We start from the raw sequence: 60,328 nt of genomic DNA, 5'->3' as shown, positions 1-60,328 counted from the left end.
GGGAGAGTAGGAAGAGATGAAGTTGAAGTGGTAGGCTAGAGCCTTTGAGCAGGGATCAAAGGGGTTCGCATTTTATTCTGAGTGTGATAGAAGCCACTGAAAAATTTTAAGTGTGGAATGCCAAAATCCAATTTTTGATTAAAAAGTTTACTCCTGCTGCTATGCAGAGAATGAATTGGGTGACAGGGATGAGTAGCAGGGAGAAGACCAGTAATCTAGGTGATAGATGATAGTATCTTCAAATAGAGCAGTGGTGAAGATGGAGAAGAATAGACAGATTAAGGTATATTTTGGAGGCAAAATTTGGAAGACTTAATGATGGATTAGAAGGGAATAAGGGCGAAGGAGGGATCTGCGGTGATTTTCAGGTTTGGGGGTTAAGCAGTTGTCTGGGTGGTGGTACCATTTGCTGAAATGAAGAAAACTGAAGGAAGAACAGATGGGTGGACGAGATGGTGGAATAGAGAATTCCAATTTAAACAGACTAAGTTTTAGGTATCTTTACTATATCCAAGTAGAAATATTTGATTAGCAGTTGTATATAAGAACTTGTAGCTCAGAGGAGAGATTTGTATTGCCCATATAAATTTGGGAGTCATCGACATATGGATGATGTTTAAAACCAAGGGATTGGATAGGGTCACTGAGAGATTATTTGGTTTGATGGTTATCATCACCCTCGGGCCTGTGGCAACTAGTGTATTTGAATATCTTTTAGGGTTTAAAGCATTAGATTTCAGTAACTGGGAAAATGAACTGTCATTACAGATCTGCAGACGGTCATGTATTTGTTACCCTGTGTTGAACTGTCATTACAGATCTGCAGACGGTCATGTATTTGTTACCCTGTGTTGCCCCAAAATGCCCCATTCTTTGGTGGTGAGAGAGAAACAAGCTCTCATGTCCACAGGTGTTCCCCTTGATCTGGCCCTTAAGCTTGCTGGTTTCTATTTTCAGTAGGCTGAGGAAAAGGGTCACTTTTCTGCCACCTACAGGACAGACCATGAAGCTGAAGGAACTTGAGTGGCCAGCTGTCCCAGTGTGGAGCCCAGCTAGCCACTACTGTGGATAAGGATCCACTGAGTACATAGGTTGAAGGGAAACATAGTATCCAGGGCTCTTTATTGTGCTTCAGAGAAAGCTTTAGAGTCGTGGAAATCTGGGGTTGGCTAGCAGCATATGCAAAGGGATATTAGGAGTTTCTGGTACCTGGGGGCAACCTTGGACTCTGGCTTAAGGCTAAGCACCTCATGCTTTCTTGTTTTCTTTGGAGCTACCATTTGAAAAAGGGTATATCCAGTCCTCTCCTGTTCCTCCTCTTCTCTACTACTTAACCATTTATACCCCAAATCTGTGCATATATTGTTGCTCATATGCTGCCTCTTCCTGACTTTTCTTGTGCCTAGGAACATCTGCCCAGCAGCTAGATGCCTCCTTTAGTACAGATGGCACATTGGAAATCTTTGAGGTTGATTTCAGGGACCCCTCTCTGGACTTGAAATGCAAGGGAGTCCTTTCTCCCTCCAGCAGGTACTATGTCTGAACTTTTGATGGGTATGCAGGGCAGATCCTGATGTAGACCCTGATGGGGAATCCCGGGAGTGGTATGTGCTTCTCAGGGCTCATGAGGAGACAAGTGAGGGGAGAATGGTCTTTTAGTAGGAGAGAAGTTAATCTGGGTTTATTTTGCAAGAGGATTTTGAAAACACCCACTCCAACCTTTGTGGTCAGCAGCAGCAGCGTCATGCAGAATCATGTGATAGAGACGCCTCACAGAAGCCTGGACCCACAAGTACCTGATCTGTCTCTGAACGCAGAGGAATTGGCTCCTTCCTCCCTTGGCTCTTGTGAACATAACAGCCTTACACAGTATTTCCTTGTCTGCCAGTGGGAGGCGAAAGAATGATCCTCTCCTCATTGCTGTCAGGCACCGATTGGGCACTCATGGATTTCATGGCTCTGGCAGGCTTACAGGGTTGGGTACTAGCATTCACCAAGCACATGTATACATTCCAGGCACTATGCTAGGGGCTCTGTATAATATCTTCTTCATTCCTCAAAATGAGCCTAACCAAAAAATACCATTATTCCCATTTTACATAGGAGAGAACCAAAACTCTGAGAAGCTAGGATTTAAGTCTAGGCCTGTCTTACTCCAAAACCTACCTTCTTTCTATTATTCAGCTGTTCTTTTACAGGTTGTGTAAAGATGAGGCTTACAGTCTGAATCAATGATCTCTAGATTTTTGTACAATCAGGAAAAATGTGAATATTCACTGTACTCAAGTATATATTTAGTATAAATAATATACATGTATTACTGTACTACTTTTTAATATTAAAAATATAAATCTTTTTCTTACAGCCCAGAAGATTATCTTGCCCATCCACTTTAGAGATTGCTGGTCTAGAATGCAACTCTCCATCTTCTTGTGCATTTTTTGGTCCATCTGAGTGATTAGATTAAGATATTTAGACAGAAGTACCCTCTTCTTTCTTTTCATGGTTTAACCTAATAATGAAAGTTAGTTTTTGTTCTCCTTTTCTTGAGCTCCTATATCACTTTGTTACAGTATCCCTTATTTTGCAGTTTTTAACATTTCTTTGTATTTCCAGTACCTTTACCTTTTGAAGAGCAGGCCTTGGCGGGTTTACCAGTAATGATGAGATATTCTTAGCCTCTAAGCAAGCATTTCAGAAAGGGCTGCTGAAAGGGGTGAGCTAATTTAATAATGTTTATACTTCTGAAGATAAGAAAGGGGGCAGTGAGCGCAAGGACTCTTTTCTTTGACCAGCCAAGCAGCAGCTTCAGCATAGTAGTGGCTCCTTAGGGCTAGGAGTTCCTAAGAAAGTGGCAATGTAATTGCTTAAGAAACCTTGAAACTGAATCCTGAGATCCATGTAGGCAGAGATTTTTGTCTGTTTTATTCACTGCTGTATCGTTAGCTTCTAGAACAGTGCCTGTCATTAGGTGGTTAAAAAATATCTGTGGAATAAATGAGTGATATTAGAACCTTCTGGATTACCAAACGGAGCATTCATGTCCACCAGTTCAGTTAGTTATAGTTAGTCTTCAGTTAGTCTTAGTGCCTTAAGAGCTTTTCAAGGGTAACAATCTGTTTGGCAGCCAACTAGGTTGAAGGGACACTTTTTGAAATGTTGGTACTGTATTCAGGAATCATGAAGCATCACCTCACACCCTGCTCTACCCTGCAGGAATTTGGGGACTATAACCAAAACAAATAGTACAGTTAGCTTCCTTTTTCCACCTCTATAATTGTGTCTAAAGATTGGGTCTTATTCTCAAAGACCTAAGGGATTACTTTTGACACAGTTTGGTTGGGGCCTTTCTGAAGAAATCATCTTAGACCCTCCAGGGTTTAAGACACCCACTTCTTTCCGTTCCAGCCTGGGTTAGGTCACTTACTCAAAAGTCAGCATCACAGACAGTTGACCAAGATGATCAGGGTAGACGAAGGGCAGCCCATCCTTTGCTTTATGCTTTCCTCTTTTCTGTATCATCTTCTGCTTGGTTTAAGGGAAAGCACAGTTGTGTTGTGTTGCTACCTTGGCTAAAACTATGTGACTTTGGGCAAATTGAATTCCATCAGTGATCTTAGGTTTCCTCACTTATATGTAAAGAAGAGGTTGTACAAGATGACTTCTAAGAATCTACTGAACTCCAAATTTAAGTCTTATCTTCAATCTCTCCTTCCCTTTTTCTAGTTTAGTCTCCTTCCTTTTTTCCTTTTTTTTAAACAAATGCCTCTCTGTATCTCTTTATTATTAACTAAACATACTCTTCAAAGTCTTCCCCCTTCCATCGCCTGCCCTTTTTACCAGACCCATGCCTCAACCACATTTGAATCCTGAAGATCCCCTTATCCTCAACCCGTGATGTATCAGAGAAATATTATCTATTTAGAAATACCTGACTGAAAGAGAAATGTTCTGAAACACTGGTATGGGTGTAGATAAGGGACAGCCTTAAGCTATAAATAGAGTGAAGAGGGTGTGTGAATTAATGCCACTGGATGCAATCAGAATCAATATGGATTAGCATGTGCACTGAAGCAAGTGATGTTTGGTTTGTTAGATGAATCTCACTCAAGAAGAAAGCTATCTGGGAGAATAATACATTGTTTATGTATTGACTTTTGAGTTGAGGACGTAGCTGCTGTGGCTGAGTGAGTTCAGGGGCCAGTGGGTGATTTGCTGCACTCTACCTCTGTCTACACTGAGGTTCTAGATCTCTGAGTGGCCACTGTAACCTATGTCTGACCCATCCTCTAGGAACATGGAGAAAGTAGGTGATCTATCTTCCAATACCTTTATCTCAGTTCTAGCTATTTGGGGAGCACTGTGACCCCTCTTTAGGTGCCTTTGTAAGGGACAACACTAAGCAGTAAAAGATCGTTTTGGTACTACTCCTAATTTTCTTGTTTCTAAGACTTGCCTTCTCTCTAGAGACATTAAGATCACAGAGGAGAGAGCATGGGCTTTGTTGTTGGACAAACTTTGGTTCAAATCCCAGCTTTGCCATCTACTGTCCTATCAGACACATTATTTAACTTCTCTGACTCTGTTTTCTCTACTGTAAATTTGAGTAACATAGTTGGCATATAGTAGCCTGGTGCATACTAGGCATTCAGAAAAATAGTTCTCCTCTCAGACAGCCATCGCTCCACCCCAGTGTCTTTATTCCCCAGCTTGGAGCACTGCCCTCATCTCTCTGACTTTTAAGGAAACTTGGATTTCCTCAGTTATTTTGGCCAGGATGTGGACAAACTCATTTTCACTTTAATCCACTAACATGAGGTTGGGATTTTTCATAAGGAACTTCACTAAGCAAATAAAATCAAAATCCCAAACAAAGAAGTACAGAAATCATGGGAGCAAGAATTTATACAGCACATATTCCTAATCATAAGGTAGCTGAAGCTTGGCCTCAGATGAGCTTAGCTGGTGCGACGTTCTGATCTCACAGGTCTCAGTTTATTCTCTCCAGCCTTGTTTTTCTCTTTTTGCCAGGAGCATAGCCATGAGTTGATTGTTGGGGCTGGTTCTATCTTTATGCATTCAACTTCTTCCCATTGTTCTATGCTGGTGTGCAGTCTGATGTTATCTAGTACAGAGGTTCCTAACCCTGGCAGCTTGTTAGAATCACTTGGGGGGCTCTTATTAGAAATGTAGATTCTGAGGGCCTGTCTCTGGAAATTCTGCTTCACAAGATCTGGGTGGGAATCAGGAACCTGTATTTTCTTTAGGTGCCACCCCTCATTCTGTGATGCCATATGGTCTCCATCATTGCCATCATTATCCTGAGAAGCTCTTTAGCAGAGAATTCCACGTGTATTCTCATGTTTTCAAAGTTCCCACCTTCCTATACAAACTCGTCTCCCTATACCTTTTACTTAAATCTCTTAGTTCCTATTTGCAGGCCAAAGGCCATCTTTTTTGTTTTATAACTTTTTATTTTTAAAATATTCAAACACAGAAAAGTTGCACAATATAGTACAATGAACAATCATATACCTTCATTTAGACTCATCAGTTGTTAATGTTTTGTCACATTTGCTCACATGCTTGTGTGCTCTCTCTTTGTTTACACACACGCGCGCACACGCACACATATGACTGTCCATTTGCAGGGCAGAGATGATTGATCAAGTCTCCTTCCTTGCTTGACTCGTCCCAGGTGTTCCCCCTCTCCCAGGTGTTGTCTATCACAGCTATTCGGGCTCCAGTTTCACCCTTACTAGTGAAGTGTTAACAATAGGAATGTACTTTCTGCATGCTTACACAAAGAAAAATCATTTTGTCACACCCCGTATTCTGCATTTCAGCCACTCTAAAGTAACTGGGCCCTCTTCTCCGACCCTTTGGTGACTCCCATGTGGTCTCAGGTACCTTGTACTCTGATTTTATATATCATGTGCTCTGACCATACCACGGTCACTGCATTCCCATGTGAGTTTCCATGGCCCTACCTACCTCTGCTTCCTGTGTGACCTATTAGAGGCTTCTCTGGCTAACCTATTGACTTGCCCTCTGCCCATGCTGAGCTCTAGCCCCTGGATGACATGGCAGCCTCTGGAGCCAGCATGGAACACATTCTTCTGTCCTTTTAAGGTCAGCGCAACCTTAGAAAATATAGCCTTTCTGACAGTAGCTTTAGACCCACCGTTTGTTCAGCTCTGCTGTTTTTGTTCAGATGCTGACCTGGTCTGAACTAGTGCTCAGCTCTTCGCTTTTGACCGGTTGGCTCTGCTCTAATGACTGGCCAAACAGGTTCCTGCCTGGTCACCCCATTCAATTTCTTTGCTGATTGTTTCCAGGGTGTGGGAACATTTAATTTCAGTTAGAGATCTTACGACATCATTCAATGTGAAATCTGGCTTCTCGGAAGGCTGCAGAAATATCCTTGTCTAGTAGGATAGCCAAGTGAAATGGAGGACAGACCACCTGTGAGCCTTTGGGGATTTCACATGCCTTCCCTAGGGGCTTTGCAGGGGACCCATACTTGTGTGCAGGGAGCCCAGGGTCCATCTCTTTCTTGTGTGAAAGATGCTCAGAAAGCCAGAAAAGTGTCCCCCAAACGGTGCATTTATTCTTTGTGCCTCTGTGTCTCTAGGGCTGGCCCACTGAATCCACATGGTAGTTCCAGTGGACTAGACACATGGGAGAGGCATGGGATGGGAAAGTCCTTAGATCTTTTCTCACTTCCAGTTTAAGAGGGAAGAGGGGACAGCAACTGTTGGCCTAAGGAACCTGCTTCTATTCAGGTATAGAAGAGTTTGGATCTTGCTCTAAATAGAAGACAATATTTTATGATGGTTAAGAGCTCAGGCTTTGGCATAAGATGGGCCTAACTTTGAACCTTGACTCTGTCACTTCCTACATGTCAAATGGGAGTAAAATTACTAACTGTATATACAGAAGTTTCACAACTTCTCTGTGCCTCGTTTCCTCAACTGCAAATGGAGTTAATACCTCATGGGGTTGTTGATCAGCTAAAACATGTAAAGCACTTAACACGTACTAGTGACTAGTACGTAGGAAGTTATCAAAATAAGTGTTAGTTGTTATTTGAGTTGGGAGGATTAAGAAGTAATTTATTTGAAGTGTTTATCACTGGGTTTATATTAAACCCAATAATGTTAACAAAAACATAAAAAGCACCCCTCCCCCAGCTCCGTGGCAGTGGCCGCCTGGCTTCTAGTGTAACATAGATGGAACATTTTTTCAGCCAAACGGCAGGAGGACCAGGCAGAGGAGACCTCTGTTCTGTGTCTGGGAAATGAGGGAGACAGGCAGGCCCTGACCAAGGGTGGGGATGCCTGCGTAATGTCAGAGGCTGGCAAAGATGCCCATTCTCTACTTACTGACGTGGACCTGAGTTGGTGCTGATGCCAGTTCCTCCTCTTTGTAGGTTGCACAAGCTGATCTGGGGGAGCTTTGGCAACGGGCTTCTGGAAGGCTCCGGGGTTATTGCAGGCGGCAGGGATGATGGCATGCTTACTCTATACAATGTGACCCACATCCTGTCTTCGGGAAAGGAGCCTGTGATTACCCAGATACAGAAGCACACGGGGGCTGTCAGAGCCCTTGACTTTAATCCGTTCCAGGTACTACATTTCAGTTAATCAGACACGGCTGACAGATCTGAAGGGAAGTGTTTGCTTGTGACCTGTGGTCTCTAACTCTGAGCCCTTCCCAGGTTGTTGTGGGGGTGGCTTTGGAAGCCCCGCATGTGGGTCTCCTTCCCCCTTTTCTGCTCTCATCTCTTCCTGGGAAGGCGTGTCTCCAAAGGCCTGTTCCTTCATACAGGGCAACCTCCTGGCCTCAGGGGCCAATGATTCAGAAATCTTCATTTGGGATTTGAATAACCTGAGTGTGCCAATGACCCCAGGATCCAAGTCACAGGTGAGGAGCCTTCTGGTGCTGCTGCTTAAGAGTGTGCACCTGATTTTCCCAGGGAGCGTTGAATTATGGAGGCAGCCAGCCCACAGGAGATTTCCATCTTCACCACTGGAGGGCACTAAAGCTCCACAGACTAACGTGCTGCCTACCAGCCAGATAATAGAGAGTTGGAGTTGGGTGGGGACGCGTTGGGGGTGGCTTGTGGTCATTAACTGACCCAGGGGTTTCTGGAAGGCAAATGAAGAAGGGTGAGGGGAGTAAAAGACATTGAGAGAAGGCGTGAACGTACTGTTTATCATAGTATAGCTTAGGCAAGCTTGGGCCCTGAGCTTAGCTGACCAGGGGCAAGAGTAGGACACCCAGATACACCCTTGTCCTTTTTGGGGGAGGATCAGCGTTGTCTTTGTATCTGGTTCCCCCATGTGGTTGGGGGACTTGTGTGTCTCTGTCTCTGAGTGTACCTATCTTGTCAGTCTGTAACTGGGCCCATCTTTTTCTTCCTCGCTTTTGTTTCTTATGCTTACAGTATCGTGAGGTAAGTTCAGTATGAATTTGATAGCACCTTGTGTCCTAAAAGTATCAATGGCTTTTCTCTCTGCCTCATTCTCTCTGGGGGTCTTGGGGGTCTATATTTCCCTCCCTCCCTCCCTCACCTTTTTCCTCTCCCTCTCTCTCTTGTCAGAGACGAGAGGGCTGTTTTAAAATCTTGACTCTATCCTCTCAGGAGCACTTTGGGATAGGAGTAAAACCCAAGTGCATCTGTCCTCTCAGCTTCTACACCAGTTTCCTAAAGCATCCTCTCTGGAAAACTCCCCTCCCAGCTTCCCGAGACTGGCTTGGTTTGGATAGCCCCATGTCTACTCTTGGCCTTTCTCTGGGTGGTTGGGAGCAGTGGAAGAGCAGCTGTCTCTTGGTCCAGGGGTGACAGGTTGTCCTCAACCTGCCCCCCACACATCCTGCCTCAGCAGCCCCCAGAAGACATCAAGGCACTCTCTTGGAACCGTCAGGTTCAACACATTCTGCCTTCTGCTCACCCCAGCGGCAAGGCAGTCGTGTGGGATCTCAGGAAGAATGAACCTATCATCAAAGTCAGTGATCACAGCAATAGGGTGAGTTGAATACAGGCAGAATATAGGCTCGGGCTCTGCTGTCTCTCTCAGGCCTAGTGTTGGAGCTGCTCTCCCCCAGGCGAGGGTTCTGCTTTCGGCTGTTACACCTGTGAATTCAGCCTCAGCAGATTTCCATTTGAGAGTGAAAGCTTAGGGAAGCTGAACTGAGCTGATCTGGAGGCTTCTGGTGCTCCTTGCTATGGTCATCACTCATTCCCCGATGGCTGTGGTGTTCCCAGTCACATAGGAGAGACACAAAGCCTACCCTCAGAGAGGTCCCATTTCAGCTGGACAAAAAAGATTCATAACCAGAAGAGTCAGGTTACATGGCCCATTGGGGTCTGCTTTGTTCACAGATGCACTGCTCAGGCCTGGCCTGGCACCCAGACATGGCCACCCAGTTGGTGCTATGTTCAGAAGATGATCGTCTTCCAGTAATTCATCTGTGGGACTTGTGCTTTGCCTCCTCACCCCTGAAGGTGCTGGAGAGTCACAGCAGGCAGCATCTCAAACCCCATCCACATCCTTGTTGGGAGGGCGGGGGCATAAATGACCTGGGTAGAAGGCAATGCATGCCTCACTTTGGCTACCAGACATTCTCCCTGGCTTCAAAGCTATCCCAGTGAACACATAGTTACCCAGTTCTAGTTCCAGGTCCAATCAAGAGGAGTTCCTTTAGACCCAGAGGTTATGGAAAAGAGCCTGAGTTTCCATCTAACTTCCAGAGATGGGAGTGGGGATAGGGTCATGAGAAATACTGGAGCCAATGTTTAGTCCCCCTGGGAGAGTCCCCAAGCTCTGATCTGAGGACAGTACTCATTTCTTTAGGTAATTAGGTTGCCTCCTTCAAGAGTTCTTAATAAGGGAACCTTGGCTCCTGTCTTTTCTGTGAACAGGCCTGCCTCTGAAGCTGTAGCTCTTGGGCCTACAGCAGAGAAAACAGCCCCATAGTCTGTTCTTTCTAACTCAAGGGCCATGCCCCTTGGGGACTTTTGAGCATTAGGTCCTCACTACCCTCCTGGGCTAAAAGCACCCATAGGGATGGGTGCTTGCCTGATTCATGTTGATTCATAATTCCTACCCTACAATCAGGGAAGAGAAGCAGGCCATCCTTCAGTGACCTGCAGGAGGCAGAGTGGTATAGTGCATAGTGCACAGGCTCTGGGATTTGACTTGGGTTCTGGCTGCTTGACTGCTGAAAGTTCCTTAATTTCCTCCAAAGCCTCATTTTCCTCATTTGTAAAATGAAGTCAGACTGCTCATTTTGGGGGGATGAGATTTATCCAAGATACATAAGGCACCCTGCTCACAGTAGGCATTCAGCAAACGTTAGTTCCTCTTTCCTTTCCTTTTTAGGGGGATCCTGTCAGTGTCATGGAGTCAGGCTGACGCTGAGCTACTGCTCAGTAGTGCCAAGGACAACCAGGTGTTGTGCTGGAACCTGGAGAGCAGCGAGGTAGGCTGGCCCTTCTGTGGGCATGCTGGGATGGTAGGGGAGTCCCGGCTGCACCTGTGTGTTCTGGGTTTCCTTACCTAAGTCAAGGTTTCCTTAATGGTTGTGTTCCCTCATATTAGGTGGTGTATAAGCTACCCACACTGAGCAGCTGGTGCTTTGATGCGCAGTGGTGCCCTTGGGACCCTCCAGTGTTCTCTGCTGCCTCCTTCGACGGCTGGATCAGTTTATACTCTGTGATGGGTAGGAGCTGGGAAGTCCAGCAGATGAGACAGGCTGACAAGGTTTGAAGGGCTTGGTGGAGAATGCTGGAGGGAAGGGACTGTCTCTGTTTGGCGGGAGAGGGAAGGACATAAGCCTGGGAAGAAGTGGGGACTATTGGAGACTTGGGAGACCAGAGCCCTGGGTTTGGGAAGGCTGAACCTTTGCTCCAGTGCCCATCTTCCCGGAAGGACGTCAGTTCCTGCCCAATATAAAGGAGGCCTTTACCTTGACTCTTGCTCTTGGATGTTCCCAGCGGTATTTCGGGGAAATTGGACCTCCATGCTAGGACCCTTCACTGTTTTGGAAGTATGAACTGTCTTTCCTCCCTGCCTCCTATAGATCCGTTTTGTGCCACACTCCACTGTAGACATTGGATGCAGTAGGCTTTCCAAGAGCCTTATTGCATGGGAGTCCCATCCTCACTACCAGTCCCCTGGAATATGAGAGTCCTGCCTTTGTGGGCCAAATTGGGTGTCTCAAGGATCCCTCCCAAAATGGAGTTTGTAGGTAGAGTTCCTGGCTAAGCCACCACTCCACACTGGTGATGCAGGTGTCCTTTTGCCCTCAGATCTCTTCTTCCTTTAGCAAAGTCCAGCATCTCCCACCATTGCAGGTGCCAGAGCAAGTGGCCCAAGCATCATTGATATCTCCCCTGAAAAAAAAAAACCCCAAATGGATGAGAAGGCCAGCAGGTGTCTCATTTGCTGTAAGTGTAGTGTGTGTGTGTGAAGCCTACTGTGTGCCCAGCATGGAGCTGTGTTCTGTAAGAGGTTTATTCTCACTGCCTGTGTCTGAGATCAGGTCCCACTTTACTGCTCAAGCAGAGAGTTGCTGTAGCTTCCCTCTCTACCCCTTCACCCTGCTTGCTGTGCCAGTCCTGTCTAAAAGGAATTGATTGCTTTAGAACTCTCATTTATGGAGAACTGCCTGAGATTCCATCTGATTTTTCTCCACATCTACATACCTGGACTGGTAGTGAGTCCAGGCATAGTTAGAATACAAAAAGAACAGGATGAATACAAAGCAGGAAAGAAAAAAAAATGTAGATTTCATCCTTTCCCTCCTCTGCTCAAAACCTTTGACCCCCCCCCCCCCGCCATTGCCTTATAGACTCAAGGCCAAATGTACACAGCCCCATTTACCTCCAGTTTTTTTGGGGGGGGTGGGAGCACTGCCCTAAACATCAAGTTTATTGTGCCGTTCTCACATTCCAAACCCAAACCCCACCTCTCCCAGTGGGGAACAGCAGAGGGAAGGATTTTCACAGTACCTGCAGACCTCCCCATCAACATTCCCCTCTTAACCCTCAGTCCGTCTATCTGTGGTCCACTGAGACACAGCTAGGACAAGGGCCGAGGAGAAATGGGAATCTCTCCTTGGGACAACAGGAGCAAGAGGCTAGAGAACTTGATACCCACCACCTCCCATGCCCCAGGAGAACAGAGGTCAGCAAACCGTCCATGCCATCCAGCCCAGTGGAGTGGGGGAGAGGAAGATGATGGTGACTCCAGCACAGCCGGGCTTGCTGCTTAGGTGCCAGAGGTGTAGGGAAGAGGCTGGGGCAGCAACACAGGAAAGGCTTTCTCTGCAGATCCAAGAGAGGAAACTATCTTTGGAGCCAGAAAGAAAAGACCTTGGGATACTTTCCTCTTCCCCCAGGTCCTTTGTAGCAGCGGGCAGCTTCTTCACACTGTCTGTTCAGGAGGCCACTTAGTGGCTGGGGGGGTGGGCCTTGTGGAACAGTTACAGGACAGGACACTGGAAGTCTTTGAAGGTGTTGTGGGGTGTGGCCACAAGCTCCTAGCTGGAGGACCCCACCTCTGGGGATGTCAGGTAGGAAGTGAACTGCTCTGGCTTCAGCTGAATTTGATGATAGTTCTTGTAGATTGTTTCCATGAGAGTCTTTCTCTTGCTGTAGGATGACCAAGGCTGGGGCTCCAGGACCAGGATGCCCCTAGGATGTAGGTGCCAGTAGATCTGGCAAAACACGCACTTCAGCCCGTCGTCTGTCCAGTTGAAACGCACCCACCTGTTGAGGCCGAGGCAGAGCACCACGTCTTATGTGAGCATTTGGGCCTGCACCAGCTCATCTCGATCCAGCGCAAAGTTACCTGCCCTGGAGAATTCTCTGCTGAACTAAAAAAAAAAAAAAAAAAAAAGGCACTAAAACAGGCGATGTTGTCCAACTTCCACTTCCCCCAAAATGGCCAAGTCCTGCTCCAGTTTTTATTCCCACCTTATTCTCATGTGTTCGCTCTACTCCAATTATATATGTCTACTTTCTGTTCTATGAATAACTCAACTCTGCTGCCTCCACCTGTACCTTACCCTTCAGCTTCTCTCCTGAACATTGAATCCTACTGCAGCCTTTCAAGGTCGCTTGCTTAAATACCACCCTCCTCCATGGTGCCCGTCTTTAGCCCCATCAGAGGTGAAGAACTCTGAGGTCAAGGGGCCTGAATTCTTATCATAGCTCTGTCTCTTACCAGCTGGGTAACCTTGGGCAAGTCACTTAACTCAGGACTTTAGTGTTCTTATCTGTAAAACAGGGATAGTAGGACCTGCTGAGCTTCTATTTGTGAATTGACATGAAACTCAAGTAAGAATATATGTAAGCACTTCGTAAAACTGTCGAGTATTATACAAATCAAAAGTTAAGATGGTTCTGTTTAGCACAATCTGTAATGTAGATTTTGTGCTGTAGGAGTGGTGAAGAATTCTGGCTGGGAACATTCATTAAGGAGGGGGTAGTAGTGAATGGTTGGGGACTAGAGCAGTAGTTGTCAAGCATGGCTGCAGTTGGAATAACCTGAAGAACTTAAAAAAAATACTGATGCCCGGTACCACCCCCAGAGCTTCTGATTTTTTTGTCTGGGGTACAGCCTGGTGACTTTGGATAGCTCCCCAGGTGGTTTTAATGTGCAGCCAAGGTGAAGAACTGCTGGAGTAAAGGAACTTTCCTGGGCTCTGCTTTTGTTCCAGGTGCTTTATATAAAGTACCTCATTTGGTGAGAAGGATTCTCAGGTGGGGTTGTTGTGGTGGTTGAAGGCACAGAAGCAGGAATGAACTGGGCACTTTGGAGATGCGGAGTGATCACATGAATGAACAGAGAGAGAGGTGCCGGAGACGCAGGTCTGGCCCTGATTTTGAAAGATTTTGTGCACTCTAGGCAGAGGAGCTTAAGCTCTCTCTGGGGCCTTGTGAAACCAGTACAGGCTCCTGAATGGCAGCAGGGATAGGGTTGTAGTCTAAGGCTTGGAATGGAGGAGGAAAAGACCAGTGCTAGCACTGGGCGTGGGAGACATTGAACAAGAAGAGGGAAGGAAGACTTTGTTGTTGCTCAGCTATTGTGGGTAAAAAGACTGTGATAATTCCAAGGAGTTTAGTCCAGGTGACTGGGAGAAAGGTGGTACCAGGACAGGTGAGGAAAAGATGAGTACCATGTACTGAAGTTTTAAGCTGATGGCGCTGAAAGTGCAGGAGTGGTTTTGGGGTGGGGGTACATTCACTACTGAATTCCTGATCCTATTCTACCCCCAGGAGTTCTCTTATTATTGCTTTCCTATCCTAGGGTCGACCAATAGATAGCCTTCCCTATGATCCTGACTTGGTGTTAATTTTTGCCTTCACCCTTCTTGTTTTTCCTCAACAATTTGGGGGGAAGCTGGTTACCTTTGGCCTCCCCAGCACCCCTGCCCATCAGGTGCCACAGCCTTGCCTCCGCCTAGTCTTCATCAGTCAGGTCACCACAGAACCTGAATTCCTCATGCGGTCAGCTGAGCTGCAGAAGGGCCTGGGATCAGGAAATCTCCTGAATTACTGTCAGAACAAGATCCAGCAAGCATCACTGCAAAGCGAAAAGATGCTCTGGCAGTTCCTGAAAGTAGGAAGCCTGAAGGCTGGCTGCTCAGAAGTGTTTCTCCAAAGCCGGGCACCCCAGCCTCTGTCAACAACCACCACGTGGCCCAGATTACAGAGGCCCTAACCTCGCTGGGATTTTTCCTACATGGCACCCACCCCAGGCACAAAGTCTTCACCCTTTACCCGAGGCTCAGAGACCATTCATGGCTATAGGGGAACTGAGGAGTACAAGCAGCATTTGCCTTTTTCCTACTGTTGCTGATGTCCTGGCTACTTTACCAGAGCCAGGATGAAGGCTTTCACAGTGCCATGTCACAGGGCAGTTAAGGTGATGGGAATGGAGAAGAAAGAAAGGGAAAGGAAGGGAAGAGGATCAGTTGGAAGGCTTTGAGTTGTTTCAGGTAACCCAAGGCAAGTCATTGTGGTGGGACTCAGGGCTCAAGTCCCACTCTACTCTGGAGGCATGGTTTCAGTTGCAGCGTCAGTTTAATTTCAGGTTGCTTATGACACCATGATGAGTGATTTATGTGTCAAAGGAAGTGAGCATGTGAGAGGAGAGAGCTGAAGAAAGAAAGAAATCACTGGACAGGCAGTGAGAGGATTAGTCATATCTTTGGGATTATAGAGTAGAATGCAAAAAGAAGGACAGGGACTGTCCTGGGGCGTCTGAGAAGAACTTGGAGTCTGTGCTTCAGATATACTAGAACTTTTTGCTTTGTTTTGTTTTTGCGGTATGCGGGCCTCTCACTGTTGTGGCCTCTCCCGTTGCGGAGCACAGGTTCCGGATGCACAGGCTCAGCGACCATGGCTCACGGGCCCAGCCACTCCGCGGCATGTGGGATCTTCCCAGACCGGGGCACGAACCCGCGTCCCCTGCATCGGCAGGCGGACTCTCAACCACTGCGCCACCAGGGAAGCCCTATACTAGAACTTTATGAAGGTCGATACCAGGAATCTTAGGAGAAAAGGATCTGAGGAAGATCATCAACCGTAGAATGAAGCTAGAAAGAGATGTGGGAAGAAAATAGTAAGAAATAATGCTATTGTTATAAGCAGGATACAGGTAGTAGCTCCAGGAATGGTGGGGTGGGAAAGAGTAGAGGGAATAATTGGGAGTTCAGCCTTTACTCTGCTGAACAAAGGAGGCATTGGTGCCCATAGGACAGAGGGGAGTCTGATTTAAAAGCTACGCAAGAGCTGTTCATGATGATGGTCCTGAAGCTGGGTATGGATGAACATTTCCAGGAGAAGAAGATAGAAGAAGAAGGGGGCCCTGAGAGACTATGAGAAAGATCATAGTAAGAATTCATGGTTCAGTGTGGGATAAATGAAGGGCCCAGGCCAGCTAACCCATTAGGGTAGGGCTTCAGGAAGCCTTGGCCCTTAGTATCTGGAACACTGAATAAGCTGACTTCGTTTACTATATCCATGCAACTTCCACTTAGGAGTCTTCTCACCTAGCCGTTTAGACTCATAAGACTACTGAAGGCTCACTTGGCATCAGTCTCCTCAGAAGGATAGGGGACAGGAACCACAGCTTGTCAGCAGGGCAGCATCAGGGAGCATCAGGTGGTTCTCTTCTGTGGGAGTCCTTGTTACAGTCCATGAGGCAGCTTAGAGTTCGCTCCTTCAGCTCCCCAGGTGCAAGAAGATGAGATATACATCAGGCTGGTGTGCTAGCTGCCCTGGCTTGGAAGCTCCAGGCCCACAAGAGCTAATATCTCTTGTACAAACTCCAAAAGGGTCCCTGCAAGGGATCTGTTTAGTACAGGAGTCCTTGCTATCAGGGAAGCCCATAGCATGGTGTCCACATCAATTATTTATAGTTTACATAGTTCTGGTCCAGATGCAATTTACCAGTCACAAGCTGTGTTGCCTAGAAACATAGCTGACATTTTACTCTTATCAGGTTACTAGGGCAATAGATCTAGGAAGTCAACTGAAGGTCCAGTTCTCATTGCAGAAGGGGGAAAGGGTTTGTTAACACATCTGCCCACACCCCAACAGGAATCAAGTCTGGGGAGAAATAGGGAGAGATGGTGTTGGCCTCAGTGAGCACTTCTGGTAGTACAAAGAACTACATTTGAGGGTACACTGGCACAGATGTCCAGCTGGTGCAGGAGAGCGTCTTTCACATTCATTTAATGGAGACTTCTATGTTCTGTGGCTCCTTAGGTGACCTTAGAGAAGGACTCCAGAATGAAATTCCTAAAACTATTAGGATACAATAAAGATGAACTTCAGAAGAAGGTAAGCTGCTTTCACATCAGAAACGTGCTTGATGCAGAAAAGAGAATCCTGCCAGTGGAAACCGTCTCAGAATACCTCTTCCATTAATACATATACGAGCATTTTACCTCCTGAAGGTAGTTTCTTTCCCAGGAAAATACCTCAAGGATCTTAGCGAGTCCAGTTGGTGGGGTAGGGAGGTGGGAAGAAAGCATAATGCTTATTTGACCTCATGCTGGGAAGAGTGGTACTCATAAGTCTCTCCCTCCAGGCCACATGGTTGAAGAGTGATTTGGGGCTGGGTGAGAGCCCTCAGCCCAATGGAAGTTGACCTCAACAGTAACAGACAACAGGCCTTTTGCATCCAGGTGCGGTAGGAGCACAGCCAGCCTAACCTAGGGTAGCACAGAAGATCTGCCTTTAGGGTATCTTCCCCTTCCTAGCCCTAAGCTTTGCTCTCAGTAAGTGCTCAGCTTCTGTGGAAGTCTTCAAACTCCTCATTCATTTAAAACCAGAGTGAGACACAGAGACCTAAGCTTTTAGGCTAGGGGTAGAGTTGTGTTTTAACCATGAAGTAGAGCACTTCCCAAACCATACCTGGTTATTCTTTTAGCTTTACCCATTGAGGGCCAACTCTTTTTTTTTTGAATTGAAATATAGTTGATTTACAATGTTGTGTTAATTTCTGCTGTATAGCAAAGTGATTCATATATACATACATTTTTTTATATTCTTCTCCAGTATGGTTTATTACAGGATACTGAATATAGTTCCCCATGCTATACAGTAGGACCTTGTTGTTTATCCATTCTATATGTACTAGTTTGCATCAGCTAATCCCAAACTCCCACTCCATCCCTCCCCCACCCCCTCCTCCTTGGCAACCACAAGTCTGTTCTCTATGTCTGTGAGTCTGTTTCTGTTTTGTATTGATAAGTTCATTTGTGTCATATTTTAGATTCCACATATAAGTGATATCATATGGTATTTGTCTTTCTCTTTCTGACTTCACTTAGTATGATCATTTCTAGGTCCATCCATGTTACTGCAAATGGCATTATTTCATTTTTTATGGCTGAGTAGTATTCCACTGTATATCTGTACCACATCTTCTTTATCCATTCATCTGTGGGTGGACATTTAGGTTGTTTCCACGTCTTGGCTATTGTGAGTAGTGCTGCTGGGAACGTAGGGGTGCATGCATCTTTTTGAATTATAGTTTTGTCTGGATATATGCCCAGGAGTGGAATTGCTGGATCATATGGCAACTCTATTTTTAGTTTTTTGAGGAACCTCCATACTGTTTTCCACAGTGGCTGCACCAGCTTACATTCCCACCAACAGTGTAGGAGGGTTCCCTTTTCTCCACACCCTCTCCAGCATTTGTTATTTGTAGACTTTTTCTTAAAATAAATTTATTTATTTTATTTATTTATTTGTGGCTGTGTTGGGTCTTTGTTGCGGCGCACGGGCTTTCTCTAGTTGCAGCGAGCGGGGACTACTCCCACACTGAGGGAGGAGACAGAGGAGCGGCCTGAACTCTGGGAGGTCAAGCCATGTTGTCAGGGACTAGAGTGCATCCCTCTATGTTTAGTAGAGGGCATTTATGGTCCTCTTTTACTTTTTCTTGTCACATCTCAGTGCAAGAGCTTTGCCCTTCACTGCAGAGCAGGATTAACCTCACTGTTGTCTTAAAGCCACTGAGGCTACTTGTTCCATAGCTCATGGTCCCCCACCTGTTTTCAAACAGGAGGAGGAGGAGCACAGGGAATCTGTGCCATTTAAGAAGTTTCTGTCTCTCTACAGACATGCTGGGAACTCACATGGAGCGGGAGGGTGGCAGGGCACTAACTTCTGAAGCCAGACTCTGTTACGTGTGCTCAGGAAGTGTGGAGCGGCTGGTGGAGTGCTGGGCAAAATGCCCCCGGGCTTCATCCCCCATGGCTCTACAGGTACCCCTTCTCTGCAGGGCCCTGGTCCCCCGCATCAGGCCTTTAGGAGGGGCTAGCAGTGGAGATTGCAGGGACATCAGAGGTGAGTCTTTTGAGTAACCAGGCTGGAATCAGGGTATTAGGGAAGAGATTAGGGCCCCTAAAGTCTGGGACCTTTTCCATGGGTAAGCTATCATCTTCCTTCCTTCTCAGTCAAGGGAGACTGAGCAGCAGCTGCTTAGATATTAACCGTCGTAATTTTTTCCCACTTCAGGTTTGGGTGTATAAGTTTACATGATATTTGAGTAATTGTGAGCTTGGGCCTTCTATTAGCTTCTGTGAAAAGTCCTGTATCTAAATTGTACCAGATACTCTGTGGGTACCCAGAGAAGGTGGGGGTCACAGACTCATGCGGAGACAAAGTCACACATGAAATAAGAGTATAACAGAATCTGAAGTTGATGGTGTATTAGCATAAAAGATAAAAAATCCAAAAAGAAGAGGCAGAAATGTATAAGAGTGTAAGACTCAAACGGCTTGGGAAGTGAAGCCAAGTGGCCCTTCTCTGACTGTCATCTCTCTTATATATCATATATCATCACCTGCTACCTGCACCTGGCTATGGCCAGGTGCCCTCATACCCATAGCAGGGAAGTCCTTGGTTGAGCTGCCTGGGCTTGGAGAGCAGGATGTGCTTTGAAGAGGGCTGACTGCCCTTATCCTTGTCCCTATAGGACCTGATGGAGAAGGTGATGGTCCCTAACAGGAGCTTGAAGCTACTGTGGGGTGCTGATGGGGAGAGCCCAGGCCCTGCCACAACCTACAGAATCGCTCAGTATGCCAACCTCCTGGCAGCCCAGGGCAGCCTGGTCACTGCCATGAGCTACCTACCCAGTGACAGTGCTCAGGTGAGTGGGGACATGTGGAGAAAGCATACCATTTCATTCAGTCATCTAACACTGGCTGAGCACTTCGATGTTCCAGGCACTATGCTAAATGCTGAAGCTCCCAGGATAAATAAGATCTAGTCCCTCAGGAGGTTCACAGTCTCTTGGGGGAAAATCAGATGTCAATAATTTATCCTGCTACAACAGAAGCTTATACTAAGCACTGTGGGATTTCACAGGCAAGGGGCTGGCTTTGTCTGGAGAAGTCAAAGAAGGCTTCCCAGTGGTTAAAACATTTGAGCTGGACCTTCAAAGAGAAATAGCTTACCAGAAGATGTCAGGCATTCTAGGCAGAAAGAACAGCGAGAAGGAAGGCTTGGCAGGAATTAGAGACCTTTTGAGTCCTCTAAGGTGGCTGAAATGTAGAGGGTCGGCTGAAGTTTGAATGCTATGTGGGGCCAGGCTTGTAAGAGGGGTTGTTTGCTTGTTTTAACTTTACTTAACACAGTTCTTCATGATTATAACTTTTATAGCCACCAATTCAGCAGCTGAGAGATTGGCTTTTTCATGCCCAGGGTTCTGGTGTCTTGGGCCAGCAGTCTCCCCCTTTCCCCGGGTTATTGTGGGAGCTGCTCCCCACTCTCAAGAGACATCATCTCCCAGACTGGGATTCCAGTCTTCTCACCAGGTAAGATCTTGCTTGTTCATTCATTCAAAAATACCTGTTAAGTGTCTACCAAGTGCCAGGCATGATTTTATAGTATATTTATAATATAATATAATATATTTATAATATATTAGGGAAAAAATGATGAAAATTCCTGTCTTCATAAAGTGTAGATTCAGTTATTGTTCTAACAACTATTTATTGAACAACTACTAGGCACTTAGAACAGAAAGGTACACAAACCATGATCCTTGCCCTTAATTAGCTCATAGTCTAGTCTAGGAAAGATAGGTAAAAATTAACTACAGTAAAATTCATAAATACCATGATTGGGATATGGTTAAAGATTAAAGAGCCATGAGATCACACAGAAGAAAGCAATTTACTGGGGGATGGGGGAAGTTCAGGGAATGTTTCAGAACGAGTATGATGTTTGATCTGAGTCTTGAAGGTTAAAAGTTATTTAGGCAAAGGAAGAGGTAAGGAAGGCTATTTCAGGCAGAGGGAATGGCATCTACAAAGGCAGTGAAGGGAAAGTAAGCAGAGCCCATTTGAGGAATGACTAACATTTTAATGGGGCTACAAAACAGGTGTTTGTGGCAGTGGACTGAGTTAGATGAAGCTGGGGTAACAAGTGGTAGTTAGATCAGGAGAGACCTGGCATTCTGTGTTCAAGAGTTTAGACTTGAGGGACTTCCCTGGTGGCACAGTGGTTAAGAATCCTCCTGCCAATGCAGGTGACACGGGTTCAAGCCCTGGTCCGGGAAGATCCTACATGCCACAGAGCAACTAAGCCCGTGTGCCACAACTACTGAGCCCACGTGCCACAACTGCTGAAGCCCACGCACCTAGAGCGCGTGCTCCGCAACAAGAGAAGCCACTGCAGTGAGAAGCCCATGCACTGCAATGAAGAGTAGCCCCCGGGCTCTCCGCAACTAGAGAAAGCTGGCAGCGGAGCAACGAAGACCTGACACAGCCATTAATTAATTAATTAATTAAAGAAAGAGTTTAGACTTGACCCTGAAGGCAGGCAGGAGCTATTGAATGGTCTTATGCAGGGGAAGGACTAGCTATGTGTCTAGGAAGGGCAAGGCTAGAGGTGGTTAGGAAGCTATAGCAAGAGATAGTGAGGGAATGAAAGACCTGAAACTAGAGAGTGAGGTTGGATTTGAGATATTTAGTAGGTAGAATTAATTGACAGAAACTGGTGATGGTTAAGAGGAGTGTGCTAAATGGGGGGACTGACCACAGTGCCCAGATGGATAGGATGCTGTTGATTTATGAGACCAGGAGCCTACTAGAGGGGAATAAAATCCAGGGAGATTGTAGATAAAGGTATCAGGTAGAAAAGTTCTGATGATTCATCCTGTCCCACCTTTAATTCCCACCCTAATTTTCTTTCCTCCCTCACCTTCCCCCTCCCTCCTCCTCCTCCTCCTTCCCTACTTGCTGGCTCTCTCTCCCTCCCTCCCTCCCTCCCCTCTCCCTTTCCTCTCACTCTCTCTTTTCTATAATTACAGATTCACAGGAAAATACAATAAAATGTATTGGGAAGTCTCATACATCCCAAGCCCACCACATCCCATGCCAGTGTCCCACACAACCACAATACAATATCAAGGCTGAGATATTGACATTAGTATAATTCACAGATTCAGATTTCACTGGTTTTACATGTATTCATTTGTGTGTGTGGTGTGGGTAACCATGTATGAATTTTACTTTTCATCTTTTTAACAGAGTCCTTCACAGAGCAAAAAATTTAATTTTATAAGGGCCAGTTTATGAAGTTTTCCTTCTTTGGATCATGCTTTTCATGTCAAGTCTAAGAGCTCTTAGCCTAGTCCAAGGTCCCCCAAATTTACTACTGTGTTTTTTCTAGAAGTTTCATAGTTTTATGTTTTACATTTAAGTCCATGTTCCACTTTGAGTTAATTTTTGTGCAAGTGTGAAGTTTGGGTCAGGTTTCGTTTTTTTTTTGCCAATGGATGTCCAGAATCATTTATTGAAAAGGCTGCTCCTCTTCCATTGAATTGATTTTGCTCCTTTGTCAAAAATTAGTCAGACATATTCGTATGGACTTATTTCTCAGTTCCGTGTTCTGTTCCACTGATCTGTGTGTCTGTCCTTCTGCCAGTACCACTCTGTCTTGATTACTACCTCTATATCAGTAAGTCTTGACATGGGGAATAGTAATTCCTCCTACTTTATTTTTCTGTTTCAAAATTGCTTTGGATATTCTAAGACCGTGTTCTTTTCAAATAAATTTTAGAGTAAGTTTGCCTATATCCAAAAAGAAACTTGCAGAAATGGACAGGAATTGCATTGAAACTATAGATTAATGTAGGGATAGTTGACATCTTTACTATATTGAGTCTTCCTGTACATGAACATGTTATGTCTCTCCAATACTGTCTCCATCAGCACTTTATAATTTTCATCATACAGCTCCTGACATGTTTTGTTCATTTCAAACATAAGTATTTAATTTTCTCTTGAGCAATTTGAAATCAAATGGTATTGCATTTTTAATTTTGGTTTCCACTTGTTTATTGTCAGTGTATAGAAATGTAATTGGTTTTTATGTGTTAATCTTGTATCACGTGACTTTTCAATGCTCATAAATGAGATTCCTGAACTCATTTATTTGCTTTAGGAGTGTTTTGTGGATTCCTTGGGAATTTCTATGTAGATAGTTATGTCATCTGTGAATAGAGACAGTTTTATTTCTTTTTTTCCAAATTGTATGCCTTTAATTTCTCTTGCGTTATTGTAGTACTAAAATAAGAATGGTGAGTGTGAACACCCTAACCTTGTTTCCAGTCTTAGAGGGAAAACATTCAGTCTTTCACCACTAAATATGATGGTAGCTCTAGGTTTTTTGTAGATGCTCTTTATGAGGCTACGGAAGTTTTTCCATCTGTTCCTGGGGTACTGAATCATGAATCAGTGTTGAACTTTGTCAGATGTTTTTTTCTGCATCATTTTATATGATCAAATGATTTTCCTTCTTTAACCTGTTGATATGGTGGATTACGTTGATTGATTTTTAAATATATCATGATATACATTGCATGACCTGGGGTAAATCTCATTTGGTTGTGGTATATTATTTTTATATACATTGTTGGATTTGATTTGCTAAAATTTTGCTGAGGATTTTTGTGTCTTAAGTTTATGAGAAATATTGGTCTGTAGTTTTATTTTGTAGTGTTGGTATCAGGGTAGTACTGACCTCATAAAGTGAGTTAGGAAATGTTCCTTCTTCTATATTCTGGAAGAGATTATGTAAACTTTGTGTTAATTCTCTGAATGTTTGGTAAAATTCTCCAGTGAAACTATCTAGGCCTCGAGACTTTTTTTGGTGGTGGGGGGGAGCTTTTTAATTACAAATTTAATTCCTTTATTAGTTATAGAAATATTCAGGTTTTCTATTTAATTTTGGCTGAGTTTTGGTTCTTGAGGAATTTGTCCGTTTTTTCTAAGTTGTCAAGTTTATGAATGTAAAGTTATTTGTAGTATTCCTTATTATCTCTTTAATGGCTGCAGGGTCTGTTGTAATGTTCCCTGCTTCATCCTTGATCTTGATGAATTGTGTCTTCTCTCTTTATCTTTGTCAGTCTTTATAAAGGTTTATCAGTTTTGTTGATTTGTTGGAGACCTGTCTAGGCAGAGCACAGAGGAAAACATCTGGCATGGCCAGAATGGATTTGGGAGGCAGTATGTCTATCTAATGAGAGGAGCTTAGAGTTTGAAGTCTGAATTCTCAGTACTGTCAGTTACTGGCTTTGTACCTGTGGGCAATATACCTAGCCACTTTGTTTCTTTTGAAAATTGAGAGTGGTTGTTATGTTGGTCATTTCAACCCCACAGGATTGTTCTGAGGGTCAAATAAGGAATATAGTTAAAAGTACTTTGTAAATGGTAGATCTCCACACACATATATTAGTTATTTATTATTATTATAGTTTTTTAATTGCTGCTTTATTCCTCTCTGATGTGCTCTGAGTCTCTCCCAAATTGAAATTTGGTGGCAAATGACCTGTTTCTATCCCATTTCAGCTTTATCTCAGCCGCGGCTGTCAGGAGGGCAAAGGGTGCAATCTCCTAACCCCGTGGGATTCCCTGGAACATGGCCTCTTCCTGGTGCACCCACAGCACCCCCAGACATTATGCAGGCTGGTTCTGCCTCCCTGCCTGAGACTCCTCGACGGCTCCCTCTGCTTCCTGTGAGAGCACCAGGCTTCAACCCTATGAGCTCCCAGCCGCCAGCCCCTCCTGTCACCTTCTCTGCAGCACACCCTCCAGGAGGGCCAGGTGCTCCATGCGCCGATACCTTCCCAACCACTGGCATCTTGACTCCTCAGCCGGGTCAGTCTTCTCCCATGGCCTCCCTCTCCTCCCCTCCCCACTACCACCTTGGGAGTCTCTTTCCTCAAGCCAATGAACTGGGGTTGGAGAATGTCAACTCAGAGTGTGGCTGGTCTGTGGAGGGAGGTGTGGCAGACTCCAACTAAAATAATTTTCCTGGTCTTCAGACCAAAAATTACAGTGTTTTTGATCATGCCCCTAAAATACCTCTATATTTATACTATTCGGGACCTCAAGATTCCTTGGAAAATGCTCCAGTGCCCAGGGGAAACCTCCAGAGGAAAGAGGTCAACACATCTCCCCCCAACTCAACCCCTTATACATTCACCAACGACCCACACTCTAGTTCCGTACAGAAAGCAGCCTGGTCCTTCCTGTTCTGCTTTCCCCACTCACTCTTCTCCCCTCAGCTCCCTCCTCTTTCCTTCTTATACACATTCACCATCTTCTCACTTCCAGGTTCCCCACGCACTATTCTGTGCCCTCGTTCATTCATAATTTCTGCCACTCCCTCAAAGTAGGGCCGAAGGAGTCTTTCAGCTTAGACTCACGTGCCTTTCTTTTCTCTCTCTTTAGTTGCCAGAGACATTCATGCCCCCAGCACCAATTAGTGCTCCAGTTATGTGCCTCACCCCTGAGCCACGAGGGGTCCTTTCCTCACAGCCTGCTGTCCCCAGTGTGAGTCATGCTCCCCCTGGAGCCCCAGGAGAACTTAGCCTGTAGGTGACAGGAATGATGTGTTTCCCTCCTCTTGGAAACCTTCTTTTCTTGGGTATAGAAAAGCAGGGAGCACGGTAGATGGCTTCATTCCTCAAGTTGGAGGCAGACTCTGGGCTGAAGGAGATGGGGTGGGGGGCAGATACCAAGTGTCTCTACTGCAGACAAGGGAGGATGCCCCTCCTCAGCTCTGCTCTGCTCTAGTGGGAGCAGTGTGACCCCCAAGTCACTGAGGACTAGTCCTGAGGGGAGCCATGAGCAGGACAGCTTGCCTCTCTCTCCTGTGTCCCTGCTCCCTCCTCAGCAACTTCAGCGGCCACCTGCGAAGATGGACAGGAAGGAGCTGCCCCCTGAACATCAGTCCTTGAATATCAGCTTTGAGGTGCTTCTGCAGCGCTGCTCCCTGTCTGCCACTGACATAGTGAGTCTGAACCTTCCCCATGATGCTCCCCTCCTACCCTAGCTGGTCCCAGGACCCCTTAGCTGTAGACCAGTTCCTTGTGTGACTCTTCTTACTGTCCCTGGACATGCTGCCTGTATCTTATACTTGTTTGATGTCCATGTGGAGTTGGGGAGGACTTGTCTGGTCTGGAGGTTATCTCCTTGGCAGCAAGACCAAACAGCACTGAGACTTAGCGCTTGGAAAGGCCGCAGGGAGTACTGCAAGGAGGGTGAGACCAGGAGTGAGGAGACCTGCCATTCATTCCTGGCTGCGTCAGCTTGAGCGAGTCACTTGGCCTCTTCAGGTCTCCTTTTTGTCCTCCGTGAAATGAAAGAGCATTAAGCCATTCTAGCTCTAAGGTACCGTGATTCTTTATGGTTCTGTGTAGTGTTAGGCATAGTAGCTGGAATCAGAATCCATTTCCCTCCCTGCAGAAGACAAAACGGAAGCTGGATGAAGCAGCCCAAAGTCTAGAATGTCTATATGAGAAGCTCTGTGAAGAGACAGTAAGTACAGGCAGTGGTGCTCCTCTGCCTCCCACTCTTCCACCTTCACCCATGGCCAAAGGGTGCCCAGTGTCCCTTCCTATGGGCCTCACCGACCCTGGGTTCCTTACAGAGTATAGACATCTTGCCTGGACTGGGCTCTAGAACTTAAGTCCTCTCTTCTCCCTTCCATGCCTCCAGGGTAGGGGCGGGGTTGGGCTTACTGACTGCGGGCTAATCCTTCCACAGCTCTCGCCTCCTGTCCTGGCTGGGCTCCACGAGGTTGCCCAATGTGTGGACGCAGGACGCTTTGAGCGGGGCCTCGCTGTGCATGCTCAGGTGGTGAGCTGCAGCAGCTTCAGCGAGGTCTCCAGCTTCATGCCTGTCCTGAAGTCCGTCCTCACCATCGCTTATAAGCTACACATCTAGACCAGGCAGCTCCTCTTGCCAGGAGGCCACTTCTACTTTACTTAACTCCTTCCTGCAGGAAAGGGGAATTTCGGAACAGATTCCGTTTGTTTTTCCTAGCCCTCTTCCCTTGCTGCCAGGTATATGATGCTGTAGGCTTGGCTCCAAACAGGCAGAGTGCCTGCTCTCCACCCCTTTATGCGTGGCCCTCTGGGATCTGCTCAGGGCTCTCTCAGCCTGTTCTTCTTCACCTTCCCTAAAACTGTACTCCAACAGGGCCTGGTGCAGTGTGTCTTCTCCCCCGGGGATATTCTAAGTGGCTTCTGAGAGGGTGAGCAGGACCGTTACTTCCAAGTCGACCTCGACTGTACCCATCTTGTGGGTCTTTTGTCTCTCCCCTTCTGTGGGTTATGAGCCTGACTTTACCTTTTCCTTGCCTCTGACTTCATATTTCCAGGTTCATACTTCTCTGAGCCACAGAGGCTGGGGTAGAGTTGACTGCTGTTCACCCTTTGAACAAGTCATACACATGAGGGATGGGTGCTGAGCACAACGAAGAGAAGGAACTCAGACCCTTTTAAGAAGGGACCTCTCAACTGCCAGCATTGTTAAGGGTGGGCTAGGTGAGGTGGAGGGTGGATGGGATACCTTTTGCTGAGAGCTGTCTTAGGCTATGGGATAGGAGCAGAGGGACCACTGCCTGTGTGGAGTGGCCCCTGACTCAGCCTGCCTGATCCCTGGCCCAAGGCCTAGACCACTCATTCTGTGATTAGAAGCCATATTAATGAAAGAGTCTTCTAGCACTGTTCTTCAAGGCTTGGAGGCCCTCTTCCCCCAGCCCCACACTTCTCAGGGCTGCCTTCTCTGGCTGCGCTTTCATCGTTGGACTCTGCATTTGAAGCACTGATGTACTTTATGTGCAATAAAGCTGCTTTAGTTTGGTTTCCTCTGTCATCTCCCAATTATTATCTCCTCTAGGTCCTATTTTGCTCTTATCTGTCTTCCCAGTCCTTTTTGTTCTTGTTCCCTATACCCTAATAAGGCAGGGGAGAGGCTTGGGGACAGATAGGAAGTCAGGAGAGTTGAAGAAAGGAGGTGGCACTGAATTAGGCTCTCCTTGCAGCATTTATGGTCACTCTGCTGTGTGTGTGTGTGTGTGTCTCCATCCGTGCCTGACATTCAGCTCCAGGGTTTTCCCCACACCACTTCAGGGCTGAGCTCAGCTACACAAAAGGGGCTGGGTGTGAAGCCAGGGGTACGATCTCTAATCCTGTTGTAGATCGCATCATGTCTGCGGGCTAGATGTGTGTGTTTGGGAGGAAAGGATTGTTAGGCAGTATTTGTTTGTAAAGCCACTTGCTCTTCAGATAATACTTGCACTAACTTCTATTGATGAAGCAGTGTGAGCCCCAGCAAAGTCCTTTCCCAAAGTGTCTTTGAAGCCAAGAGCCCATTGAAGGGAAGAAAGGCCGGGAGAGGGGATTAGTTTGTTCAGCAGCTGTGAATTTCAGTGGGAGGTTGATGAACTCTGAAGTCTTTGTTTAAATTAAAGGTGGGGAGAAAAAAGCCGCTGCTGGAGCGAGAGCCTCACTTGGGGCCCTGAACTAACACAAGGAGAAGTCTGAGCTGCGGGGAGCTGTGTACTGACTGCGAAGACTTTTCCCAAACACTTTTCGGGAAAGGTGTTATGAGAAGAGAAGGGGGCGGAGTGGGGGATTAGCATGTGAAATGAAGTTTTCATTGACTCCGTGGGGGTAGAAGGCTATTTTAATGGCATTTTGTTCTCTTATTTTCTCTTCTTGAGCTCTTTAGAGATATTGTTTTGCTAAGGCAGGCTTTCTTCCCCCTTCTTTCCAGTCTGCGGATTGCCTCTATGGGAGCCAACATAAATATTTCTCCTCCAGGAATGCGGGTTAATTAAAAGGAAATGAATGAGTGGAAGCATCCAATCCAGACCCACAATAGGCGAGTGCCCTGGCCTGCCCTTCCCTCCCACCACCACCAGCAACGCCAGCGCTGAGCACGACCCTATCTCTGTCTTTGCCCTAACCTGCTGCTAAGGCCAGTTGAGGCTGCGATTCTTTTCAAGAAAAGAAAGCCCTGCCTGTGTGTAGGCTCACAGGCTAGGGACAGGAAGGAGACAGTGTTTTGTCCCCTCCACCCAGCGTCCTTGTCACTTCTCAGGACCTCCCTCTGCTTCTGTCCCCTGGCTGAGACAGATGGACTCCTAAAGAGCACACAAGAGGAGGGAAGGGGCCTGGGTTCCAGGACTCACCCCACGGTACCGTACTAGTTAGGGGAACAAGCCACACATCTTTCTCAGCATCAGTTTAAATCTGTAGAACAGAAGGTTTCACTAGCTGACCTCGAAGACGTCTTCCCAAGCAACCGGTCTGGTTGTCCACATTTATAAAGGGGAACACAGCACTGGTGATTGGTTGTAAGAACCTACACTCCATGAATGCAGAAGGTCAGTGTGTTGTTCACCACTGTATTTCCACTCTGGTGTTCATTGAATGAATAAATGAATGAATAGATAACGCAAGAGGGGGGAAAAAGCAATCCAGATCTAAGGTAGCTCAGTATTGTTTTCTTTATAGATGCAAATGAATGTGGTATCAATCATATCCATTTGGGAATACAAAACAACGTATGAAGGAACTTTCTGGCAGCATGACATGTTTCAAGTACTGACCTGGAGTTATCAAATGTGGAGCACAATAGTCCTACTTGTATGCTGAGAGACCTCCTGGAGAATGTCGCTTTCCTTTACAGCATTGTACTTTTATATTTTCTAGCTGCCTTGCCAGATTTTCTTACTGTACACTATCAAGTAATTCTGCCAAGTGAGACAGCCAAGTTAGTACATGCTGCTGCTTCATTAGGGACGAAGGGTGAGTTGGGAGATTCAAGAGGCCCAGATCAAAGCTGAGGGAAGGAGCAAAAGGCCTTTTGCTGATGGAACTGGAAATGAAGCACTAGGAGACCCTGAAGGGAAGCATGTCCCCTGTAAGGAGGGAAGGGGAATCTCTCTCCTCAGTAAGTGTTAGTGGGACCAGAAGATGTGTAGGGATGAGGCCAGGGATTTGAGGTCTGACCTGGCCATTGTGTCAATTTGGAATATGGGAGCCTTTCCACTGTCACTGGTCAGCCTTTAGAGCCTCCACCCATTTTACCCACTTGGAGCCACGCCTCCTCTGTGCTTTCTCCTGCTCTACAAGAGGTGAGATGAAGGTGTCTAGCATTTGACCAGTTCTGCTCTGGAAGGGCTGCAGGGCTACCTGGTGCCTATGACCCAGGACCAGCCTAGGGGAAGGGGGATGACTGGCAAGCTCCTTGGGCTGCAGAGGGTCTGTCAGGGATTAGTTCTTCCCTTCCCAGAGCCCTGTTTCACCAAGTCCCTCCTGTACTACTGCTTTCTGAGAAGAGAACCAGAAGACTCAAGCACAACCAGCAGCAAGGTCTTAGCTACTGAGAGAATGTATTAGTGGAAGATTTATGGGGCTGATTTACTAATCCTTGGCAGATTAACCTCTGTCAGGCCAGGATAACTACTTAGGCCATCAGGGAAGTGAGGCTCACAGGAGGATAGTATCCTGCCAAGGTGGGAGGGAGGAGAGGACCTAGAGGTTATATCTTATACACACTCTTCCCCATATCCCCAAGAATAAGTTCAATACCTGAAAAAAAGGCACATGTCACAGTGACTGCAATAAATTAAGGTTCAAGGTGCTGAACTTCCTATTAACAGTTTCATTACAGGAAGTTTATGTATTGAAGGAAAGTATCCAATGCCTGAATCCTGCCTGTTTGAGAACCAGGTTAGTGAAAAGGAAGAGTCCCAGCTTCTTCCTCATGACCTGTCTTCAGAGGTGCAAACCAGGGTCTGAATGGGAAATTAGCTTTATTTATCTCAGTCTTGGCTCAGGGGAATAAGATCCTTCGGGGAAAGAGAAGAGGTAAAGTTGGTTGCTAGGAGGCTACAGGTTAGGAGCAGGGAGGAGGTTACTTTAAAGGGTAGGAAATGACTGGCAGTCTGCCCTTACATCATTCCTAGATGTCGTGGGTATGTGTCTGGAGCACCTTGGGTGATTGTCTAGGAAGGTCATTGCCCCACTGGCAAAGTCCATTAGAGACATGGTATCACAAGGATGAGTGGCACCCTTGGTTTTCAGCAAGTCAGCATTCTAGGGTTCCTCCATCTTCAACCCCTGCCTCTAGGAACCAACCTCCAAAGACATGCTTTTTCCTGGGTCAGTTTCCTCAGTATCCCTTCAGGGAAGGAAGGAAGGAAAAGGGGGAGAGAAAGCAGAGATTCCTGGGGAGTCTATGCCAGCAGTTAGGGAATCAGAAGCACAGGAGGGCCTCTGCAGAAGGAAGATGTGGCTATGGCAGAGAGCTGGCAGCAGAAAATTGAGGGGGAGGGGGTGGGGATAGGGGGAGGGGGGAAGACGGGTGAAAGAAAAAAGCCGTGTTTTCCCTGGGCCCTGCCTATCTCGGAAGGGCTCTTCCAGTTCCTAAGCTCTCCACAGGCTAGGCCAGGCATTAGGGCAGCTGGGACCGGGAGGACGAACGCCTATTCTCTTCCTACTCCAAGGAAGATCAATAGCTCAGAATCTCAGAACAGAGGTTTCTCAGACCTAAGTGGTGAGCAGACGATGCAGACAGCGCGTGGAGAGAGCAGAGGAATTGTGGAAACAGGTTGGGAAGTGGCAAGCACAGGAGAGATTGCAGCGTCTCTCTCCCTCTCGGGATCCCTGGCCTTGGTAGTGTGGGGTCCCTATTCCCTAGATTCCTCTACTGCTGGGGTCTCTAAAAGAAGCCAAGGACAAATTGGGAAAGGAGAGTGGGGAAGGGGACCCTTAGGGTTTTCTCCCGGGTTTGTGCGCCGCGCCCCCCCGCGGCCGGTCCGCGCGACTGCAGAAGTACTTGGTGACCCGGCGGCGGCACTGCTCGCAGCGGACCGCGCAGCACCAGTGGAACTTGCAGTTGCAGCTGGACACGGTCTCGGCGCGGCGCTCCTCCACCGCTAGCCCACAGTCCCCGCAGAGCCGACGGCAGCTTCGGCGCTCCCAGCGGCCCAGGGCCCGGCCGCGCCGCAGGCACTCTCTGCCTTCGGTGCCCAGCAGTCCTAGCGTTTTGTTCTCCAGGCAGTAGTCTGGGGAGTCCTCCAGGTGCACCAGCTCCCTCGTGGAGATGGAGCGAAAGGTGTCTGCGATGGCGCCGCGGCCCGCCGCGCTGTTGCCAGCACCCTGCAGCAGGTCCACCTTGAGAGCTGCGTGGTACTTCTCTTTCAGGTGCGCGCCCACCTCTCGGAACTCAGGCAGCTGCAGCCAGCAGGTCTGCGTGGTGCAGCTGCCAGACACGCCGTGGCACTTACACGTGCGTTTCATGGTGCCCTTCACCGCCTGGGAAGAGAGCTAGGAGTGAGCGGGCCAGGGATTAAGCGCCTGGGGAGTGTCACCCTCTGGCGGATTGCGAGGATTCTAGCTAGTCTACGTGCCAGCCACCTCGATGCCGCATTTTCCCAATCTGATGGATGAATTGAAGAGCCGTCCGCACCTAGGGCTGGTAGTGGATGGAGCCAGCTGCCTGACCCCCGGAGCTGCAGGACTCACCTTGCGGCCAGCCTCGTTGTTGTGCAGGTTCATGGCTGCCCGAGCATCCTGTCCTGTCTCCAGGGCATCGACGAACTGCTTGGATATTGCCTCTCCGAAGCCCACGTTGTCGCTGCAGCCTCCCCACAGCCAGCCTTGGCCCCCTGGAAAAAAGGCAGTGGGAAGAAAGGACGGCCTGGAGCCTCCTGGGCTGCTGGTTCTAAGTGGGTTTGGGGGATCTGAGGTGGGGAAGGGTTCAGGTGGGGCGAGTGCCCTGTCTCCAAATTAGTTTCACCCTAGATTTGTTTTTGCCACCTTTGTGCTCCTACTTCCAGCTTCAGCCAATCCCGTGTCCCAGGACGTAAGTATCTGCCAAGTGAGGCAGGTGCCTGCTCACCCCGTTACTATGTTCCTGGCCTTTGGGCAGAGTATGCAGACCTCCGCCAGCAACTGACGTCTGGAAGGGACATGATGGTGCAAAAAAGGTGAGGAAAGCACAGCATCGAGGGGGAGAGAGAAGGGCAATTGAGATAATACGGAACAGCAGTTGGCAGTTGAGCTGCAGGGCAGAGTGTTGGAAAGGATAGTGGAGGTAAACAGTGGAAAGGAGACAGGGATAAGCAGCATGGAAGGGCATTCCCCCTATGTTTGAGACAGTAATAGGAATGATTCTGAAGGCAGGGTTCTTCCTTTATCATTACTGTGTTTAAATTAAGGAAACCACCCAGTCAGAGAAGGGTCCCCAGCTACGTTTAGCCTGGTTTGTCACTGTAGGGTTTGGGCTCAAACTGGTTCGCCCTGATTTTCCCAGATTTAGAAGAATACAACTCTTGTTCACCCCACCAAGTACCCACCAAGCTTTTCACTACTTAAGTGAACTTCATTGGGCTGCCCTACCCACCCTCAAGATCACTACTCACCCAGTTGCCCATTGCGGGAGTCATCACAGCCACAGTTGTCAAAATCCCCAAGGCTGCAGTTTCTAGTCAGAGTGTACATAACCCCGGCAGAACTGATAGCATGTACAAATGCTGTCTCCCGATTAGCTGACAGGAACCAAAAATTGAGTGAGTTAGAGGGAGGAGTTACAACCCAAAGACATACCTTTAATACCATCGTTATACCTGCCTCTCCCTGTTCCGTTCTATTTCCCCACCTTTATAATGTACCTTACTCTCTTCCAGGGTCTGCTCTAGCCCTGGTCTCAGCCCTGCTCTTCTTCCTTCCCATCTTTTCAGGACACACATTTTATGACTGAGTGGCTAGATTATTTGATATGGGTGAGATTTAGGTGGGAAAGAGCCCAAGAAAGAAATGGGGGAGAATCTGAATGTCAGGTTGTAAAGAACCCATGCCCACTTCCTCCTGGAACATGGAAGTCTGAGAGGCAGGTGCTAGTCCTGGAAAGAACCACTGATTGGCAGCTCTTTCACTTCCTTGCATGGCCGCTTTTTATCTTCTCCATGGGAATCCGGGCTCCAAGTCAGTTCCCACTTGCCCTGTACCTCTCTGCTAAGCCTGCTGAAGGAAGGGGCTAAGAGGCATGAAGATTTACGACCCCTACCTACCTTATTTATATTTTGAGGAAGCCTTTAGCCAGCCGGGAGACTGAGGGTGGTATAGGATTGGGGATGAGGCAAGGTCCATTTGTTGAGCAGTGAGTGTGTTGGGGAAGAAGGAAAAAAGCTCTATAGATAGGTAGGAAAGAGGAGCTGGAGAAGGAACAGAGAAGATGCTGGAGAGGGAGATGACCTGAGAGCAGAGACCAGCTGAGGAACAAGGGTGTAGAGGAGGCAGGGGGCCATCCCTGGAGAGTGGGGCTCTAACCTGTGGCCAGGGGGTCCAGGGAGCTGTGGCCGAGGCTTTCCTTACCACTGCGAAGGCCGCCATGGCTGGACAGCTGCAGGGCTCTCTCAGGGCAGTTCCAGCGGTCCCAGGCAAACTGGTATTTGCATTCTTCAATACCACTCTGGGCACCAGCTGCCACGCTGCTGGAGTAGATCAAGTAAGCCTGCAGGGACACAGGGGTCAAACTTCAGACTCACAGCAACTGAACTTGGGAGGCATTTGCCCTAAAGTGGCCAAGCACCTCTTTTCCTGTGCACTCCCATCCCTCCAAAATCATGACAGAGTAAGCACTTCAAATATGCTTTTAACATCACAAATAACATCACAAATAAACTTAGGTGGAAACCTAAGCCTCAGAGAGGTGATGTAAAACAGCGTGCCCAAGGTCCCACCACTAGCAAATGTCTGAAGTAGGAATGAAAATCAGTTTCATTAGACTCTAGACCTCACTGCCTCTATTCATTATACTATTCTGTCACTCCAAAATGAGCCTCAATTACATAATTCATGAATTTTCAGCCATTTTCATCCTACTACTAGCTTAGAAGAGAACATTTTGTAAGCTGGAAATGTCCTTAGAGATCATGTAGTACAATGCCAGCACTTGAAAGATGGAAGACAGCCTCCCACCCTGGGCTGAGGAGGATGGGTGACTGTAGCCTGACACTGAGAAAGAAAACTTCTCTGGCTGTGGAAATTCTGGCCATAAATTCAGAGTCAGTATTCCTGAGTTCTTGTCCTGGCTCTGACACTAGTTTGCTGTGCGGTTTGGGGTGTGTCCGTAACCATTTCTGTGCTACAGTTTTTCTGCCTATAATATATACAGCATAATAAAAGATATAATAAAAGATATTGATATGTGTAGTCTTCAGTCAAGAAGCTGAGTGAAATCCAAATAAATCGAAGGAATTTTTTTTCTTACCTTTGGACCAGTCATCAGGAAATTGTTCACTGACCTGGAAGAGAGAAAAACCACAGAACATAATAGAGATACACCAATTCATTGCTGCTGCCAAGAGTTGTGAGAATTACTTCAGCAAATATGCAGGCACACCTCAGAGATATTACTGGTTTGGTTTCAGACCACTGCAGTAAAGGGAATATCACAATGAAGCCAGTCACGTGAATGTTTTGGTTTCCCAGTGCATATAAAAGTTATGTTTACACTATACTGTAGTCTGTTAAGTATGCAATAGCATCATGTCTAAAAAAAAAAATGTAAGTGCCTTAATTAAAAAATACTTTATTATTAAAAGTGTTAATCGTCACCTGAGCCTTCAGCGAGTCGTAATCTCTTTGCTGACAGAGGGTTTTGCATCGATGTTATGCTGCTGACTGACCAGGGAGGTGGTTGCTGAAGGTTGGGGTGGCTGTGGCGATTTCTTAAACTAAGAGTAAATTTTGCTGAATTGATTGGCTCTTCCTTTCATGAATGATTCCTCTGTAGTAGGCAGTGCTGTTTGATAGCATTTTGCCCACAGTAGAACTTCTTTCAAAACTGGAGCCGATCCTCTCAAACAGTGCCACTGCTTTATCAACTAATTTATGTAATAGTCTAAGTCCTTTGTTGTCATATCAACAATACTTACAGCCTCTTTACTATGGGTAGATTTCATCTCAAGAAACCACTTTCTTTGCTCATCCATAAGAAGCAACTTCTCATCCATTCAAGTTTTATCATGAGATTGCAGCAATTGAGTCACATCTTCAGCCTCCACTTCTAATGCTAGTTCTCTTGCTCTTTCCACCACATCTGCAGTTACTTCCTCCGCTGAAGTCTTGAACTCTACAAAGTCAGCCATGAAGATTGGAATCAAGTTCTTCCAAACCACTGTTAATGTTGATCTTTTGACCTCTTCCCATGAATCATGAATGTTCTTAATAATCTAGAATGGTGAGTCCTTTTCAGAAGGTTCTCAATTAACTTTGCACAGATCCATCAGAGGAATCTATCTATGGCAACTGTAGCCTTATAAGATGTATTTCTTAAATAATAAGACTTGAAAGTGAAAATTACTCCTTGATTTATGGGCTGCAGAATGGATGTTGTGTTAGCAGACATGAAAACAACATTAATCTCACTGAACATCTCCATCAGAGCTCTCAGGTAACCAGGTGCATTGTCAATGAGCAGTCATATTTTGAAAGGAATCTTTTTTTTTCCCTGAGCAGTAGGTCTCAACAGTGGGCTTAAAATATTCAGTAAACCACGTTGTAAACAGATGTGCTGTCATACGGGCTTTGTTATTCCATTTATAGAGCACAGGCAGAGGAGATTTAGCATAATTCTTAAGGGCCCTAGGATTTTCAAAATGGTAAATGAACATTTGCTCCAATCTAAAGTCACTAGCTGACTTAGTCCCTAAAAGAGAGTCAGCCTGTCCTTTGAAGGTTTGAAGCCAGGCATTGACTTCTCCTCTCTAGGTATGAAAGTCTAAGATGGCATCTTCTTCCAGTAGAAGGCTGTTTCATCTACATTGAAAATCTGTTGTTTAGTTTTGCCTCCTTCATTAATTATCTTGGCTAGATCTGGAATCTGGATAACTTGCTGCAGCTTTTATATCAGCATTTGCTGTTTCCCCTTGCATTTTTATGTTATGGAGATGGCTTCTTTCCTTAAGCCTCATGAACCAACCTCTGCTAGCTTCAAACTTTTCTGCAGCTTTCTCACCTCTCTCAGGCTTCATAGAATTACAGAGAGTTAGGGCCTTGCTCTGGGTTAGGCTTTGGCTTAAGGGAACGTTGTGGTTGGTTTGATTTTCTATCCAGACTACTAAAACTTTCTCCGTATCAGCAATAAGACTGTTTCACTTATCATTCTTGTGTTCGCTGGAGTAGCACTTTAAATTTCCTTCAAGAACTTTTCCTTTGCATTCACAATGCAGCTAACTGTTTGGGGAAGAGGGCTAGCTTCCGGCCTGTCTTGGCTTTTGACATGCTTTCCTCACTAAGCTTAATAATTTCTTGCTTTTGATTGAAAGTAAGTGACTCTTGTTTTCATTTGAACACTTAGAGATCATGGTGGAGTTATTAATTGGCCTAATTCCAATATTGTTGTGTCTCAGAGAATAGGGAGGCCCAAGGAGAGGGAGAGAGATGGGAATGGCTGGTGGGTGGAGCAGTCAGAACCCACACATTTATTAAGTTTGCCATCTTATATGGGCATCGTTTGTGGTGCCCCCAAATAATTACAATAGTAACATCAATTTTTATTTTTTTGGCCACGCTGCACAGCTTGCAGGATCTTAGGTCCCCGACCAGGGATTGAACCCAGGCCCATGGCATTGAAAGCAATGAGTCCTAGTCACTGGACCGCTAGAGAATTCCCACATCAAAGATCACCATGACAAATATAAAAGTAATGAAAAAGTTTGAAATATTGCAAGAATTACCAAAATGTGACACAGAAACACTAAGTGAGCAACTGCAGTTGAAAAAACGGCACCAATAGATTTGCTCAATCCAGGGTTGTCATAAACCTTCAATTTGTAAAAAATACAAGATCTGTGAAGCACAATAAAGCAAGTCTGTAATTGAGAGGAAGAAAGGGAAAATGGTTTTTCCAAGGAAAAATTTTGCATGAGGAATCTACTTAATTTAGTTTAAAAAAAAAAAAAAGAACATGTACAAAAGGAGCTAGTATTATGCTTTGCTTGGATTTTTAAAATTTCAAATACCAAAAATGTTGGGAGTAATGTTTGATCGTTATTTTGCCAGAGTGGGAAGAAAGCTAGCATTAACTTGCTACTGTCTACCAGACACTCTGCTCTCAGTATTTTACATGTTGATGTTGTTAAATCCTTACTATCTTGGGCATTGTTATCCCTAGTTTTCAAATAGGGAATCTGAGACTGAAAAAAGTTAAATATATTGTTCAAGCTCACCCAGTTAATTAGTGATTGAAGCAAGATCTGAATCCAGGTCCATCTGACTCCACAGGACTCTGAGAAGGATAGTTCTCTAATCAGAAAGAGGTAAACAGTGGAATAACTTTCTAGGGATTGAGTCATAATTAAATTCGAAGAATAAATAATCTGACTCTGGAAAATAGTTTGGCTGTTCCTTTGAAAACTAAAAATGGACTTGCCACACTACTTAGCAGTTCCACTGTTGGGCATTTATCCCAGAGAAATGAAGACTTATTTTTACTCAGGAACTTGTATTCAGATGCTCATAGCAACTTTATTCAGAATAACCAAAAATTGGAAACTACCCAGATGTCCTTCAAAGGGTGACTGGTTAAAAAAACTGTGGTACATCCATACCGTGGAGTGCTACTCAGCAACAAAAAGGTATGAACTGTTGATACACACAAACACTTGGATGAACCTCAAGGAAATTAAACTGAATGATCAAAGCCAATCTCAAAAGGATACATACTGCATGATTTCATTTATGTAGCAGTGGTTAAATATGTAATTATGGAGCTAAAGACTAGATTAATGGTTACCAGGGGTTAGGGATAGGGGATGGATACCACTATAAAGTGATAACACCAGACAGTCTTGCGGTTATGATTGTGGTATGGTTTTGCAAAGCTATACATGTGGCAAAATTGCATCGAGCTATACACATACATACATATATACATACACACACACAAATAAGTGTATGTGAAACTGGTTGAAGTCTGAATAAGCTTCATGGATATTGTACTATAGCTGTAAGATGCTAACACTGGGGGAGGCTGGGGAAAGGGTGTGTGGGACTTCCCTGCGTGTTTCTTTGCAACCTTCTGCAAATCTATAATTATACAAAAATTAAAAATATACATACAGGGGCTTCCCTGGTGGCGCAGCGGTTGGGAGTCCGCCTGCCGATGCAGGGGACATGGGTTCGTGCCCCGGTCTGGGAGGGTCCCACATGCCGCAGAGCGGCTAGGCCCGTGAGCCATGGCCGCTGAGCCTGTGCGTCCGGAGTCTGTGCTACGCAATGGGAGAGGCCACAACAGTGAGAGGCCCGCGTACCGAAAAAAAAAAAAAAAAAAATATATATATATATATATATATATATACATACATATATACATAATCTAGAGTGCCGGAGATTTGGCAAATGGACTTCAGTATAGGCATTTGAAAATTAATCCAAATATATTACCTATTATCTTTCTTTTTCCATTATAATGGGAGAAAGTAACATGGGAATCTTTATGCATTATTCCATGAAAGTTGGTGTAACCTGCATTTCCAAAGGCCAGTAAGATGCTGGCCATCACAGAAAGTGGGTTGGAAATGAAAAAGGCTAAGAAAGTTCAGTTTCTCATCAGAGGCCAAAATAGCTTGACTGGCATCATACAGAACACACACAACACCTAAAATACGGGTAGTTTTTGACAAACAGTATCAATAAACTGAGATGCTGCCATATGAGAGAAGATGGAAAAGGTTCAGAAAGAAATGTAACAGACTTTTAGAAAATCATAAAAGACTACAGAGTCTAGCAAAACCAAGGCCTACTTTTTGATGCTTGGCAAGCAAAATTAAAGAAGCAGTAAATAAAAAGAAGCAGTACTCTCTTGGGGACAGTAGTACCAGCAAAGCATAAAAATAAATTCAAAATGATGTGAATGAACTCATAATTGCCAAAGCCATTATGGGTTTGGAGATAAATTTCTGATCCGTAAAGACTAGTGTCAGACAAGTCAGCCAGTTCCTGTGCCTCAGATAAAGAAGCCTGAGCTTGCTGTGTCTCAGAACGGCAATCTTTATGTGAGGGATAACTTTTGAAGACTTTCATACGTTACCAGGCCAGACAGAGGCTAGTTCCCATTCCACAAGACAGACAGACAGTATAAGGAAAGAAAACAAAGCAACAAAATGAAGACTGGGTGGCAGCCAAAGGAGAAAGCTTAACGGTGAGCCTGGGTCAAGAGACTTCCTTTGAGAGGACACTGAGTTGAAGTCACAGAGAGTGATGAGCAGAGATGCTAGAAGATTCTTCTTTCCTCGAAGATCCTACAGTATGTAGAGATTTGTATGATATGCTGGTATAGCCTAGTTGATTAATCAATGAGATGTAATTGAGCACTTGCCATATGACACAACTGTAGGCCTTATTTGGACAATATTCCCGTAAGTTGACTTGGGTTGTTAACCCCCGAGGTATTTGCAGATATATTTGAACCACATGGCAGGGGTTACTTGTATCCAGTATGAAGAAAAGACTCCAGTATGTCCTTGCACTCCGCACCAAAGGAGGAGGGTCTTGTTCTTGATTAATGAGATGATGGCAAGGTGTCCTTTTGAGGAGTAAAATAGAATATGGATTACAGAAAGCATAGTGAATGTGTAATGTGAGGAGAGCAAAAGAGGAAAGAATTTAAGCGTTTGTATGGGTGCCACCTAGGGACAGTAATATGATTAAAGGAAAGATGCTAACAAACAGTGGAAGATAGAGACAGCTCTACAGAACATGGTCCAAGCAGCATACTACTAGACGAATGTGCAAGCTTCCCATTCCCTGTACGTACAATTGCTGATGACACTACACAGGTTGGGTGTCAGTCAAAGGGTTTATGTCTTTCTGGACCCTCCCAACTCTTAGACCTTTTGTTAAACTCCAGACTTGCATATCCAACTATATTCCTTTTTTTTAAAGAACTAGGGTTTGAGTCCTATTTTTTTTTTTTTGGCCATGCTGCACCGCACGGCTTGCAGGATCTCAGTTCCCTGAGCAGGGACTGAACCAGGGTCCCCTGCAGTGGAAGCACAGAGTCCTAACCACTGGACCACCAGGGAATTCCCCCAACTGTATCCTTGACATCTCCACTTCAATCTTTAATAGGCAGCTCAAACTTAACACGTCCAAAACTGAACTCTTGATCTTCGCTGCCACCATTTCAAACCTGCTCCTCCCATTGTCTTCCCTATCTAAGGAATGGACAGTTCTTTCTTCCATTGGCCGGACAAAAATCTTGGAGTCATCTTTGACCTTTCTTTCTCTCACATCCTGTATTCAGTCTGTCATCAACTCCTGCCAGCTCCAGCTCAAATTATATCCAGACTCTAACAGGTTCCCAATACCTTCACTGCTGTCACCCTGGTCCAAGCTGTCATTATCTCATGCCTAGATTATCATTAAGGCCTGCAAACTGATCCCCTTGCTTCCACCCTTATTCTCCCATAATCTATGCTCAAAAATGATTGGTCCCTTTAAAAAGTGATCCACTTAAACTATAAATCAAATTTTGCCACTGTCTACTCAAAATCCTCTAGTGGTTTTTTATCTCACATAGAGTGATAGCCAGATTCTTATTGTGGTTTATAAGATCCTATACAATCTGACACCCAGTTAGGCCTCTGGCCTAATCTCCTACTACTCTCCCCTCACTTACTCTGCTCCAGCCACACTGGTCCCCTTGTTCCTCCAACACACCAGGCACTCTCCAGCCTCTGGGCCATTACACTTGCTGTCTTTTCTGCCTGGAATGCTTTTTACTCAGATAGCCACACAGCTTGTTTCTTCACCTGCACTGGCCTTTTAATCAAATGTGTCATTCTCCCTGAGGTTTTCCTGGATCATCTATTTAAAAATTGAAACTTCCCCCACCCTTTTCTCTGCTCCATTTTTCTCCACAGCACTTTTCATCATCTGAACACTAGGTTTTACATCTTTATTTGTATATTCTCCTTCCACTAGACTGTAAAGCTTCATTAGGCAGGTTTTTTTTTTTTTGGTCTGTTTTGTTCACCAGTTATTATCAGTGCCTTGAACAGTGCCTGAGGATAGTAAGCATTTAATAAGTATTTGTTGAATGAAAGAACAAAGGAACTCACATTTAGGGGTGGGAGCAGGAAGAAGTATCATCTGAGGAAACTCAGAAGGAACAGCAATCTAGAGAGATGGGGGAAAGGAGAGAATCCTTCATTCGTGCCCAAGGTCTTACCACCATGATTATGCAATATCTCCCAAATCTTTACCTCCAACCCTGACTTCCATCTTGAGATCCAGAGCTACATTTCCAAATGAATGCTAGACTTCTCTCCTGGGAATGTATCAAATTGTGAGGACAGTATGTTTATTTTTTTTTAATCTTAACTATTTAATATTAAAACACACACTTTTCAAATAACTCCAATGCCTATTCCAAAATATTAACAATGATAATATGATGTGAACACTTATGGGATATGGTTAAAACTTGTGTTTTTTCTTACAAGGGAAGCACACAGCTATTAGAAAGCACTCTCAATAACAGTATAATCCTCAAAGGTTGGGGTGGGGTGGGCAATTGGTGCAAGAGACAAGAAAATAGTAAATTATCTGTGAAAAAGTCTTCCTGGAGATTATAATTAGCCTCCCTCCCCACTCTGATGCTGGTTGAAAATCACTGTTATATTGAGAGAAAAACTCTCCTTTTTTTTAAGAATTAAAAAAAAATTTACTGTGTGTTATTTTGAAATCAGCACAGTGAACCTAAGAAAAATAGGTAACGTAATCAAAAAGATAAAAGCAAAAGTCAAAGAATTAGAAAACAGAAAAACAGTAGTTTTATAGAGCTGTCTTTGAAAGATAATAAAACAGCAAATCTCTAGCTAGAGTCCCCAAGAAAAAGAGAAACACAAATACATACAATTAAGTTGATTCATGCAAAGAAAATACTATAAAAGGTTTCAAGGGACTTCCCTGGTGGTGCAGAGGTTAAGAATCTGCCTGCCAGTGCAGGGGACACAGGTTCGAGCCCTGGTCTGGGAAGATCCCACATGCCACGGAGCAACTAAGCCCGTGCGTCACAACTACTGAGCCTGCGCTCTAGAGCCCGCAAGCCACAACTACTGAGCCTGCATGCCACAACTACTGAAGCCTGCGTGCCTAGAGCCCATGCTCCACAACAAGAGAAGCCCCGCAATGAGAAGCCCGTGCACTGCAACCAAGAGTAGCTCCCGCTCGCCGCAACTAGAGAAAGCCCACGCGCAGCAATGAAGACCCAATGCAGCCAAAAATAAATAAATAAATATATTAAGAAGAAAATAGATTTCAATATATCCTATTTTCTTTAAAAATTTTTAAAACTACAGATGATTTTCTAGGAAACTATTACTAAATTTGCCTTATTATAAGGCAGAAAACCTGAGAGAGGAAGTTCTAGAGCCAGAGGGTCGGTGTCCCAGCTCTGCCACTACTAGCTATGTGACCCTGGGAAGAGACTAGTCTGTGCTTAGTCACCTCAACCATAACTAATGTGGGGATGGTGTGGTAACCTCAGAGAGTTGTTGAGAGGGTCAGATGAGATAATACTTGTATAGGACAAATGACAAACTGGGGGAAATGCTTACAATATATGACACATGAAGAGCTCTTACATATTAATAAGAACAAAACAAACACAGAACTTTAAAAAAAATAAAGGACACAAACAACACAAATCCCAAAAGAGATAAAAATGGCCAGTAAACAATGGAGGAGAGAGAGTATGTTTAAAAGTTAACTCATCTTCCGTGCCAAACTAGCCACTTCTCCTGACTTTACTAGTTTTTTTCCCCCAGTCTCTCTCAATCCATTCTCAACATCCAATCAGTTATTACAACCTGTGTGTATTTTACCTTTTTTTTTTTTTGCGGTACGTGGGCCTCTCACTGCTGCGGCCTCTCCCGTTGCGGAGCACAGGCTGCGGACGCGCAGGCTCAGTGGCCATAGCTCACGGACCCAGCCGCTCCGCGGCATGTGGGATCTTCCCGGACCAGGGCATGAACCCGTGTCCCCTGCATCGGCAGGTGGACTCTCAACCACTGCGCCACCTGAGAAGCCCTATTTTACCTTTATAATATTTTTCACATACCAGTTCCCTCTTTTCTTTCTCGCTACCTCGGTGACTCTCATTGTCGCAGCCTTAGTTGTGGCCTCCGACCTAGACCACTGTAGAAGCTCCACTAATAAGACTTCTCTACATAACATTTTTTATCCCATTTAATTCAATGTAGAGTCTGTAGCTAGATCAATCTTCTGAAAGCCTGATTCCGATGTCATCCTACTCAAGAATCTTTTGTAGTTCTCCAACTCTGGACACTCAAGGCCCTCCATAATCTGACCCTACATACCTTTCCAACCTCATTTCCCATTAAATATCCCTACTTTTCCAGTCCTCTAGTCAAGCTGAACCAGTTGCTATTCGTGGAAGTCCATGCATTCATGCCTCTATACCTTTGCTCGCTCATGCTGTTCTGTTAAATCTTACCTATTCGTAGTATTTTCAACCAATAGTGCTGAGACAACTGGATATCCACATACAAAAGAATGAGGTTGGATCTCTACCTCATACCATATAAAAATTAACTAAAAATGGATCATAGACCTAAATGTAAGAGCTAAAACTATAAAACTCTTAGGAGAAAATACAGGTGTAATTTTTCATGACCTGGAGTCAGGCAATATTTTTTTAGATATACCAAAAGTACACATAACCAAAGAAAACAGATAAATTGGACTGAATCAAAATTAAAATCTTTTATGCTTCAAAAGACACAGTCAGGAAAGTAAAACGACAACCCACAGAACGGGAGAAAATGTTTACAAGTCATATATCTGGTTAGACACTTGTATCCAGAACATATAAAGAGCACTTACAACTAAAGAGTAAAAAGGCAAATAACCCAATTTGAAAACAGACAAAGGATCTGGATAGACATTTCTCCAAAGAAGATATACAAATGGCCACTAAGTACATGATAAGATGCTCAACATTGTTAGTCATCATGGAAATACAAATAAAAAACACAACAAGAATTCTCACCCACTAAACTAAAATTAAAAAGACTATAACAAGTGTTGTCAAGGATGTGGAGAAATCAGAACCTTCATACATTGCTGGTGGGATTAAAAAATGGTGCAGCTACTTGGAGAATAGTCTGGCAATTCCTCAAAAGGTTAAACAAGGAGTTACCATATGACCCAGCAATTCCACTCCTAGGTATTTACTCAAGAGAATTAAAAACATGTGTCCAACAAAAACTTGTACATGAGTGTTCATAGCAGCATTATTCATGATAGCCAAAAAGTAAAAACAACCCAAATGTCTATCAAATGATGAATAGATGAATAAATTGTGGTCTATTCATACAATGGAATATTATTCAGCTGTAAAAAGTAATGAAGTACTGACAAATGCTACAACATGGATGAATCTTGAAAATATCATTCTAAGTGAAAGAAGCCAGACACAAAAGGCCATAAATTATATGATTCCATTTATACAACGTGTCCAGAACAAGCAATTCCATAGAAACTGCAAGAAGATTAGCAGTTGCCAGGGACTGAGGGATGGAAGAATGGGACGTGACTGCTAATGGATAAGGGGTTTCTTTTTAGGGTGATGAAAATGTTCTAAAATTGATTGTGGTGAGGGTTGCACAAATTGGTGAATATACTGAAACCCATTGATTTGTACACTTTAAGAGGGTAAATTTTATAATATATGAATTATATCTCTATAAATATGTTAAACACCTTACTTATTCTTAAATTAGTATCTAGCTCAAAAGCCACAGTCAGAATTTTTCAAGACTCACAGCATCATTTTTCTGCCTCACATAAAGGTTTTCCTTTATTCCCTTATAATCAACTATAAATGGAGCCTGCCTTAATTATCATTGTATCCCTTCCAGCTCCTAACATAGTTCCTTGAACATAGCAAGTACTCTATAAAAGCAAATTAAAGGGTTTTGAAAAAATAATCGAAGGGTCATCAGAATCAACAGAAAATTCTAGGATTAAAGGGACTGAAAAAGGATTTGGGGGACTATGAGAACGAAGTCTGTGGCAAGCCTGTGTTCCCACTAATTTTCTAGCATTGTGAGCAGATGAGCCTGCTACATTCACAGAAGATTATTCCACAAGAGCAACAGACAATGAACACTGAGCAGATGTATACAGAGGTTGATGTTATAATCAAAACTTTTAGCAAAGTCAATCTGACACGCTTAATGCTATATGTAATTGTTATTGTGCTTCATAGTAATTAGGCATAAGTAGTAAGCAATTTACATAAATAACTGTAGTTAGTTTTGCTTTTACACTGCCAAATAATAATTTTATAATTGTTTCCTCTCCTTTGGTTAGTTTTCCAGTGTATATACTGGTAACATATAAAATTTAATTTCTATCACAAAAATAACAGTTAACGTTTATCGAGTATGTAAGGAACTCTCTGAGTGCTTTACCTGTAACATCGTTTTCAATTTTTATAACAACCCCATGAGGTAGGTACTGGACTACTTATTGAGTGTTTATTCTGTGAACACAAAATACTATTTTTACTGCTTTACATGTTTTAAACTCACATAATTATTACAACAATTATATGAGGTAGAAACTAGTATGTATTCCATTTTACAGACACAGAAACTGAAACATAGAGTGGTTAGCCAGCGTCACACAGCTAGTTAAATGGTAAAGACAGGGTTGGAACCTAGTCAGTCTGGTTCTGGAGCATGTACTCCCTTACTGCTGTGCTTTTCTGTAACCCATATATCTCTTGCTCATATTCCCACATATTAATCCAGGACTCCTGATCCCAAAAAGTTCTTGATAAGTATTTCCTGGAGGTCTCAGGGATGTTTTGCACACAGTCAGAAAAATCTCAGTTAACTATCACATTGTCTCTGCTGCTTTTCTATTATTCCATTGCTCCAGCTCTTCCTTCTGCTTCATGCCTACCAGGCACCCATATCTGCCAGGCTCGGCTTTATCTACCACCACATCCCCTGGGCACATTTTGGGGGTACTGTTGCTGCTCACGTTGGGTTCAACGCATAAAAATGTAGGGACAAACAAATGTCCCACACTAATGCAAGATGTTAATAATGGGGGGAATCTGTGCAGGGGAGAAGGGGAGGGGATATATGGGAACTCTGTACTTTCTGCTCTAGTTTTCTATAAACCTAAAACTTCTCCTTTAAAAAGTCTATTTTTATTTTAATATAGGGGCAAATGTCTTTTAACCCCTTTTAGAGTTTTACTTTTCCACTTGAGTATCAAAACTGCCATTTGTGTATAAGTTCTTACAGGGTTTTAGCAAAATAGTTCTTTTGTTTTTGCTTATAACAACCCCTGGGAAAGAGACTCCTAGTCACCCTCCAACCTCCTTCATTGAACTGAAACTGAGGGGCTTGCTAACAAATTCCAGTGACAAGCTTTATAGCTGGATCTTCTCAATTCCCTTCCTTTAGAGAGAATCCTCTCCTGAGAAGACTCCACAGTCACTCATTTAGATAAACCTCTGGGGCCTGAGCCTTACCAATTTTCCTGATCTGCCTATATATGCTGGATCCAAGTGGTGGACCCAGCCTGGAGCCCCTTCAAAAGGTGGCCCTTTCAAAGGGTGCCATCCTTGCAAGGAAATGAGCAATTTTAAAAAGTATTAACTAGAGACTCTGTAGTGTTCTGTTCATACCTTTCTTGGGATCGGCTTTCAGGGACCTCATGCAAAAAGTGCCTTTGCCCACCCAAGAGCAGTGTGCTTAGTCTTGACACCCTGGCCATTATTGATTCACCTACCCTGGACCTCTTCCACTCCTATAATGACTCTGAAGAATAAGCACCAGTGAACTTTCTGATTTTAGGGAAGACTCTTTATTACCTTGGAAGCTGACAGTTCCAGTGGCTCAAAAGCAAACACATGGAGACTAGGGTCTGACCAGATAAGCAGGATAATTTCTCAGTAAGACTCTGACTGAAGCTCTAGCCCTGCCCCTGTCCCCAGATGCCTGAAGAGGGTTACTTTGGTGTCAGCATCTCCCCAGTGGAGGAGGGTGTAAGCAACAACCACACTCCACCAATCCCCTTTAACTGTCAGGTGGCCATAGTACCTGGCCTGGACAGGACTGGATTCTTTCCCTACCTCCTGTCTCCTACCATCTGTCTTGCTTTGGCGTTCTTTTAGACGTGTTCCGTTAGTCTAGGACAGTGAAGTGCAGCCTTGGAGTATGTAGAACTGGTGAAGTCTGAATGAGCCTCATGGATATTGTACTACAGTTGTAAGACGTTAACACCGGGGGAGGCTAGGGAAAGGGTGCATACGACTTCCCTGCACATTTCTTTGCAAGCTTCTGCAAATCTACAATTATGTAAACATAAGAATGTAACATACATACGTGTATACATAATCTGGAGTGCCGGAGATTTGGAGAAGGGACTTCATTACAGGCATTTGAAAAACAATCCAGATGTATTATTTGTAGAGCGTGTGAGAATCTTCTGGGGTTTATTAAACATGAAGGCCCCCAGCTCCAGAGACTCTCGTTGGGTGGTGGTGATGGGGGAGTGGGTCAGAATCTGCATGTACACGTTCCCGAGACGGCTGTATTGCAGAGGATCCTGAGAGTCCGCTTTGAGAAGCACTGGTCAGTGGGAGAACAGGGAGGTGCCTACAAGCATCTGATACCTGGGTATAATTTGAGGGCCTGGGAGACTCAAATTATTGCCTCAATCTTCTGGAAAATGGCTGCTCCAACTGCAACAGTAACAAATAGGTGGACATTCTCTTCTGTTGTGTCTGGATGGAGCACCTTCTGGTTTCGGTAGTTCCCAAAGCTCTCACTGGTCACTGCCTTGAGGTGCTGAGTCTCTGATTGCACTGAGTGTTAAAACCGTGGATCTCATTCCTTCCCTGCCGTTTTTTCTTGGTATTGGTGTTTTCCTGGTGATTACAGCTGCCTTGTTTATGCCCACCTTCCGCATTCCAAGGCTAAAATATCTGGGGGGAATGGAATATGCTCACAAGGATTCTGAATCTTTATCTAGGGGCCCTCTGTCCTCTAAGAAACAAGCTAACTACTTTCACTCATGGAAGTCTTTAATGCCATGACTATGATTTTATATTCTTAGACGACCTCCACACTCTTGCCTTCAACCTTGAAGTGAGTCTTTACTCATTTTTTGGCCTATGCTTTTTCCTACAAGCTTCTAATGCTATTTCATTCTTCTCCCAAGTTAATTTACCAACAGTAAGAATTTGAGAGAACAATCAGATCTCTCTCTCTCTTTCTCTTTTTCCATCAGTCATCCTGAGCTCTCACAGTAATGTTTCACTCAAAGTAACCTCTGCTGATACTGGCTCCCATCTGGGCTGGTTGGCCAAATTGTGTCCTTTTGCTTGTCTTTACTACCTTTTGCCACGACTTCTCTAATATCAACATTAACAAGTTCCTTCCCCTTCCTTTTAAGTCCTTGCTATTCTCTTCATTACTAAGTATCTTTTCAACACTTGTTAAGCAGCCATCCACACATAAAGATGCATTAGTAGTTTTGAGGTTGTGGGTAACCGCTAAAGCAGAGAGAGCCCTGTGGACTTTCTGTCATTTCCCCATTGCTTCTCTGCTCTAGGGACCTTCTAACCTTGCAGCACCTCAGTGGCTGTAATCTGGCCATAATCTAACCACAATTCAAAATTCTTTGATCTAGGGCACAAACACCCACACCTTTCAACAGTACATATCTTTTCTTGTGGCCTATATGGCCTACTGAATTGCCTATTCCATACTCAACCTGATCACCAGCAAAACATTTTCCCAGGGATCTGGGACAGGAGGGGAGGGACTTTAGATCAACCCAAATACAAATGCCACAGCTTCTCTTTTAGCTCTTGGAAAGTCTCCAAGTTTCTTTTGTTTGTTTGTCTTTTCTTACCTAACATTTGTTATCCATAGATCCATACACTCAAATTTTTAAAACTGTCTTCACCTGATACCATTTGAAGAAATTTACTTTATTTTACCCCCTTAGGAAGTTCTAGAAAATTACAAGTTCCCATTCTCTGTTAGCTATGTCTCATTGTGGACAAGCGGTTGCAGCCATTATCCAATTAGTTGTACCCATTTCTCCCTATTTGCGGGCTTTCTCCAAACTAGGGTAGCCCACGAGGCAGTCTGTAGCACATCACTTTGTACCGTGAGTGGTGCAGCCGCCCTGGTGAGGACACATGCCTGGTTCTGTATAGTTCCATGGCACAGGACCGGGAGCACCCAGCACTATGCTATCTGCAGGCTTGCTTCTCCCTTTGCATGACCAGGACGTTGTTCCTGGGCTAAGTTTGTGCGCATGATTCCCTCTCCCCTCAGTATGAGAGTTCCCTCCCAGGAAAGAACTCAGTCTCACGCAGAAAGCCTTGCAGGCCAGCCCCACTAGTTTCCCAAGTGCGCCCAGATACATTTGAATCCCAGTGGTTGATATGGCTTTGATTTAAGTTAGGATTCCCTTTTTCCCTTCTGCACACATGTTTTTAAAAAGCAAAGGTTCTAAATATAATTATAATTCTCCAGAATTTGGTGTTTTCCTCTCAATGCCAAGGACTTTCATCTCAATGCCCTCTCATCCCCTCCTTTCTTCTGCCTCCTTTCACTTTCCCCACAGGTCTTTGAATAACAGGTTTGGTTTCTCCCTGCCCTTTGAGGTCCATAGAAAGTGTTTGGGTCATGAAGCTCTAGTTGGCCTACTTCAGGAGAGACCATCGGTTTATAATAACTTTGGGTGATGGCCCAGGGAAAAGAAGAAGTGGTTGTAAATGAACGTTGATACAGATTTCCATCTGGTGATTTGGCACAGAGAGAGTACAGGGGAAAGGTTAAGGGGAGGGTCCAGAGTAGGGGAGCTGCTAGAAGATGCCCCAGTGAAACAACTGTCTCTTAGAATGAATGTCTGAAGGCCAGGTTTTTCACCTCATAGAGCTCATGAGGTGCACTGGGCCGGGGAAAGCCCAGAGACAGCTCTTTCTGAGCAAACTTCATCGTGACTCTAGCCTCTACAACATCAGTCCCACAGAGCACACACGCACCAGCCCACACACAGAAACGTACGTACACACACAATTACGTATATAGAAGGTGAGCTTTACTAGTGACTGTGACATAATATCTCATTGGTCCAAACACTTTCACTACCTTTGCTGACAATACCTGAGGATATTTAAGCTAGAAATAATTCACTGTACAATTAGAGTTAAGTTTAAAATGCAGCTTTTTCTAAGAGTGACCAGCATGACTAATTCTTATCCACTGTAAAGCAGAAATAATTGAAATGAGGCTCTTTCCTATTTAGTTATGGGGAGGGATTAGGAAGTAGAAGGCACAAGATAGCTGAAGTCTTGAAGGGAAGAGAAGGATTCAGAATTTCAAAGGCAAGTTTCCTCCTACTTAAAAATTTGTATTTCAGTAGATTGAATAGAACAGAGGCCAGATTACAGTGAGTAAACAGTTATGAAATGAAAGTAGCTAGTATAGATTCATCGAAGGAGTACGGATATGAAAGGAAAGAGAGAAAGAAACGTTGCAGTGAAGATTGGGGCCAAGTGAAGGTTTTTTTCAAGATAATGTATAAAAGGAAAAATTAACAAGTGTGTAGTTTTGGCCATATCCCCATATCTATTTCATGGATTTAAACTCCCTCTCTTTTTTCAAGGGGAATTCAGCCCTATAAATAATTCTCAAACTGTTTTATATAAATGTGGATTTTCTATATTATAATGCAGTGCCCTAAAATATTAGGGAAAAAAAAGTCTTGTAAACCACTTGGCAAGGAGAAAAGGAAGGAAGGAAGGAAGGAAGAAAGAAAGAAAAAGTAAGGAAGAAAGAAAAGTTAAACAGATGCCTCAGTTTTAGCAGTTGTCCTTAATATTTATATTAAAATCCCACAGTATCTCAGATCTAGCCCTTGCCAACTAAGTAGTGGCAAAGATAATATAATAGCCCAAAGACAACTGTGTATCATGGGTCTCTGCAAAACAATCTCAGGTTTCTTCCCAAGCAAATCACAGATTTTCAAGGGATAATCTTTTCCCTTGAAACTGAAAAGTCATTTGTATTTCAGGATATTTTATAGAGTGATAGGCTCTCTTTCCTTGTCCTCATTTCCTTCCTTCTTTATGTATTGTAGCAAACTCTGCTGAGAAACACTGAGATACAAAAAAGCACTTCAGCATTCAGCATGTAAATGAGGACTGTAGCTGGGAATAAGCTGTACTCACTCTCCATTCTGTGGTCTCTAAGCGAAAGCTGCTAAGGTACAGCTCAAACCACTGTTCCCAGAAAGCCTGGGATTGCAGGAACCTCTTCCAGGATTGTTATGAAGGCAAAGAATTTTGTTTTGTTTTATGATCTTGTAACGTTGGTCCCTGTAGTGCAGCCTTTAGAAAATATTCATGTTCTCAGTTGCATTGGTGGATCAGTCAATCAGTTTATATCAGGATCAAGAAGGGAGGTATGCATGGTAACTATAAAAATTATCCTACAACACAACTAGGTGACCAGTTCAAGGCAGGAAAATTGACAGGCGTTGGCACTTTGGTACCATTTTCATTACTTAATGGAACAAAATCCAAATGGATGTTAAAATTTTCTTTCCTCAATCTGACCCATTTATCAATTTCTGTTGCCTTTGCTAACCAGCCACAGCTCAAATAGAAATAAATTCAAATATTTTTTGAATAAATTTTCTCTTTTTACTCATTTGTTTTCTTGATTTTTTCCCCCAAGGGCAGTCATATCTGTATGATGTTCCCCAAGATTCACTCTAATTACTGGCTCAAGATCTCTCAGACACAAGATTTCTTTTCCTATCATTCTTTTTCCTATTTTGAACCATGGTAGTATTTGGAAGATTTAAACAAAGAGAAATATATGCAGTTGACAATGTTACAAGAAAGTATAGATGAAGCAAGAGGAGCTTGCAGTTGATAACTGTTGAAGCTGAGCTATGGGGTTTCATTATATATGCTGTTCCCGGCTTTGTAAGAAAATGAAAATGTTCATAATATAAAGTTAAACAACAGAGTGAATAATCCAGACAGAACCAATCATCTATGCAGTCAGTCTAGGCTCTACCAGATGCCTTGGATTCACATGAAGAAATGCCAGACATGATAAAATGGTGCACTATCACTATTTATTATCTTGGGTAGTATGGAAAGGAACCTTCAACGTCTGATATGGAGAGCCTGAGTAAAGCAAAAGGACTGTGATTTATGGTAGCAAGAGAGAATTACAGTCTTGAATGAAGGAATTTTTCCTCACGCAGGATGTTTTAAGCTTGACCTAGTAAACATAAGAATTTCATCTATGGAGTTGCATAGAAAGATTCAACTGTTGGCTCACTTACAGGGTCTTATTGAAACTACTGGCACAGAGCCTCGTACTGTGCTGGTACTGCAGGATGCTGAAGTTGGAAAAACATCCTATTAAGAAGAGTGAGTTTGAACTGGTCAGATAAAGGTAAGTTTAAATGATACCCCTATGGTCTGATTTCTCTTGGCCTGGAGAAAACTCTGACCTTAGAAGCATACAGTGAAATGATATGATCAATAACAAGAGCCGACAATAAAGATTGAGAAAAACAAACCATAAAAGTTTGGCTTATAATAAGGCTAGAGAGTCTGTCCAAAGTGGATGGTAGTTTCTTTCAAGAGGCCCTCCGAGTGTAGGTATATTTCAGATGGGAGGCAGTGGGAAACGTTATTTATGTGAACCAAGCTCAGAGTTCCCCCAACTGTTAACCCAGCATGATCTTTTACCTAGGAAGAAAAATCTGCTTTCTGAAAAATGAGGGTTTATCCTAAGAAAAATTGTACTGACCTCTCTCTCTAAGCCCTATGAATTCTCTTCTGCCTTTCTGATGGAAATAGCGAAGAGGTTTTCTTTCTGTTTGGGGTTTTTTTTTTTTTTTTTTTGAAGATCAACACTATACATTTATTCTACACATCTCCCCATCATGTGCTTGAATTAGGGATATTGGGAAATTTGTTTTTACCATTGGCTAGTTACTTTGATAATCAAAAGGCGAAAGAGCTCTAAAGATTCCAAGTGTTTATTTAAAAGCTGTTAGGAAATGAAATGAAATTAAAAATGATGAAATGAAGGACACCCACAATAATTCTTGAACTCCTGGAAATCCTAACAGATGCTGCAAATATAGGTCTCTATTCTTAGGAAAATATAGTCAGAGCTAGCTTCCTTATGCTATACATAAACTTTTAACATCAGAGGCAGTACAGATAGTACAGAAGTTTTTGAACTGATCTCCAAACAAACACAAACCCACTATGTTGAAAAGAACAAGTAATTTGAGGTTTAGGGCAAAAGCCAGTACTTCACACATCTAATCCAAATCAAAGAGACTGCAGATAGTTTTTGGTGGGATGAAAGGAGTGAAATAAAAATAAATTCTATGGGTAAATAAATGTAAGAGACAATTTAAATAAGCTAACAAAAGAAATACATTAAAAAATAAAAATACTAGCCAGGTACAAGCTTTTGTTTCTCAATGCCAGACTTCTGCATCTTTGTCAGACTAAACTGTTAGTATCATTAAAAACTCCCAGAAGAATTGGAATTCCAGACAGAGAAAGAAGTCCGGCCACAGAATGAAGGAGCATGGTCCAGTATTCTGGCTACTGAGCTACAAATCATGGGCGGCGGAAACAAACCAGAGTCTTGTCGGACACAGGATAGTTTAGTGGCTCAGTGTAGCAAGTGGTGTAGAGTCAAATTCCTGTCTCACTACTGACAAGCTGTGTGCCTTTGGCCAAGTTACATAGTGAACGCTCACTAAATGTTGGTTCACAATATTATTATTCCTGAGTATAGATTGTGTCCCAGGATATGGGGCAGAGCCAAAGCTAATCATAACTTACCCTTTCTCAGAAGTCTATAGCTATATAGCAGTAAGAACTTCAGTAAACCAGGCAACTTTCTACTTTTAAGCTACAAAATGTGAAAAAGGGGAGCAGAGAACAGAGGTAGCTAATTTAACCTGGGAAGACTTCCTGGAGGAGGGACTACCTGAACTAAGTCTTTAAGGATGAGCAGATGGCAAAGTTCTGGTGGAATCTTTGGACTCTTTTAGCCAAAAAACCATTTCACCCAAATGTGAGCAAATAAAATCCTTTGCAAATGTCCTGATTTATAATAATAATAATAATAATAATAAAATCAGCCAGCAGATTAAGAGAATTTGATCATATCAATTGGATAAAAAAAGAAAAGAATAAATGGAGCCCAGGAAAAAGGGATTTTATTAATAGTCCCAGAGAGAATTAGCATTACCCAATATAGAGCAGCATTAAACCAATTGTCCCAGCTGGGAAAAAGAAAAAAAAAAAAAGTAAATCCTTTCCATGGAAGAGAGAGGATTTGGAACGAAACTCCTTTTCTTCTAGCCTTTTAAAAAATACTCCCATTTTTCTCTATATAATATCACAAGAAGGAGATCTTTCTTTGTGTCATATTATCATCTACGCACACAGAAATGAAGATGCACCACGGAGCGTCCTCCTCATCGTTTATACAAACTGGTTTTGTAAGAAAAGCTGTAATGAAGTGTCTCCTCCCAGACCTCACAGCCTTTGTAAATGATAATAATAATTATTGTATTAATATTATTATCTATGACAAGAGATATAGAGACACTGAAAGGAAAAATGCAGGGCTCCACTATTGAGAAATCAATGACAAAATGGGAATTAAATTTCAGTGATCATGTCTCAAGCCCTTAGAGGGACTTCCTACAGTGCAGCTGCCAACCTAATCTACCTCCGAGTTACTCCACGAATACCAAGCCTTTTTTTACGGACTATAAACTTTTTTTTATTGAGAAGGGAAGCGATTAGGTATGTGAATCTTTTATATTGGCATATTATTTTCCTAATTTCAAAGCAATTTCACACACCTTCCTTTTTATTTCCCCAACTTTGCAGATTCCCAACCTCTATGAGGATGAGAATCCCTTTTTAATCTGACAAAGTTTAGTGGATTCTCACCTGTTCTTTTTTTTATCTGTCAGTGGGAAGAACTCAACAAAAACTTAATATAAAAACAAATTACCATGAATTCAATAATTTTTAAATGAGTGTGTATTTTATTGTTCATAATATATGTGAAAAATAGTTTCACATATATGCAGACAATAATAAACTATAGATGATGCTTGGTGAGAACATGGACTCAACGCCCCCCCCAACCACACACACATGGTAATTGAAGTGCTTGCTAATCAGGGGTTCTGCATGTCATTATCAGATGAAATTTCAAGAACCATAGAAAGGTTACCCTAAAAATGTACCTGGAGAGAACCAAGGAATTATGTATATCAAAAGCTGCCTTAAAACCCAGAGATTTCAGATAAATTCTTGCTCTACTGCAGAAGAGAGAATGACCCTATTTAACTCCTTTGGAAAGAAGGAGAGGCAGTGATCTCCGTTAAAGAATGAGGACAGAGCCAGCGTTAACCTCTATGTTCCAGTGCATCTTTCTGATTTGGTGATTGAGTGGAGCAGAGAGAGAGAGAAATGGATAGAACTGAGCAAGACCCAGTATCATTGTGAGACATCATTGGGAGTAAAATAAAGGTAAGAGTTAAGGAAAAACATGTTCTAGGCCTGTTCATGCCAGATAAGAAAGTATATTGGAAGTGAAAAGTCAAATTGGTTTATCTCTGGCCACCATTACAACTGTCTCCATCTGCTTGACTGTATCATGCATTCATGCGTTCCCATTCTCTCTCTCGTTTTTTTTTGTTGTTGTTGTTTGTTTTGTTTGTTGGAGCCATTAGGATTAAGAAAAACAAATTCAAAGGAAAGATTTTTCCCAAGTTACTAAAGGAAATTATCCTCAGAAGTATCCCAACAAGAAGAAACTGTGGAGAATGCTTCCCCCCCCCCAACTCCCACCCAATTATCTTGTACTGAGATACCTAGTAAAACTGCATGTTGTAGGTGAATGTCATCTTTATTCTCTCCTTTTCAAGCCCAGGAATTTCTGTTGATGGACTCTTTTAGACAGTAATTTCAGGAAAGCCTACAATTGAACAGCCAAGCAGAAATTGTGGTTCTATATTTGTTAAATGCTTTTGAGGTCCTCACATAAAAGGTTGATAATGAAGTATTAAGAGAAACTCTGAAAGGCTGCGGTTGGTCAAATTTCTCTGCATGGCACAAAGGGGAGGATGACCTTATGCAAAACCCTGATAGTTCCATTATAAGAAAAACCAAGATTTAATGTGAAGTTTAAAAATCACTTTCAAATGCTACCCAAACCAGACTCTTGGCAAAGTATAAATGTTTCATTCAAATTGGGGCTTATAGGGAAAAAGCAATTAAAATCTAATTGCATTATACAGGAGATTTGTACATTTTCTCCTCAAAGTCAGGCAAGGAGAGAAGGGGTTCTTAAACCCTGTTTTTAAATTAGAACTTTCTTTCACATCTCTTTTTTTCTTGTCTCCTTTTGAATCCAGACACTTGAATTTGGACAGACAAGCAACCCAGCCACCTTTCAGTGTGGCTGTGTCAGTATCGGAATGAAATGAACATGACCCCCTCCAGCAGGGAAGGAACACACAGTAAAGGTATTTTTTATAGAACAATTCTTCACACTGCCCTGGTGACTGGGGAAAGGAGTCTCGTGTTTCTCTTTTGCTGATACTGAATCAGCTGAAGAATACCATGAACGTCAGTAGAAATGCTCTGAAATAGTCTGCTCTCCCTTTTGTCTTTTTGTTCTCATGAAGGAGAGAGAAGACAGATTTTTTTTTAACATGAAATATTTAATTAAAATGCCAATTAAAAATTGACCAGTTATTCGGTGGTTCAGTTTATAATCAGCGATGTTGCAAATTATTGCGTTAACTTGCAAACTGTATTAATTTGGCATACTTCTGTTCGACTGTCTAATAAAGATGGCTATACTCACTAAAGATAAGAATACATTCTTAACTAGCATAGGAAGCTGATTTCAGCAAAGAAATTCCTGTTCTTGTTTTCTCAATAGTTAATGTAGCAATTGGATTTATATCTTGGTTACACAGATGGGCAAAATTAGAACTGATAGAGAAACTGAGTTTATATCTTAATTGGAGAGAAATTCCAAACACCTTAGCAACATGCATCTCCCAGGTCTTACTTCTGTATGTTATTGCATACTTACTTATTAACATTTCCATATATAGACCCTTATACGGTTTCCAAGAGCTAAATGAAAATGATGATAATATCATCTATCATTTGTACAATGGTTTATAGCTTACAAAGCACTTTCACACACATTTTCTCAGCAATTTAGAAATTTGTGTAAATGGAATAAATTAAATACATTTGTAGAGAAGTTTAGATTTCTAAAACAGTTTATTTCAAACACGTTTATTAACCCACTAGCAACTCGGTAGCTCGAGCAAATTTTTAGTCTCTAGGAAGTGTCAATATGGGCAGTTACTTAGAATATTCTGAAAAAAATTTAAGTCAGAAAGTGCAAAATAAGATCCAATTGAATTTTGTCTCCAGCCTTCACCTCAAAGATCAGATTCAGCAGACGGTAGAACTTGCTTTGAACCACCACCTTCTTCTCCACAATGCGGACATCAGGATTTGGTAAAAAGGAGTACTGTCCATTTCCCCCAAAAAGACTTCGAATATTTGTGGTCCAGCAACTTATAAAAGTAAGAACCCCTCCCCTCATCTGATCATCCATTCCTTTATTACCTGGGGTCCTAAAGATTTACTAAAACCGGCCATAAATTTAGGAAGAGCCCTACTCCACGGAACAATTTTTTTCCTAGGAGAGATCCCAAGGCTTCCAACAGTTCTGGAAATGAAAATAAGCTCTCTCCAATAGATTACATACATTTACCTATTCCCAGTTCCAGGTAAGAGTCCAGGTTACTTACCAGGTGTGGCTGAGTTGGAGGACACAGGTGAAAAGAAAGATGCACACAGAAGGCTTCGGAAGCAACATAATCCTCTGGAGTGACAAGGATAGAAAATTCTAAAAACTTGGGAGACAGAGAGGTAAGATGGGAAAGTATTCTCCTCAGTGGTAGTGGGGTGGAATTCTCCTCAAGCCCCAACTTCCTTGGTGTGTAAGCGATCCCAAACAGAGTTAAGGGGAGGTGAAATGGAGCTGCCAAACTTCCAAAGAAGAGATTATCTACTTAATTAAAGTTTTTTTCCCCCCTCTAAGTCCTTCAGCCAATCAGAACTCAAGTGCCAGAGAAAGATTGAGTCGATCAAAAGAACACTCCAGGATCCTCCCAGACAAATGCAGAAGAAGGGGACGAGGAAAAGGGGACAAAGAGAGGAACACGGAGAAAGAGGACAAAGAAAGAAGGTGGGGGGAGGAAGAAAGGGACATAGCAAATCCCCTCCACATAATCACTGCATGGAGTCTCTCTCCTCCCTCCCGCCTCTGCCCTCACCCCCACCCCCAGCCTCCCTCACCCATGCACACTCACCACAGACACAGACACACCGAGAGGAAAGCCTCGTCCCCAAGGGGATTTAGAAGGGACTGTGCTTTCCCGGTTGTCCTTTGTAGGGCTTTGAGGCTTAATTTGCATTCAGGGTAGCTTTCTTCAGAGAAAAATATACCGTGTACTGGGTGAACCTCAGCCCTCTAATCTGAGAATGCAGGGGTATGGCCCAACCATCTCCAGTATTCTTTAAGTTAGAAAGAAGCTTAGGAAACTTTAGGGAGCCTGATGGTTTCTTCCTTTCAACTTTTCCATTGAACGCTTACTTGTTGAACACCTATTACATTCTCAACCCTACACTAGACATTGTGGACATTTTTTAAAACCAAAACAGGATTTCTGCCCTAGAGACATTTACAACCTAGTAAGGTGATAATACAAGAATGTAATTTAGTAAGGTATTAAATTGCTACAAACTGACTGTAAATCATATAGGCTTATTTGGGGAAGGTTTTCTGAGGAAGGTAGAATTTCAGCTTCGAAGAAGGGATGATATTTCAATAGGCAGCCACCTCCCTATGGTGAAGCCAGGAGGGTGCCCAAGTTTCTTGCTCTCACATCTTGGAGCTGCTGTCCCTTCTGTTCTGCTAAGAAGGAAGGGTCACCTGAGTCACAATGCAGGAACCCAAAGGGCCCCCAACATACTTCCACATGGTCACATCTGCTTTAGCATCTGCATCACCTTTCCTCAGGGCTCCCCAGAGACAATGGTCTGTCTTCATTTCCTTCCTTTTATCTTTATTTCTCTTGCTTCAGAACCCTCTCTGGCCAGATCTACAGTGGCAAAGGGAACTGGAAAACAAAGAATTATTAGATTAATTCATTACTGGATTATTCAGGCCGGAAGATTTAGGGCTCTTGACTTGAATATTTTGACTGTTAACCTTATTGTCCATTTTGAATCTTCCAGA

At 43.9% G+C, this 60,328-nt stretch overlaps 2 protein-coding genes across 2 annotated transcripts; one reads left to right on the top strand and one right to left on the bottom strand.

Annotated features, from left to right (window-relative positions):
- Positions 1 to 1,003: 1,003 nt before the first annotated feature.
- On the top strand, positions 1,004 to 27,648 carry SEC31B (SEC31 homolog B, COPII coat complex component; the record flags this gene model as incomplete). The annotated part of the gene is given in 24 exon segments (XM_082672961.1): positions 1,004 to 1,063; positions 1,391 to 1,530; positions 7,433 to 7,628; positions 7,831 to 7,926; positions 8,889 to 9,032; positions 9,389 to 9,531; positions 10,389 to 10,488; positions 10,608 to 10,769; positions 11,318 to 11,455; positions 14,403 to 14,633; positions 16,787 to 16,861; positions 17,112 to 17,168; positions 17,170 to 17,208; positions 18,562 to 18,792; positions 19,506 to 19,679; positions 20,192 to 20,270; positions 20,273 to 20,346; positions 20,777 to 20,804; positions 24,388 to 24,812; positions 24,846 to 24,983; positions 25,273 to 25,374; positions 25,718 to 25,834; positions 26,290 to 26,361; positions 26,590 to 27,648. Coding segments are annotated over 24 exon segments (3,201 nt in total). The 3' UTR covers positions 26,770 to 27,648.
- A 3,962-nt stretch (positions 27,649 to 31,610) lies between these two features.
- Positions 31,611 to 58,903, bottom strand: WNT8B (Wnt family member 8B; the record flags this gene model as incomplete). Its single annotated transcript, XM_082673564.1, has 6 exons — positions 31,611 to 32,156; positions 32,367 to 32,509; positions 33,266 to 33,391; positions 34,218 to 34,356; positions 35,116 to 35,149; positions 58,836 to 58,903. 6 exons carry the CDS (start codon positions 58,901 to 58,903, stop codon positions 31,611 to 31,613), a joined length of 1,056 nt encoding a protein of 351 aa, XP_082529690.1.
- Positions 58,904 to 60,328: the final 1,425 nt, after the last annotated feature.

Source organism: Grampus griseus (genome assembly GCF_964374135.1).
Source record: "Grampus griseus genome assembly, chromosome: 16".
Taxonomy (NCBI): Eukaryota; Metazoa; Chordata; class Mammalia; order Artiodactyla; family Delphinidae; genus Grampus; species Grampus griseus.
Note: the sequence above shows the minus strand (reverse complement) of the source record. Positions and strands in the feature narration are given on the sequence as shown.